The sequence below is a fragment of the Chlorocebus sabaeus genome, chromosome 27, assembly GCF_047675955.1.
Source record: "Chlorocebus sabaeus isolate Y175 chromosome 27, mChlSab1.0.hap1, whole genome shotgun sequence".
In the NCBI taxonomy this organism is placed as follows: domain Eukaryota; kingdom Metazoa; phylum Chordata; class Mammalia; order Primates; family Cercopithecidae; genus Chlorocebus; species Chlorocebus sabaeus.
Genome location: NC_132930.1, coordinates 45717664 through 45787855, shown reverse-complemented (window position 1 = coordinate 45787855; position 70192 = coordinate 45717664). Strand labels below are relative to the sequence as shown.

Genomic DNA, 70192 nt, shown 5'->3' with positions numbered 1-70192 from the left:
GAGACATCTGGCTGCAGGTCATCTACTGGTTGGAAATTTAAGCCTGTGGAGGCCATAGCTGGAAGATACTCGCTGTCTGTCTCCCAGCCCTGTCCACAAGGAGGGTTCCTCGGCAGCCCCAGGCGGAAAGCCAGGCTCCAGAATGGGAAGACGGGAAGGAGGGAGAGAACAGGCCCCAAATGTCGCCTTTCATCCCTCATTCGCTCAACCACTTGTCTACTCATGCAGCCGCGGTAGGCTCCGTGAAGCCCTCCCGGCAATGACGTCCGTGTCCTAATCTCTGGAACCTGGTGCCTCCTGTGGCAAAAGGAACTTTGCGAAGCGAATTCGGACATGAGGTGAGGACATGGTCCTGGGTTATCCAGACGGCCCAGCAATCACCAGGCTCTGTGCCCTCACCCCTCCCCAGCCATTGGGATGTGAAGCTGCATCAGGACAAGTGCTCTCGGGGCTAGGAGAAGGGTGCAGGAAGGCTTCCTGGAGGTGGTGACCCCTAAGCAGAAGTGAGAAGGATTGTAGGACTAAGGTGAGAAGAGCCATGGGGGGAATATTCCACAGGGAAGTCCACCACAGATGTGTGGGGTGGGGGCAGGGCCAGGTGCCTGTGTTTCGTTATGAGCCTTAATACCAATATTGAACCAGGCACTTGCAGTCCTTTGATACAGATACAGTGTTTAAAGCAAAACAGGAAGGAAGGAAGAGAGGAAGGGAGGGAGGGAGGGAGGGAAGAAGGAAGGGGGATGGGAGAGAGGAAAGAGGGTGTGTTGCACATTTGGGGGGGATGGACGGCATGGAGGCTGCAGTGAATTCGCGTGACCATGGCGGGGAGCAGAGGCACGGGGCTTGAGGGTGCCTGGCCAGCATCTGTCCAGGGTGAGGGGAGAGACTGCTGCCAAGTGTGGACCTGTCCAGTCCTAGCAGGTTCCTTTGGAACCCCTGTGGGCTGGGCTTTTGGAGCCTCTGACTTGGAATGCAGGGATGTGGGAATGATTAGCAGTTGGCCCTCAGGTGTCCACCGTGAGTCAGGCGGCCCCGGCCCCTCACCCCAAACTCCTCTCAGCATCAAAGAACAAACGCAGCCCACCAGAGACACACCGCAGAACCCCAGGTGCTTCAGAGAGCGTCGGCCCAGGCCATGACCCGCCCGAGGATAGAGGCCTTCAAAGACGCAGGTGCGCCCCGAGGGCGGCCAGGCGCAGATTGGCACAAGATGGGCCCACCTGTCTGAGGAGCTGCAGGATCCTGGAAGGTCCTGGAAGGGTGGGCAGAGGGAGAGGCTGGACTGGAGACCACAGAGGGTGGGTCAGAGCACAAAACTGTGTTGGGGGGCTGCAACTATGAGGGGCCTGACCTCTGGACCACCTGAGCCTTGCTTCCTTGGCCTCTCTGGTCCCCAGCGTTCCAGACAGTGACCCAATGGCAAATCCCCCCTACCTGTCTCCAAAGCTTGCACCAGGCCACAAGTCCTGGCAAAGTGGGGCTCTCAGAGATGCAAGGAGGGAGAGCCGGTGGGAGATGTGGTGGTTGAGGTGCTTGATGCTCTTTCTGCAAGGAAGGTCTGACCACTGCCTTCGAGAGGACAAATGGATACTGCGTTGCGGGGGGTCTCGGATGCCTGTGGCCAGGGGCAGCTGTGCAAAACCCCAGTCTGCAGTTCTCCCTCTGCACGGTGACGAGCACAGTGTTCCTGGGCACGAGCTTCACAGCCAGGCTGCCCGGCTTTCATTCAGCCGGGGCCTTTTGCTGGCTGTGTGGCTTTGGGCAAGCAACTTGCCCTCTCTGTGCCTCAGTTTCCTTGTCTATACAGTGGGAATCATGACAGCATCCACCCCCAGGGGGTTGCCATAAGAATTAAACAAATCCCTGTAGAATCTTAAGCGCATATGAAGCGTCCACTCCACAGTGGGAGTCAGCACCATTGCTGTGAATGGCTGATTTGCTGACAGCTTCCTCTACACAAACCCTCTTCATTTTGTTCCATCCTCCCAGCTACCCACTGCCCATGGGCGTTACCACCTCTGCAATTCTTGTGCAGAAGCCAAAGCTCAAAGGCTATGTGGCAGGGACCTGAATAGATATTTGTTACGTACCTGACAGGGTCAGGTGTCATCCTGGCAGCACCACACACGCTGCATCCAGACACCTACCCCAACCACCGCTGCACGGAGGAGGTGACTGAAGCAACACACTTAGTGTCATGCAGCGTCACCCAGCGCCATGAGCCGTCTCCACCCTGGAATTAATTGGGAATTGAAATAGACATCCAGGTTTGTCTAAGGAAACTCCTTTCTCTGGCCTTCCCGTTGTTCTGGGAAACGTCCTCTGGTTTTCTTTTGCAGTCTGTTTCCCCGCAACATAGCTGGGGCATCTGGAAATCTAAGAGTGGGGTTGGGGAGTGGGGAGCAGAATAGGAGTTCAGCTGGAAGAAGTAGAGTACAGACCTTCCCAGGGAGACTGCAGTTCCACCCAGGAAGACCCTAGGGCCAGGAAAGCCTTGGGATACAGGGAGGTGGGATCTGAACTCCACAGACGGCAGCTTGACCTCTTCTTGGGGGTGCACAGAGGCTGATACAGCCATGGCCTCACAGCGTCTGTCCAGGTGGAGAGAAGAAGGAGTGTGTCCATTATACAGGAGAGAAAACCGAGACCCAGCAACATGAAGGGCTCACCCAGCTCCCTTGACCCTAATGTCTCACTTCGCCCCCAGGTTTCTGCTGCCCCAGTCCCAGACTGGACCTCTGCTGGCCCTGGCCCTATGTGGGAGGGGCCCAGACTGGGAAACAGGGAGGAGAAGTTTAAGGATGTGGTAGTACCCTGGGGATGCCACAGCAAATTATCACAAGCCAGGGGACTTTCAACAAGAACTTGATTCTCACAGTTCTGGTGGCCAGAAATCTAAAATCCAGGGGTGGCAAGGCTGTGCTCCCTCCTGAGGCTCCTTCCTGCTGGTTCCAAATAAGTAAATATGTTGAGGACAATGAAAGTCAGGTTTCCTGCTGGAAAGGAAGTTACAGACACAGAGAGAGGGAGAAAACAAGAACCACTCCTGCAGTGCTGAGAAAACAAGAACCACCCTGCAGTGCTGAGAAAACAAGAACCACCCTGCAGTGTTGAGAAAGCAAGAACCACTCCCGCAGTGTGGAGAAAACAAGAACTACCCCTGCAGTGTGGAGAAAACAAGAACCACTCCTGCAGTGCTGAGAAAACAAGAACCACCCTGCAGTGCTGAGAAAACAAGAACCACCCTGCAGTGTTGAGAAAACAAGAACCACTCCCACAGTGTGGAGAAAACAAGAACCATCCCCACAGCATTGAGAAAACAAGAACCACCCCTACAGTGTGGAGAAAACAAGAACCACCCCTGCAGTGTGGAGAAAACAAGAACCACCCCTGCAGTGTGGAGAAAACAAGAACCACCCCTGCAGTGTGGAGAAAACAAGAACCACCTCTGCAGTGTGGAGAAAACAAGAACCACCCTGCAGTGTGGAGAAAACAAGAACCACCCCTACAGTGTGGAGAAAACAAGAACCACCCCTACAGTGTGGAGAAAACAAGAACCACCCCTGCAGTGTTGAGAAAACAAGAACCATCCCTGCAGTGTTGGATTTGAATAGGGTCCTAGGTATGAAGTCACGATTGTAATACAGATAGACACTGAAACACACAGAGATGCATGTGCACACAAATGCACGTCTATGTGTACTTGTCCTTACGTAAGTAAACACATGTACGTTTCCTACCTCTGCTCAGGGAGAGGCCTTGGAGCAGCAACACCCCAACAGCCATGAGCATGTTTAGCCCCCAGATCTTGGTTTCTAATCACTGCCCTCCCTTAAAAAGAACCAGGACCCTTGGAGAAATGTCTGATCCTGACACTGGGCCAGGGATAGGGCAAAGGTAAATTGCACTTGCCCTGCTGTGTTAGAAAGTAAAGACGCAGGCCCAGCGAGGCGGCTCATGCCTGTGATCCCGGCACTTTGGGAGGTCAAGGCAGGCAGATCCCTTGGGCCTAGGAGTTTGAGACCAGCCTGGGTAACATAGCAAAACCATGACTCCACAAAAAAAATAGAAAAATTAGCCAGGCATGATGGTGTTCACCTGTGATCCCAACTACTCAGGAGGCTGAGATGGGAGGATCACTTGAACCTGGGAGGTGGAAACTGCAGTGAGCAGAGATTGCACCACTGCACTGCAGCCTGGGAGACAGAGGGAGACCCTGTCTCAACAATAACAATAAAGGTAATAAAGACAGACCGGGTTCGGTGGCTCACGCCTGTAATCCCAGCACTTTGGGAGGCCAAGGCAGGCGAATCACCTAAGGTCAGGAGTTCGAGACCAAAACCTACCAACATGGAGAAACCCTGTCTCTACTAGAAATACAAAATGAGCTGGGCATGGTGGCACATGCCTGTAGTCCCAGCTACTTGGGAGGCTGAGGCAGGAGAACCGGTTGAACCTGGGAGGCGGAGGCTACAGTGAGCCGAGATTGTGCCAATGCACTCCAGCCTGGGCGACAAGTGCAAAACTCCGTCTCAAAAAAAAAAAAAAAAAAAAAAGAGATAATAAAGACGTGCTCAAGGAATGAGAGGAATGTGCCACGTGTGACACAGAGGCCACCATGAAGGGGTTCCTGCTGACCCGATGGAGGACAACTTAAGCAGGAAAAAGATACTGGTGATGGATTAGCACTGATGGGTGAAATAGGAATCCAGGGGACCCTACTTTCCTAAATTAATGAATGGTTAATTGTAAGTAGGATGAGGAATGGGACATTCACATAGTCCCAGTCCACCTCCCTACAACTTACTTGTAAATTACAAAAAGGACAAAGAGTATAGTGGGGATGGCTGGCAGACTCTACCTTAATTAATCTAGTGATCAAAGTTAATATCCCCAGTAATGGGACAAATCCCAATGGTATCCCACATGGTCAGGTGCAATGAGAATAACACAGCATCCTGCCTGTGATGTTCCTGCCAATGATGTGAAAACCTGAATCTACTCAGGAGGATGTGTCAATCATTCACAATGCTGGAACTCAGAGAAATAATCCTGTCACGAGTAGCCTTGCACAGAAATTGCTTTGTGACCTTGCCAGTGTGTCTTTGGAGTACATTTCTAGAAGTGGCATTGCTGAGTGAAAGGGTGAGTGTATGTATACGTTTGCTAGAAATTCAGCAGTGCATTTAAAAGCGTATCTACTGTGATTCACCTACCATTGGGAACTCTGCAATGACAGTCCTCTGAATAGCTCCTCTGTGAATCTGCTGGAGTGGGAACCTCTCTCACACTCTTGTCTAAGAGTTTCTTCAATAGTTGGAACTCCCAATAGGCAAACCAATAATCCAGGTCTTTATTTGTCCTCAATCCCTGTGATTTTCCTGTATTCACCTCCTATGGCTGCCACAACAAATACCACAGACTAGGCGGCTCCAAGAACAGAATCTGATTGTCTCATAGTTCTGGATGCCAGAAGTCAGAAACCTTGCAGCAATAAATTACTGCCTAACCTGATAGATTTACCTCTTGGAACTTGTTCTGCAGTGGGCAACTTATGCAAATCTACCCCAAAATCCGAGAAAGCGGAGAGGGTGACATACCCAGTTTCTCAGAAAGGAACATTTAACAGAGACTTATCAACAGAAGCCACATCCGTGTCTCAGTGGGGGCCGCAAGACAAGATGGTGGCTCCCTGAACCGTGACCTCAGACCAGGGGTTATATGCCACAGGGAGAGGGCAGACGTGCGCCACAAGGGATGTGTAGGACAATTGCTCTAAGGGCAAGATTTATGGTAAGTACAAGGAACAATAGATAAACTGGAAATCTTAGAGCCCTTCCTGGAACTAGAGTGAGTCAGAAGTCAACATGGCACGTTAGCATCTAAGACGGAGTTCCTTCAGCCTCCACAGTACCGAAGGCTGGGGAAGGTTTTCCCTCCGGGGAAGGTTTTCCCACTTACTCTGTGTACTGAGCGGGAGGTGTTGTGGGTTGCATTTTGTCTCTCCAAAATTCCTATGCTGACATCCTAACCCCCAGGACCTCAGAATGGGACCTTATTTGGAAACAGGGTCGCTGTTGATGTAGTTAAAATGGGGTCATGTTGGCACAGGTGGGTCCTAATCCAGCATGACTGGTGTCTTCCTAAAAAGGGGGAAATCTGGTTACAGACACTCACAGGAGATGCCAGGTGAAGATGAAGGTGGAAGCTGGGGTGATGCTTCCTCAAGCCAAGGAACGTAAGGGACCACGAGCCACCCCAGGAGCTGGAGCGAGGCTGGGAACAGATTCTCCCTCACAGCCTCGGAAGGAGCCAGCAGGGGCTGCATACCTTTCACTATGGCATCTAAGCACTGGGTCAGGGGGATCATGGTGTAGGGAGCCACCGTCTTGCCTCACCACCACCTGACACAGACGTGGCTTCTGTCCCTAGTTCCCTGTTAAATATTCCTTTCTGAGAAATGGGATATGTCAGCCTCTCATCTTCCCCAGACTTTTGGGGGTAGGTTTGCATAGACCTGCCCACTGCAGAACAAGTTCCAAGAGATAAATCTATTGGGTCATAGCAGTAATTTATAGCTGCAGAAAAAACCACCTTTGACTTAGTGGGCTCTGCACTTCGTAGGCAGTGCTAGGGGGAGCTCACCTGGCACACATATCACCACGGCAATGCTTTTCACTGCAGCAGGGAAAATTCCTTCCTCTTTCTGTTTGTGGTTTCCCTACACTCACTGGGCCAACCTCCTGGCCCTTCAGAAACAGGCATAGCCCACAGGCCATCGGTCACTGGGGACCCAGCTCCACCTGTCCCTGCTCTGAGTTGCCGAGTTGGAGTAATTACCTCTGCTTCCCCGCGTTTCCCCAGCCCTGGGGTGGCAGCTGCTTCCCAAGGTTGCTACTCCATGGCATCTCAGAGTCCCTCTGCCTTTCCATCCCTCAATACCAAGCTACCCCTTCTCTACACGGGACTCTCTGCTAGAACCACAGGTGGTTTCTGTCTGCTGAGTGAACCCTGGCCAAGAAAAGTGATGGGGAAAGGGATCTGAGTCCCGTGAGTTGAGAACACGCCAGGCTGGGCTTGATGCAGGGAAGGCCGTCTCTGCAGGAGGTCAGGGAGGTTCGCTTGCTTAGGGTTGACACAGATCTCTAGTGGCGCGGGTGGGCCCAGTGTACGGCATCGCCCAGGTTTCAGCGGCCACAGGATCCTTTTTTCTGAGAAGGCTTGCAGGAATGATGTTCCAGAGAACATCTTGGAACTCAGATCATCAAGAAGAGATGGGTTAGATCAGCACCAAATATTCAGCTTTGAATCCATTCAGTGTTTTTCTGCTCGAGTGGTGAGGCCCCGAGGATCTGTGAGCCAGGGAAGCTTTCAAAGCCCTTTCTCTTCGAAGTGAGGAAGCCTGTACCTGGGACCACGAGGACCCCACAGGGCTGAATGACTGAACCCACGCTGCGGTCAGCAGCATCACAAATGTTTGTTGTGACTCTCCGCCACTTTCAAGCTCCATTTGACAGCTATGCAAGCCTTGGGCCAGCACGGAGGGCTGCCTCCAGACGAGATGGAAACAGGGGAAGGGATGGAGTCCAAGCTCGGTTCCCAGCCCAGGATGCCTTCTGGGGTGAAGCAGGGAAGGACAAGATCTGGTTATGGCCGGATGGCCTCCGCTCCCCACTTCTCTGGAGGAGAGTGGACAGGTTGAGATTTCCAAGAGAAAATGCTTTCAGCAAGAGGCAATTGCTTCCCTATCAACCCTGGGTTTTCAGGAAACCTGCACCCGCCAACACCTTTCACTGTGGCTGATTTCACTGAAGATGAGACCCCCAGCTCTGGATCTGGTGTTTGTTAGCGCAGCTGGCCCTGGCCAACTGCCGAGCGAGCTGGGCCCCCTTCCAGGGGCAGCAGAAAATGCTCGAGGCTGCTTACAAAAGCAAACTCAGGCCGGGCCCGGTGGCTCATGCCTGTAATCCCAGCACTTTGGGAGGCCGAGGCAAGCAGATCACCTTAGGTCAGGAGTTCGAGAGCAGCCTGGCCAACATGGTGAAACCTGTCTCTTCTAAAAATACAAAAATTAGCCAGGCTAGTAGTGTGTGTGCGCCTGTAATCTCAGCTACTCAGGAGACTGAGGCAGGAGAGTCGCTTGAACTCAGGAGACAGAGGTTGCAGTGAGCCAAGATCATGTCATTGTACTCCAGTCTGGGTGACGGAGCAAGACTCTGTCCCAAAAAAAGGTAAAATCAAGGTGAGCTGTGCCCCACCTGAGTCCCCGCCAGGGCTATGTAACCCTGGGTCTGCAGGTCACTCTGCCTCAGGCTCAGTCTTCATGACTGTAAAATGGGCTGAATAATTCCTCACCTGTTAAGAGAGCAAAGAGCTAAGCCACCGACCACCTGAGAAGGACGCCCACAGCCGTCAGGTGTGGCCCCTATGTCCTCATGATCCAACAGCCCTGGGGGCGGGAAGCACATATTTTAAAGATATTTCAAAGAAATGATGATAAAGTACCCAGATGTCTCCCTCTGGTTCCTCCAAGAAAACACATGACAGTAAAATCGCTCTGAGCAAACTGCATCTTGGTGCAGGGAGCCAGCATTCCTCTCTATCTGAAGACACTTTCTCCTAAATATTAAGATCATTCACACGTTTCCAGACAGGAAGAATTTACTGTTATTAGCTTTAGACAAATATTATGCTAATTTCAAATCTAGAGCCAAAAACCATGCTCCAGCCACGATGTGGACGTCATATTCTTCTTAGTCTCCCCCCATGTCTGATCAGCAGATGCAAAGGCAAGTGCTTTCACTCCTAAGGGGCGCTACGGAGTGCCAGGACGTAATCAAAACCACAGGCTACACATGATGTGGATCGGGAGGAATTCCGCTCTTCTGGGCAAACTCTGGGTTTGGCTCCTCCTACCTCGATTTCCTCCTTCCTCTGCCTGTGACCTTTCCTGCCTCAGGGGATCATCTGCTAACTTCCCGGTATTCTCTTCTCTCGAGACCCTCGGTCGCCCAAGCTGGAGGGCAGTGGCGGGATCTCCGCTCACTGCAAGCTCTGCCTCCCGGGTTTACGCCATTCTCCTGCCTCAGCCTCGGGAGTAGCTGGGACTACAGGTGCCTGCCACCTCACCTGGCTAGTTTTATTGTATTTTTTAGTAGAGACGGGGTTTCACCGGGTTAGCCAGGATGGTCTCGATCTCCTGACCTCGTGATCTGCCCGTCTCGGCCTCCCAAAGTGCTCGGATTATAGGCTTGAGCCACTGCGCCCGGCCTCACCTCTGTCTTTCACAATACAGCAGAGATGCCTCCTCTCCCTTGTCATTCCTTTCCCAGCCCTTCTGGCTTGAAATGCTTTTTACTTCCCTGGCCCATCTAGAAAGACAGCAGCTGCACGTGCCTGACTCTGTGCTCTGCGGGCTGGGGCCCAGCATGAATTAGGTCAGCCTTCAGGCTAGTGCGGGTGAGTGGGGCAGGTGAGTGAGGGTGGGAGCCAGGGACTGGTGATTGGAGGGCGACTCGTGCCAAAGACCATGATGGGACAGAGCAAGGGTGGCTGATTTTGCCCAAGGAGGCCAGAGAATCTCCAAATGAGATGTACACGCTGCCCACAATGTTTAAGAGATCATTTCACAAAGAGTCGGTGCCCTAGGGTGCAGGGAAGTCCCAGCGTGGCAGGGAGGAGGCACCGAGGCTTGGGGGTGTCAGCCAGCCCAGACTAGCTGCAGGCCACAAAGCAGGTAGGGAGCGGCAGGCAAGAAGAGGTGGAGAGGAGGGGAGGCCTGAGGTGGAGGGGTTGCTGCCAGGTTCAGGAACCCATTTGCTGGGTCATCTTGGGCAAATCACTCCACCTCTCTGGGACTGTGTCTGCACTACTAACTGAAGGCAGCAGGGTGGCCTCACAGGCCAGTTGAAGAACATGAGTAAGGTCACAGCCACGCGTGCCACATGGGAAGGGCCCTGGCTGTCTGCTCCCTGCCCCGTTCCAGAAACCAGCCTGATAACTGGCCAGTAGAAGGAAGAGAGGGAGGAAGGAGGAAGAGGGAGTAAAGGAAGGAAGGCAGACAGGAGAGAAGGAAGAGGGGAGGGCGAGAAGGAGGGAAGGACAGAGGGAGGAAATATGTGTTGTTCTTTTGCCGAGACTACAGAGCTGCTTAGACTACGTGAGATACAAAACCCAGGCCACACTTCTCAGTAAACTCTTCCAAAAAGTGTTCATTTGAAAAAAGAAAAAGACTTGTTAGGGAAAAAGTCCCTCCAGGTTTCCATGGTAACCCTCAGTTCCAGCCAGGATAAGTGAACTCATGGAGGATCCAGCAACTTTAGAGACATCTTCCAAGACTGAGACCCCTGGGAGCACAGTGATCTTCCCAGCCTGAGAACCCCTGGGAGCACGGTGATCTTCCAAGGCTGAGACCCCGGGGAGCACACTGATCTTCCAAGGCTGAGACCCCAGGGAGCACGATGATCTTCCAAAACTGAGACCCCGGGGAGCACCGTGATCTTCCAAAGCTGAGACCCCGGGGAGCGCCGTAATCTTCCAAGGCTGAGACCCCTGGGAGCACTGTGATCTTCCAAGGCTGAGACCCCTGGGAGCACTGTGATCTTCCAAGGCTGAGACCCCGGGGAGCACGATGATCTTCCAAGGCTGAGACCCCGGGGAGCACGGTGATCTTCCAAGGCTGAGACCCCATAAAACAAGGTGATCTTCCAAGGCTGAGACCCCATAAAACAAGGTGATCTTCCAAGGCTGAGACCCCTGGGAGCACAGTGATCTTCCAAGGCTGAGACCCCTGGGAGCACGGTGAGCAGGCTCTCCAGCTGTCTCCACAATGGCCCTGTCATTCCTTGAGTAACTCAAGGCGATGTGCTTTTCCAGTGAATTGAACCTGGCGCTGTGTTGATTTGTTTTTCCCGAACTCATTTCCATTTAAATCAACTGACCTTCAGACCCGTGCATAATGCAGGCATTCTTGAAGAGAAATCAATCAACACTTGAAGGAAATGGATTTGTGTTCACGTCTTCTCAGGTGACCCTTGTGCCCTGCATGCCCGAGATCTAAATCTGTGTTTCAATCACTGATTGTACACGCGTGCGTGTGTGAGCATGTGTGCGTCTATGCATGCACTGGTGTGTGCACAGGCTAGATGGCAGAGGGCAGCCATGTTCCAAATTCAAATCCACCTCTTCCTGCTGCTGTGTGGCCTTAAGTGAGTTCCCTAACCTCTCTGGGCCTCTGTTTCCTCTTCAGTGAACTGAGGTTGGCCTGTTATTTCACCTGGTTGTTGAGGAAATCACCAGGAAGCAGAGATGTCTGTCTCTCAACAGCGCCTCTTCTCGGTACTCCCCACCTGCTCAATCTCCAGAGTGGGGAAAGAACCGTTGATCTTGGGCACTGCCACACCCTGCAGGTTCCCAGGACTCCGTCCCTGGAACACGCCACTGTCAAAGTCCTAGTGTGCTTCCCGGAGCCCCTGAGAGCCCAGGGCTCTCTTCAGTGCCCACGTGCTTGTCATACATCAGCTGCGTATAAGGGAGCGGCACCCAAGTCAGGGGATGGGGTGTAGAGGCCCAGGAGCGCTTGCCTGGCCACCGTTCCCAGGAGGGGCTGGGGAATTACCTCCCGGTCGGCTTCATCTTGTGGCTCTACCTGCCTGTCTGCCCCTACCCAGACCCCACCCACTCCTTACAGCTAGGTAAACTGAGGCCCATAGGGGCCAGCACCTTGCCCAAGTTTCTCCCACAGGGCTTGGGTTTCTTCCAGAGCCTAATCCTCAGAACCCAGAAGCGTTCTCTGGGACCAGAGCAGTGAGAGGTCTTGGGGCCGAGCCAGGGCCTCCTTGGGCAGCTGTCACAGGCCATTTGCTCAGCTTTTGGGGCAGGTTTGTCACTGGGAGAGCTCTGAGACCCAGGGCTGGGCCAAGGGTGATATGGGCCATTAGCCCCATCAGTGCCCCTAGAGTCCCTGAGCTTCTTGATCTCTGCCTGGGCTTGGTAAGGGCACCTGGCTGTGGGACTGTGGAGGGCAGAAGCTCCCATCCACTGCCAAGCCTGTGGCCCAGAATCTGCTCTCCCCGGCCTGAACGCACCGGCACCCACCCTGCGCTGCTGTGGACCTGGGGCCTGTGGGCTGCGTGACTCTGGACCCCTTACCCAGCAGCCCTGGGCCTCCTTGTCTTTGTCCTCCAGATGGGGGTGATAGGAAAACCCACCCGAGGTGCGAGGTGATGATCTCGCCCCTCCCTACCCCTCCCTTGCCCCTCTCCGCCCCTCCCCTACCCCACACTGGGAGGGGGAGTTATTGTCCCCACCATCCAGGAGGCACAACTAGCACCTGAGAAATGCACCCAGAATGTGGCCCCGAGATCCGGCCCTTGGCAGACCCAGCTCCAGAAACCTGGGCCCTGACTCCTCTAAGTCACAGTCACCATCATCCTCCCAGTCCTTTTCCTGCCCCGCCCTCCTCCCACCCCTACCTGTTACCCCCTGAGAGTAGCTAGGTCAGATCTCCAGGGTAGACCTGGGACATCCCTGCAGAGGGCTGGGCCAAGAGTGACGCTGCACCATTAGCCCCATCAGTGCCCCTAGACTCCCCAGCACAGGGGAGAGGACAGCCCACAGGCAGCTGCCTTGGGGGCAGCAGGACAAGGGCGGCCCTGACTTGCAGGGATCTCCGAGCCCCTCTGAGACCAGCCCCACCTTGCCCAGGGCCCAGGACTGACCACTCAGGGCGTGCAAGGGAAGAAAGGCCCCAGGTTGGTGCGGGTGGGAGCTCTTCGTGGGGGTCTTAGTCCAGAAGTCAAGGTTAGCTCCCTGGGCTCGGGGAACCTGCACATTCGCACAGGCCCCGGTTCAGAAGGGACCCTCCTCTGTGTCTGCTGCCTTGAAAGTCACAATATTTCTTGAGTTTTTGAACAAGGGCCGTCTTTCATTTTGCTCTGGGCCACACGGATTATGTAGGGGCACCTGCCTAGAGCAGGACCTCCCCTGGGGATGGGGCGTTCTGTCCCCAGATGTCAAAGTCCAGGGAGGTTAAGACGCTGCTCAAGGTCGCCCAGGGCCTCTGGCACAACCAGGGCTGGGACACTTCCCACGCTGGGCAGAACAGGAGGCCAGAGGAAGGTCTCTGCCGCTCGGGGGACTCCCAACCGCCGCCAGACCCCTGAGGCGCCTCCTGCCCCCACCTGACCCCATGGCAGCGCCTGGCGGGGCACAGGGTCACCGCTGGCGGGAAGGTTAAGCAAGCAGAAGGGGGGTTGGGGGGCAGTCGGGGGAGTTCCAGCGCCTCTCGGCTTTGGGGGAGAGTCGGTGCCCCCCGCAGGGGCCTGGTTAGGGAGGGGAGATAATCCGCCCCCGCAGAAGCGCCTCCGGGAGGCTCCGGGGCTGCCACGGCCCCTTGGCCCTGGAAGAGGACAGCAGTGGAGAAACACGGCTGCGGAGCGGCGGGAGCGCAGGGCCGGGGCCGCCCGCGGTAAGACGAGGACAACCCAGGCTGGGCCCAGGCGGTCACAGAGGCCGGGCTGGGGACGGGCACTCCCTAGGGTGAAGGCACTCGAGGTCCCAATGCGCGCCGACCGCTCCCTGCCCTCTCCGTGCAGGCGCTGCTGGCAGTGGCTTCGTTCCGGTAATTTAAAACCGTGGGGAGAAGCGGGGCTGTTGAGCGCTGAGACGCAGCCCTGACCCAAGGTCAAAAGCCGCGCCTAGAGCAGTTACCTCGGACTTTGCTCTTGCTGGTAACGCACTGGGCCACACTACAGGGGGGATCTGGCCACCTGGTCCTTGGCCGAGGGGGAGCGCCAGCTCAGTGGGGTAGCGTGGTTCCCAGTGGCGCAGCCCGTCTGCCCCAAGCCCAGATTCCGGGGCAGTTGGGCAGAGGCCGGGATCCCCAGCAACCCGGCCTTCGGGCCACCTCTGCCGCGTTCGGGTTCTGCCCAGGAGTCCAGGCTGTGTTTGGCCGGAAGGGGCCCTGGGCCCATTTTGAGAACGGCGTTACTACCGGAGGGGTGGGTGGCGGAACTGAGGAGGGAGCCGGGCTGCGACCTCACTCCCACAGCCTCCCGTTACCTCGAGAGCCTCAGCTGCGTCGTCTGGGTAATCGAGGCTCAGGGCTGCCCCGAGCAGAGGTGCAAGGGGGACCTAGGTAGGCCACGGTGCAGGAGGGGATGTCGCTCCTGCCGCGGCCCTGCGCCCCGGGAAAGGCCCGAGGCACAGGAGGGCACCATTCTTGGGACCGGAACCGACGGGTAGGGCCGCAAAGCCAAGCGTCAGAGACCGCGTCCCAAAACCCAGTGCAAGCCGGCGACCGCCAGGGCTTGGCTGCGGCGGGTCATTCTGGGGAACCCGGTGCTCCGATGCCGGCCCTAAGACGAGAAGAAAGCGGGACGGGCGACAGAGGCGGCCCAGGGTGCCCGGGAAGGGGGCAGTGGTGGGAAAGGAGAGCGCGCCAGGCCCCGCGTGGTTTCCCCCGTGCTTTTTTCCCCTAAACTCTTAAGACCAATCGTGCGCACCTGGCACTCGGCCATGTCCAAATCTGCTCCCTCTGTAGCGGCGTGGACTCTCCCCAACTTTGAAACGGGGAGGCGGGTGGGGCGGGGGCTTCGGGCCGGCAGACAGTAATTCCTGCGTGGGAGGGTGGCCTCGGGACAGGCGATGGGTCCTCGGGAACTGTGCCGCGGCAGTCACTCGCCAGTTGTTGGCGCCCACGTCTCCGCGAGGCCTGCAGTCGCACATGCCCCGCTAGACGGACCGGAGGCAGGCGTTTCCCGGAGCCAAAGCGCGCACCGACGCCGGTAGTGGGCAGGCGGCTGGGTAGGGGGAGTCGGCTCGCCGTCCGCAGCGTTGTGGGGCGGAGGCGCGGCCATCGGTGTCCTTTCCTGGAGAGGTTACACCAGAGCCTTGAGTAACCGAGAAAGAAACCCAGACAAACAGGGAAGGAAGAGCCTTATCCGGCTTAAAATGCGCAGATGCTGCGGGTGGGGTGGGCCGAGGGGTGGCGACGGGCGGAGGACCCAGGAAGACCCCGCGGGGGAAGCCACCCGCCCTCGGTACTGGCGCCTTTGGACCCCCCGCTGCTCTCGGGAACCCGGGGCCCGGGGCGCCTCCACTTGGGCTGCAGCCGGGGAGGGGAGTGGGGGGAGGGGGGTGGTGTAGGGTGAGGGAGGGGGTGGCGTGGGGGGAGGGGGTGGTGTAGGGTAAGGGAAGGGTGGCGTGGGGGGAGGGGAGGAGTGGCGTCGGGGGAGGGGAGGGGATGGCGTGGCTGGGGAGGCAGATGGGGGCCGTGCTGGGCTGGGTGCTTGCGCTCTTTCGCCGCCAGGACTTCTCGGAGAACCCGGCCTGCGTCCGAGGAGGGCGTATTTACGCAGTTAGGCCAGCAAGGACGCGGAAACCCAGCCGAGGAGCTGCAGTGAATGTGGTTCCTCCAGACTGTTCGGCTCGCGACAGCGTCTTCGTAGGCGCCTGTGTTTGCGGGGTAACCGCGGGTCCCATGCACCCCAAAGCCTCAGTCTTCCTCCATAAAATGGGGCTAACGGGGACGCCTGGGGATGAGCCGTGTGGCCTGCGGTGCGCCTGGGCTCTCTGAATTTCTTGAGGAGTCGCCTGCAGCTCCAGGAGGGCCCGAGACAACTCGCAGCTTCGCGGTGGCAGATGCCTGGGTTAGCACACGCGGTCAGACCGGGCGCGGCGGGAACAGCGCTCAGGGGACGCAACTTGGCGCTCCAGTTGCGCGCAGCCCAGCGCGGCTGCCAACGCGGAGCTGGGGAGGAGGAGATAGGGCAGGACGCAGCCGGGAAGACTGCCTGGAGGAGGCCAGGTCAGAGCTCTGCTCTGAAGGGCGTGAGTCGGGGGTGTTGAGTGTCCTTTACCGTCATTCACCACTCCAGAGTCCAGAAGGTTCCCACCGTCTTTTCCCAACCCACACAGGGCAAGGATCCCGCCCCCAAACCCCGACTTTCCCTGGGGTTTCAGGACCGGCTCACAGTGGCCTTGCGGCATTCAAACGCTTTGCGGGATTCAAACGTGCAGCCGCGGGCTCGGGTTCGTTTCTCAGTCCGCGGATGGGATGGAGGGTCTGCGAGCCGCGGGTTTTCAGTTTTAGGCGAAGCAGTGAAGCAAACAGTGGCTCTCCCAGAGAGCTTTTGGGGTGGGGTGGCCTAAAGCTCACAGTGAACGCTCCCGTATGGTCGGTCTGAGGTCAGGGAAGGGGACTGGGCATCTGAGCTGGGTTTGAGCGACACGAAAGCCACTTCCCTGGTGCTGGGAACAGTGGAGATGTCTGCACTTTAAGGCAGCGCCTGGAGTTTGGAGGACGGAGTCTAGGAGCGGAGTGTGGGACTAGAGCTCCTAGGAGGAGAAGAGGAGAGAGCGGTCCCTGCGGCCCCAGCAACAGGACAACACTGGGACTTGGTGCACATGGGATCCGTGTTGGGAGGGGAGCCGAGGCCTGGAATGGGCAGTGCAGGCGCTTCAGGGCCAGTAAGGCCTCCTCAGGTCTGCTCTCCCTGCTCCCCGTTGGCGGAGGGGTTCAGAGATGTCTGCGGGGCTGTCTGTGCCCGGGCCAGCCAGGCCTTGCCGGCAACCACCACGACCTGGGATGGGTGGGGAGGATAGTGTTGGTCCCAGCAGCAGCGCCGAGGTAGATAGAGGTCTTTAGTAATTTTTTTTTTTTTTTTTTTTAAGATGGGGCCTCACTCTGTCACCCAGACTGGACTGCAGCGGTTCCATCACAGATCCGTGCAGCCTCGACCCCTGGGCTCAAGCAATCCTCCAGCCTCAGCCTCCTGAGTAGCTGGGACTACAGGTGCACACCACCAGAGGCGGCTAGGGATCATCATCATTATACACATTATCCAGAAGAGGAACCTGAGGTTCAGGTCACTCAGCAAAATCCGCTAAACACAGTGAAGCGGGTGCACTTCACTCGGAGGCCAGTCAGCCATTTGAGATGCACCTCCTAGTCCAAGGGATAGCTGGACAGTGGGGAAATGGAACGCCTCCTGGAGCCAGGACTGGCTCAAAGAGCGGTGGGTCATATTCGAGGCTGAACAAGCTTGAAGGCTGGCATGGGGAGCACCGGGTTCCCCGGAGTGAACAAGTCTCTGCATAGCCAGGCAGAGACTGGGGAGGAGGAGGAAGTGCGGCAATGCCCCCACCTCTGCCGCAGGTCCAGCCCCAAAGAACAACCTGGTTGGGGGGATGGTGCCAGGGCTGGGAAGAGGAAGACCAAGTCCCCCCACACCTCCTCCACTCTCCAGGGAGCACTGTCTGGCCTACTTCCATTCGTGAAAATGCCAGATCAGGTCCTGGGGAGTGGAGCTTGCAGGGGCACCTGGGAGAGCCTCTGCCCGGCTGGAGCAGTTGTCAGATTTGCTTGGTTTGCTGCTGCAAGCGATTAGATACAGAATTGGCTCACTAAGTATGGGTCTGAGCAGCCCCACCCGGTGACATGAAGACAGTTTAAGTCCCCTGGAGTACTGATAATCCGCTGTCTCTGGACTCCCTGGCTCTGCCTGGGCTGCTTCTGTAAAATGGGCAGCCACGCTTGGGAAAAGCAAGGCAGGGTGTCGTGTCTGAGAGCGCTCAGACAGCACCAGGCAGGGCTGAGTGTCACCCATTTTGAAAGATAATTGGCTTGGGGTCACCCATTTTGACCCAAAATGACCCAAAACGAGTGTCACCCATTTTGGAAGATAATTGGCTTGGGGATGCCTCTGTCCTCTTGGCCTCAATCCTTCCTTCCCCCGGGGATGACCCTGGATATTTAAATTTCAGGGGAGTGAACAGGAATTTCTGGCCCTGGGAGCTGTTAGGATGGTTTGAGCCCCCTAAGGTAAATCCAGCCTCTGCCTCCTCTGGTTGGTGGCCCTGGGTGAGTGCCACCACCTCCCAGGAGGACCTCTGCTTTCTCCTGGCAAAGCCTGGGTGTGAGCCTGGCTCCAGGGTTACCTGTCACGATAGATCGTAATCTTGCACGTTGCTTCGCTCGTTCATATCACGTCCGCAAACTGTTCTGACGTGTTCACAGCTACAGCCTCACTCATCAAACTTTGCCCAGCACAGATTGGGAATGAAGGAACAAATGAATGAGTGCGGGAGGGACCCTACCATTGACTAGACCCAACGGAGGATTTCAAGGGAAGCCAAGTTCAGCAAGGGCGCACATCACCGCTGGATGCTGGAGGTTCTGGGCCCTGCAGGGCAGGCACTGCACCCTCCATTTCCCTCCCTGCGCCAACCTTGTGTGGCAGTGGCTCAGGACCGAGTCTTGTCGGGGTCTATGGGGCCCTGGAGCAGCAGCGAAATGTCCTTCTGAGAAGTTGGGGGAGGGTCTTTGAGATCCCAGAGAGGCAAGGGGCGGAGATAATTCGTAGCAATTTAACAAAAGGCAGCTACTTCCATGATAGCATGTGGTCGGGGCACACTTACTGAGTGGCCCCCAGCGTGGCAGTCCAGGGCCCCTGCTGGCCTCGCCTTTCTGGTTTATTTTTTCCTTTTCTCCACCGCGTTTACTCCTGTGCAGCACAGCACGTCCTCCGGGGATCTAAACGAAATCCCCTGCAGGAAAGGCGGACTCCAGGCACGGCCCTCAGGCACCTGCCCAGTCCCCTTCTTGCAGGTGCCGATCTGCCTGCGCAAGGGAAGAGGCCGGGTTTGCAGCTGGGAGGTCCCGCCCAGCTCGGCCTCAGCACTGGGAAATCGGGCCAACTCCTTCCTTTCTGGGGCTCAGTTTTCCTCTACAGTGGAGTCGGTGGAAGGCTCTAAGGGACCATAGGGGCCGGGTGCTGGGTAACCAGGAGTTGACTGGCTCCCATCCATCCTTCAGTGCCAGCTCTCCGCCTGCTTTCAGGAGGTTTTTGGTTTCAATCATTTTGCATCAGCTTGGTCAAGAAAAGGCCCTGGAAGCAGTTGGGGTCGCCAAGCATCCAGCCCGGTGGTGCAGGGAGACCATTTGACCCGGCACCCAGCACCCAGCACAACACGCACCCAGTACCCAGCACCCGGCACCCAGCACCCAGCACCCGGCACCCGGCACCCGGCAGCACCTGGCACCCGGCACCCGGTACCTGGCACCCAGTACCCGGCACCCAGCACCTGGCACCCAGCACCTGGCACCCAGTACCTGGCACCCAGCACCCGGCACCTGGCACCCAGCACCCAGCACCCAGCACAACACACACCCAGTACCCAGCACCTGGCATCCAGCACCCGGCACCCAGCACCCAGCACCCAGTACCTGGCACCCAGCACCCAGCACCCAGCACAACACACACCCAGTACCCAGCACCTGGCACCCAGCACCCAGCACAACACACACCCAGTACCCAGCACCTGGCACCCAGCACCCGGCACCCAGTACCCGGCACCCAGCACCCGGCACCCAGCACCCGGCACCCAGCACCCGGCACCCAGTACCTGGCACCCAGCACCCGGCACCCAGCACCCGGCACCCAGCACCTGGCACCCAGTACCTGGCACAGCACACACCTGGAGCATTCAGTTCCTCCTGGGCTGGGTGCAGCAAGGCTGGGTGCGCTCTCTGCATTGGGAGGGCCAGGCCACCCCAGACTTCTCCCTTTGGTATTGGAGAAGGGGCAGCCTCCTCTCACTGGGAAACGTGTCAGTTGCTGCAGCACAGCCTCAAGGGGTGGGGGTGAGCTGTGGGGTGTGGAGGTGGAAGGACCTGAGTAGCATGGACAGTCTGGGACCACTGGCCTGTGCACCAACGCTGCAAGGGAGGGAAAGGCTCTGTCATCATCTTGGTTCCTGTCACCCTCACTACAGCATGACTATGTCTATTTTTCCGTTGAGAAAACTGAGGATCAGAGAGACAATGGACCTCAGAGGTTGGCTTGGCATTTACCAATCTGGGGGTGTGGGTGGCACCAAGGCCTGAGACCTGCACGCAGCCTGGGGAGCCAGGAGTAAGCTGTAGGTGGCTGTTGGCAGACTTATGGCATCAGTATCTCCCAGCAACCATACATCTGCCTCCTGGTAAAGGCGGGAGGCTGGGGTTGTTTTTGGAGACTTTGAGTTAGAATTGTGATGATGGGCAGGGCTGAGGCCCCTCCCCAGGCATTAAATGAATAAGAGGCAGGCAAAATCTCTCCCTGCCCCTCCTGAAGAAGCTCCCCGCCTGGTGGAAGTCCTGCCTCTGTAGACCAGAGAAGCCTGCTCCCCTGAAGTGATGCTGCCGTCAAGGGCCCATCACAGCCTCATCTTGTAATTACACTTTAAAGCTGTATTCAGTCAGAGCATCTATGTGAACTCTACAGGTGCTGACCAGGGAGTGGGTTCTTCCCTGCTTGGGCTGCCCCTCAGAGGGCACTGAGATCATCCTTTGCCCTTCGTGGACCCCAGTTTCCCCCTCCTGTAGAGGGACCCTGTTGGACTGAAGTCTCAGCAATCCCTCAATCTCCATTTGCTGATTGTTAGCCTCCTCCAGTCCTTGCCTCCTCAATTGCCATTTCATTAAGTGGTGCTCCCTTTGCATATGTGGGAAAGAGTGAAGTTCAGGAAGCTGGTGCTCCAGAGACCCTGCAAATGATTCCTAATTAGGTTAGTTCTCTAAACTTCACAACAGCTTATTGCTTTTAGATGAAGATTAAATGGAAGTGAGCTATTTTCCACTTCAGATGTCCCCATGGGACAGCCAGGCTAGTCGCTGCCCCCTGTTGGCTTTCTGCACTAATTGCAGGCAAAGAAACAACAGAGGACAAGCAGCGTTGCAGCTACTGAAATTTTGCGGCTGCTTGACTTGAACACAGAAGTGGCAATAATAAGGTCTTTGATGGATTCTAAAGGGGGTCAGGGACCCTCCTCCTTCCCTGCTGTGTCGAACCACAAAGCATGAGCCAGAAGGAGACTTGGGGCCCAAGTCTGCTCCTGTGCCCTGCACTCCTGTCATTTGTGTGTGATTGGACCCTAAAGAGTGCCTGGCCTGTCTTCCCACGTGGGCAAGGACAGGGCTGTGCTCCTTCTGGGATCTCTCTTGGGGCCAGAACAGGGCCTCACCTGTTGACTGCATTACATCAGTAGTTGTCAGACAAATGACTGAGCAAATAAATGAAGTGACTTCATTCCTCCAGGCCTGAATTTGTAGTCTATGAAATGAGGATAGAAGAGGCACTGCCTCCGTGGGGATGATACATTCCTGGCTGGGAGGACTATGTGAACACCACAGGACCCTGTGCTGTATTGCCCACCCCACCCCCTGCACCCCCAACCTCACCTGCTGGCCGGGCCTGCCAGGAGCCCTGGGTCATTGCTGTCAGATTCAGGTTGCATATTTGGGGGCAGGAAAGGGGGCGGCTGTGCATGTAGGATTCCCCTCGAGATGGTCTGATTAGCATTTTTAGGAACGAGGAAGAAGTATTTTTAAAGCTCACTTCAGTTCCTCTCCTTTGTAGGCCCATTGGAAACGTTAAGATATCATGTGTATCATAGAAACGGTGTGGGTGTGGAGGTGCAGGGGATTTGTTTTGTTGTTTTGAGACGGAGTCTCACTCTGTCGCCCACGCTGGAGTGCAGTGGTGCGATCTCAGCTCACTGCAACCTCCACCTCCCAGGTTCGAGCGATTCTCCTGCCTCAGCCTCCCGAGTAGCCGGGACTATAGGCGCCCACCACCACACCTGGCTAATTTTTGTATTTTTAGTAGAGATGGGGTTTCACCATGTTGATCAGGCTAGTCTTGATTGATCTGACCATGTGATCTGCCCACCTCGACCTCCCAAAGTGCTGGGATTACAGGCACAGGGGAGTTTTAAGAGGGAAAATGCACATTTCCGCATCTCTGTCCAAGGAGGGTGTTGTTATTTCAAGTTAGTTCCACAAACTTCCTGGAGGTGGCGGCCTTGGGACAGGACATTCATCCGGGAGCAGCTCTACTTTGCCTTTTTAAGCCTTCAGAATAAATTAACCTTAGATGAATACTTCCACTGTGCTAAAGAAGCGAGAGAATTCCAGCAAAATCTGGTTCATTGACAGACGGTTGGCCCGGACAATTCAGGTCCAAGGAGCTGTGTTGTTTTAGCACGTCCTCCCCTGGTCCTGAGAATGTAATGTAGGGTGATTTGGACACTAAGGTTTGTGAGCGAATTTATTTGAGGTTATTTTAAAGCTGGTGTCTGTCCCCATCTTCATCTTGGTGCTGTGAGTCCGCTGGGGGCACCATGGACTGAAAACCAGCCCCCACCTTGCAAATGTCCCATGCGGTGGTTGCCCTTCCCACCCCAGCCCCGTCCAAATGATCCCTTTTGAGGTGCTCAGAATAGACTGGTGGGGACAAAATGAAACTTCGTCGGTTGCTAAGAATCACAAGCACAGGGATTCATGCGGGCCGTGTAGAACTGAGGGCAGTCAGAGACCGAAGTGCAACAGACTCGTTCCCCTAAAGGTGGCGCAGGTCTCCGGGCTTGTCGTAGGGGCTGCGTCTGTCTAGAGGAATCTAACGGGGGTCCCGGCCGGACAGGTGCCCACTCCTTCTCCTTCTCAGGCCTGGAGTGTCCAGAGAGCTGCTACCACCCTGTCCTCTCTGGCAGCACAGGCTTTGGGTCTTCTGTGGAGTTGGGTGATGAGTGTGTCAGATTTGATGGGAGCCCAGTCATCCATCCAGCTGTCGCCCCCACTAAGGGGTCCCCCTCCCTGCCTGCCTTTTGCCAATGCGAGCAGTTGTCCCCAAGGAGGGCTGTAGCCAGCCCCAAGTGGGCTTACCACCAAGAGGGGGCACAGGGAGAAGAGGCCAAGGAAGTCGAGATGTGGGAGATATGATTATTCCCCACCCCAGATACCTCCACAGGGGCTCGGGCTAGGCTCCCAGCCTACAGGGAGACTGAAGTTCAGGGTTAGAGGACACTCAGACCACCTCCTTCCCATCCCCTGAGCCCACCCCTGTTGGCTTCTGAGAAACCCAGCCATGCTGCCACACTGCGGCTTCTCCGATGCACTGAAGATGGCGGGAGGAGGTTGTCTTGTCAAAGGAAGGGACCCCAATGCACAGCTTGAGACCCCATTAGATGCATCACGTCTCTTCCCAAGGCTCTCTGCTGGCCCTTGTCCTGGAAGATCCCCACTCACCACCTTGTCCTTATAATTGGTCAGCCTGGGTCCAGCCTGCTTCAGCCTGAAGGGTGGACACTAGCCTGGAACTTGCCTCTTCCTTACACCCAGTCAGCTCTCACATGTTCTCGAACAGCCGGCCTCTGCACTCCTGGGGTCCCTTTCTAGCATCTCAGAAGCACTGTCTTTCTGCACATCGTTACAGGCTTACGTCAAGCGGGTAGCAGGAGCAAAAAAGATGAGTAACCTTGTATAGTAGTGAGTTCCCTGTCAGGACAGGTATGTGAGCAGCAGCAAAATGATCCCTGTTAGGAGTTTTCTACATTGGGCCATTGCTTGGGAACCTCCCTTTGAACTAGTTTTCCAGGCTGATTCCTAGATGAGTCAACATTTCTGTTCTCTGGCTCAAAATTGCACTTTCTGCAGTCCCTGGGGTAGCATCACCCAGGCCAAAGGAGCAAACAGCTGCTACACTACATAACTTTGGAGGGGCCCTGGCCCAAGCTACTGCACTGGGGGCTAATGAGCATTTAGGGCTGAATACTGTCTGGTGTCATCCCTTTTTGCTTCTACAGCAAAATAGACTGGGTAATTGATAAAGAACAGAAATGTATTTCTCATAGTTCTGGAGGCTGGGAAGTCCAAGATCAAGGTGCCAGCAAATCTGGTGTCTAAGGAGGGCTTACTCTCTGCTTCTAATATGGCATCTTCTTGCAACATCCTCACATGGCAGAAGGACAAAAAAAAGTGAATTCGCCCCCTCAAGCCCTTTTATAAGGGCACTTCTTACCTCCCCAAGGCCCTAGCTTGTCATATCCTTGCACTAGGAATTAAGTTTCAACATGAATTTGGGAGGGACACAAACATTCAAACCATAGTAATATTTCCTGAAGATATCAGGTGCTAATACCTAGAACCTGTACATGTTACCTTTTGCAGGAAAGGGTGTTTGCTAATGCGATTAGGTAAGGATTTTGAGATTAACAGGGAGCATCCAGGTAGGCCCTAAAAGGAATCACGTATATACTTTGAGTGGGAGGCAGGGAGACCTGGCCACAGACACACAGAGGAGAAGGCCACATGAAGGCAGAGACAGAGTTTGGAGCCATGTGACCACAAGCCAAGGAACGCCCAGAGCCACCAGGGGCTGGAAGGGGCAAGAAGGAGTCCCCCTGAGGGCCTCCCGTGGGGCACGGCCCTGCTGACTCCTCATTTCAACCTGGTATTACTGACTTTGGACTGGTGGCCTCCAGACTGGGAGAGAATACCTTTCTGTTGTTTTATGCCACCAAGTTTGTGGAACTCTACGAGTCCAAGTGGACTAAGGCCAGGTGCATGTGGATTGGTCTTTGGTGTTTCACAGACAAAAAGCGTCGTAGCTAGCCCGGAGCCCAGGCTGCAGCTGCAGAGCCACCCAGCAGGACTTGCTATCTGAGGTCTGAGGGGCCTCTACTCTCTGCCTGAGGTCTGGGGAGCCTCCACTCTTTGCCTGAGGTCTCAGGGGCCTCTGCTCTCTGCCTGAGGTCTGGGGGCCTCCATTCTCCGCCTGAGGTCTGGGGGCTTCCACTCTCTGCCTGAGGTCTGAGGGATGCTCTCCACTCTCCGCCTGAGGTCTGAGGGGCCTCCATTCTCCACCTGAGGTCTGAGGGGCCTCCATTCTCCGCCTGAGGTCTGGGGAGCCTCCACTCTCTGCCAGAGGTCTAGGGGGCCTCCATTCTCCACCTGAGGTCTGGGGAGCCTCCACTCTCTGCCTGAGGTCTAGGGGGCCTCCATTCTCCGCCTGAGGTCTGGGGAGCCTCCACTCTCTGCCTGAGGTCTAGGGGGCCCTCCATCAGGAATGTTGGTGGGGAGGGTGCTTCTCCTCCCACCCTGTCTACACACAGCCATAAGAAAGTTTGAGTGGGGCAGGGAGAGAAAGTTTGATTCTTGTCTTGTCTCCTTCAAAATCCTTCTCACACTTCAGTTATCAAATTTGTCCTGCAGACGTCAGAACAGATGCGCTGTGCAGGGCCCTGGAATGAGAAATGGCTCAGTGGGAGGGTGCCTAGCATGCAGACGATTCCATTTCCGGTCTTCCCCAGGCCAAGCCTCTGTGTTCCAGCAGCTCTGGAGGAGCAGAGATTCCCGTAGATGATGATAGATGGGTGGGCGATGATGTGGCCTGAGTTCACCCCTCCAGCCGGCAAATATTTCACCCCTCTGGGACCTGCTGAAAAGCTCACTGGTTTGGGACGACCAGCTCTTGGCAGTGAGGAGGTAACGGTCTCCGCAGGCCACTGGCACGAGACGGGGCCAACTGCCTCTGCCCACTCAAACGCCCGCACCTACTGTGCGCAGAACCCTGAGCTGGGGTGCATACAAATGTCATCTCTGTCCTCTGTCTGATGACAATCTCGGCAGCCAGCAGAGGGCGCGGCAGATGGTGTGGTGCTTAGAGGAGCCTGGGGGGTAGGGAGGAGTGGATAGGCAGGAGGAGAAGTCCAGTTTGACTCTCAGCAGTGCCCTCCCCACCCTCCCTGCCACACCCACTGCAGATGCAGGGCTCCCTTCCCATCCTGAGTTGCCCACCCACCCACACCGGGCTCCAGAAGGGCGGGTGCCAGTGACATATTCACTGCAACTCACCAGGCCCCGACTTTGAGTAAAGACCGATTTACACCCCAAAGAGTGGCCACTGCTTACACTCCTCAGTCTGGCAAAGCCTCAAGAAGGAGCTGTGCTACCTATAGGCAGAGGAGGGGGTAGACGTGTCCTCTACGGCACTGGTGGAAGGCCCAGGAGGGTCAGTCTTTTGGAAAAGCATTCTGGAAAATTGGAGTAACATCAGTGACTGCACACACCCAGCCCATTAGGCCCATCAGTAGTACACCCAGGAATCTCTCCCATAGAAACAGCAGCACCAGCGCCTAAGGAGGCAGCAGCAGGTTTCTTCCCAGGCCCATGCGGCTGCAGGGCTCTGCCGTCACCAGCACTGGAGACAGGGTGAATCCCATGAATGGGGAGATGCAGAAATACACTCCCCACCACCACGGAAATGAGTGCAGCCACTAAACAGGGAGTGGAGGCTGAACCAGAAGACAGAGGGGGGTGTCCAGGGCCCACTGGGTGGGAAAGAAACAGGCAGAAGAATGTGTGTCGTGGATAGAACGCACGGAGAACAGTGAGCCTGAAACCCAACTGCCTGTACGTTGCAGCCACGCATGCCTGCGTTGCTCTGCGTCTCTGCAGGATTCGCTGAGCATGGAGAGGAAGAGCGATGCGTAAAGACATCGGGCTGGCGATGCGGGTTTTGGAGGGGGATGGGATGGGAGTGCGTGTGTTCCTGATGGACCACATAGAGCCTGTGACCCCATGGGCGGGAGTGGGACCTGGTGTCCATCTGGGTGGCATGGCAAGATGTATGGCTGTGGGGGCATGTCAAGGGGGTAGGGCTGTGTGGGCATCTATGTGGACCCATGGTGTGTGTGTGTTTGGGGGGATTTGTGAGGGGTTTATGGGTGAGGTGTGTATACGGGGACGTGTGTCGGTGTAGATGGGGGAGTGTGTGAGGGGTTTATGGGTGAGGTGTGTATACGGGGATGTGTGTCGGTGTAGATGGGGGAGTGTGTGAGGGGTTTATGGGTGAGGTGTGTATACGGGGATGTGTGTCGGTGTAGATGGGGGAGTGTGTGAGGGGTTTATGGGGAGAGATGTGCATAAGGGGTTGTGTCGGTGTGGACAGGCATGTGTTTTCATATGTGTGTGTGTTAAGGCAAGGGTGTGGGTCTGTGTGTATAGGTTTGTAGATTGTGTATGTGTGCATGGGCGTGTGTGGATGTGGATGGGTGTGTGTGGGTGTGTGTGGATGGGGATGTGGGTGTGTGTGCAGGTGGGGCTGTGTGGGTGCAGGTGTGGATGGTGTGTTTATGTGACTGTGTGGGGGTGTGGAGGGATGGGTCTGTGGGTGTCAGTGATTGTGGGGTGTGTGTGTGTTTAGGCCTTTGTCTGCCTAAAGAGACGCCGGGAGAGACCATCCCAGAATGCTGACGGGGGTCTCAGAGCGGTGCTTTTCAGATGGCCTGTTATCTCCGCATCGTGGAGGATCTGTCCAGTTGTCTGTGTTGAGCATGTATTTATATACTATAAAAAGCCATTTTTGTTGTGGGAAAAGAAGGCTGAGGTGAAGGCAGAGACCCTGACAGCCCACGGGGGCAGCCTGGGCACCATGAGTCATGGGCCAGGTTCACACACGTTGGGTTCGGGGGGCTGTGCCAGTGACCTGTGCCCCACCTCAGCTTGTGGGGATGCGGGGGGTGCCCAAGGCAAGGTGCTGCATGAACTGTCTTTTTTGGTGGTGTGGGTACGTGTTCATTCCTTCGTCAGAGGAAGAAATCGAGGCTCAGAGAGGCCACGTGGAGGCTCAGGGTGGCAGTGCAGACTTGGTGGGTCTGGTGGGCCTGGTGCAGAGCCCGCCGTTCCTGCCTCCTCCAGTAGGTAAGGGGGTTACCCCAGGGCCTCCATGGCCATGCCCTGACTCTCCCTCAGTTTCACATTGGTGGGTCCACGGGATGTGAAACTGCTGCCCTGTTCCGACCCCACGCACCTGCACATGTGAACCTGGAGGGCCCTCCCAGTCTTTCAGGACCCCCACGCCTCTCTTCCACGTCATCTACTCTCCTTCCACAGCTGGGCAGCCTCCTCGTACCCCAGGCCTCTGTGAGCTTCTACTAAGGGCCAGACACCCCTGATCACCTCCAAGTTATCTCTTTGGTGACTTTTTAGTATTTCCATTCCATTTTTTTTTTTCCAAGAAGAGCAGCATTTAAAAAAATTAATACTTGCACTTGGTACAAAACTCAAACCGTGAAGTTCTGAACAGTGCAGAGAGGCAGAGGTCATCCCACCTCTGTTTCCAGCGCCTGGTTCTGCTGCAGGGAGGTTCTGTCATCCCTGCCCACAGATAACCATGCCCGGGGGCTGCAGGAGCCAAGGAATGCGGGTGCTTTAGAGCCACAGGACTGTATTCTCTCATGGTTCTGGAAGCCAAGATCAAGCTGTGAGCAGAGCCAGGCTCTCTCTGAGGCTCTAGGGAAAGATGAGGCCCAGGCCTCTCTGCAGCCTCTGGTGGGTCCCTGGCTGTGGCAGCACTGTCCCCACCTCCGCCTCCGTCTTCCCACGGCATCTCCCTGGGTGCGTGTCTGTGTCCACGTTTTCGCTTGTTATAAGGACACCAGTCATGTTGGATCAGAGCCCACCCATCTCCAGCATGACCTCATCTGAACTAATTACATCTGCAGCCACCCTATTTCCAAATAAGGTCACCTTCTGAGGTCCTGGGGCTTAGGACTTCAACATGTGAATTTTAGGACACACTTCAACCCAGGATAGATATACACATCATCAACCGTAAATGCACATGTCGACACATGGTTCTGATGTTGATGGAGGTGCCAGTGGACGTTAGGCCCCACCCTTTACTCACCTCCTGTCCTCTACTTGTCTGATTACCTCAATGGGTCCTCGGGGCGGCCCCATAGCAAGTGCACACCATTGTTTCTCCCAGCTGCATAGCACGCCAGTGTGATGATGAACGCCTGTGTGCGGCACAGCTGCCGATCCGCATGAAGGCTCTTTCCCTTGTTTGAAATTACAAATCCTGCTGCAGGGAATAAGCTGGGGTGGGGGGAAGGGGGCGGGGAGGGGGGACATCTTCAGGCCCAAGTCCTCCTGGGGTTTTGTGAGCATTCACGAGGAGTCCAGCATGGGGTCTACAGCCAGGCTCAGGTGGAAAGTGGTTGCCAAACCTGTTGAAGCTTCTGACTTCCAACCACCTCCAATGTGGGGGTGGGGCCTTGTTCCCTGCCCACCTCTTGCAGCCCTCCCAAGCCCCCTCCTACGGAAAGGATTGCTAAGCCTGGAACTTTCCTCCAGACTTAACCAGAGATGCCGTACCGAACATTTCCCCAGCACCCCGAGCATGTGCTGCCCCACTGCAAGGAAGTGCCGTTAGGTCACGGCGTGCATTCCAAGACCAACAGGGCCAAGCGTCTAGACTGGTGGGGCTCCTGTGCTGGCCGGCTGTGGTTTCCAGAAACTTCCTTCCAGGTCCTTGGGCAAAGGCTCCCTCCACCGTGGCTGCCCCAACCCTGTGTTCCAACCTTGTTCCTCCAACCCCAAGTCACTTCTAATCAAAGTCACAGGCAGCCTGAGCCAGCTGCAGGTCCCCTGTGATTTGGGGAACTCAGAACACAAATCTGTGCTCCATTGTGGAAACCAAAACCTACCCACCTCGAGGTGCTCTCGATATTAAAACCAGATATTCCCACACCGGGAGCCTTAAAGTGACCACAGCTTCACGTATCTTCACAGAGACCAGGAGAGGCTGGCGTCCAGCGGGCTGTGGCTGAGTGCAAGACCCGTCTACCTCCAGTGCCTGATTTTGGCATAATACCTCTGAAAGTCATCACCAGAGCATCCATCCTCCAGGCGGTTTCCTGGGGACAGAGGTCCCTCTGGCAGAGTGAGTTGGGTGTGCACTGTCACTGTCTCCCCCAGCCACCACAGCCACTCCCGGGGGGCCTCGTTATTACGTCGATTTCCAGAGGAAGAAGCAGTGCTCAGGACGGTGAATAGCGTTGTCTTCCTGCTGCTCCCATGGCAGAGCTGGGACCCAAACTCACGAATTTCTCCCTTTGTCTGGGGGTCTGAGAAGAGAGGTTCTCCAAAGCCAGTCTACCTGCAGGTGTGCTAGGGCCTGCCACGCACTATGAAATTGGGGTGGGGGGGAGCAATGGGGTCCTGGGTGAGGGGGCTGGACAGTGTTCTCTGTCCAGTTCTTTTCATTATTGCCCGTGTTTGAAAGTTTTCAAAATCGAAAGAAAGTTAAGAGGGAAATCCTGCACTGAATGGAGGGCGAGGGAGCCCAGCTCGGTGGCCCTAGCACAGGGCAGGTGTTGGGCCAACCCCTGGGGTTGGGGGAGGAGCAGCCCGTGGGCACAGCGTCCCCTCCCAGGGTGGCTTTGTTGGAGCTGCTGTCCCCGCTGAGGGGCCAGACGTTGGCGCGTCTGCCTCCCAGGCCGGCTATGGGCAGGTGGAGAGGACCCTTCCCAGGGACTCCACCGGCGGAGGCGGCTTCTCAGCTCGCCCTAGTGGTTCCAGGCTCCAGGGGAGTCACCAGCCTGCAGGGAGCCAGGCGTGGGGGACACGCACATGAGGCTGCATCCCGGGTGGGCCCTCCCTGGGAGAATGGTGCCCATGGCCACCACAGCTCCCTGGGACAATGAGTGAGCCCAGGCAGGGAGAGGCTGAACCCCATCGCTGCAAGACCTGTGCGACCAGGAACACGGAGGTCGACATCTTTCCCCTCCCCCTCCTTCCATCCCTCCCCTCCTCCTTTCCATTCCTCCCCTCCCCTTCTCCATGCTTCCCCTCCCCTTCTCCCCATCCCTCCCGCACACTTCCCCTTCCCTCTCTCCCTCCATCTTCCACCCCTTCTTCCTACCTCCTCTTCTTTTCTCCTTCTTCTTCCTCTTCTCTCCTTCCCCCTCCATTTCTCCCACTCCTTCTTCCCTTCCATCCCCTCTTCCTTCCTCCTCCCATCTCTTCCTTCTCAGATCCAGTCCTTCCCTCTCTTTTCACCTCCTTCTCCCCCTTTCTTCTTCCCTTCCCCTCCCCTCCCCTCTCCCCTCCTCTCCCAGCTCCGCACCCCCCCCCCCCCCCCCGCAGCCTTTGGGTGTGGTGCTTGATGAAAATTCTCCTTCTCTTTCCAGGTTCTAAAGACAGTCTTTCACAAGGAAGGAATGGCTAGAGCCCCAGAAGGCAGCCACAGTAGGTTTTGAACATTTTGATCTTTTTCAAAGCATTTGGTCTCTTTCAGCATATGCGGAAGGCTTGTGTGTGCGGTGATCTGCACTCCCCACATCCCAGCCCAGGGGTGGGCATTCCTGCTGTTCCCGCTCGACAGTGGGGTACGCCAAGATCCCTCAAGGGCAGTGACTTGCCCACTCCTTAGTGGGCCAGTGGCTGAGCTGGAGTGAGGCGCCCTAGTTCCCATCTACATCTCCACAGCTGCAAGGACATTTCCTGCTGGCTACGACGTGGGGATCAGACTAAGACAACAAGAACTTCTCGAGACTGTTCTGCTCCCCAGGCCTGAGTGTGAGGGGCTAAAGGGAGAAAATAAGACACAACCAGGTTCAACAGCCAAGGGTTGCCTGGGGCCCCCTCCCTCCACACCCACCGACACCAGATCCGACCCCACAGACAGCGGAGATGGGCCTCGGCTTGCTCCTGCCTTCAGGGGGCGTTACTGCTCATCCCTGGACCATGTCAAGAACCTCCGCTTGCACCTCCTCATCTCCTGTCCACCCTGCACATGTATGGCGTTCAGATGACTCTTCCTAGGGCCCAGCTTTAACCCTGCCTCCCCAGCTCAACAACCTTCAGTGGTTCCCCATTGCTTTGCAAATTAAGAACAGAACCGTATTCTTCAGCTTGGCATGCAGGGATCTTCATAATGAGACCCCAGTTCACCATTTTTCCCTCCTTCCCAGCAGCTGTCTCATATAAACCCAACCATCTAGCTTCCTAACATGCTCAGCTCTGCACCCTCTCAGCAAGCAGAGACCCATCACCCCAAACAGCCAGGTGTCCCTTCATACCCATCACAGCGTCACGCGTATAAAAGTCAGATGAGACCGAGTGCTGGCGAAGATGTGAGGAAACAGAAGGAGTTACAGCTCTTGTGGAGAATGATTCTGAAGTGCTTCGCGAAGATCGGTCTGTATAGATCCATCACCCCAGGATTCCCATTCTCGGGCATTCATCCTCAGAAAAACTCAGGCTCTTACAGGAAGATGGACCGGTAGGTTCATTCCAATGTTATTTGCAAAAGCGGAGAGTCAGAAGCAGCCTACGGATAGATCTCCCAACGGGGAAATAACTGCCCTGTGGCACCTGGGCTGAATGACCGCAACGGTATTTCTCATTGTTCAGTCTGACAATGTGACTTCCACATTCTTCCTTCTGAGAGCTGGGTCCATGTCCCTTCCCTTGAATCTTGATGGGAGCTGTGACTGCTCCAATCAATAAGTATGGCCGAGGGTTCTCTTCTCTTCTCTCTCTCTTTCTCTCTCCCTTGGTCTCCGACCTCCTCTACTTGTCCTGGGAACCCGTGCTGTGAGGAGGCCCAGGTCACATAGGGAAGCCCCAAGCAAGGGTCCCTGAGTGCACAGCCAGCATCAGCTTTTGGATAAATGATCAAATGGGCTTTGAGAAGAGTCCACCATCCCGACATCTGGCTTTGAGTCTTCCAGAGGAGACCCAGATTTCAGGAATTGGAGAGAAGCCATCCCTGACCCGGAGCGAGCATGGAATCCATGGCTGTTCCACACCCCGAAGGTTTGGGGAAACACGTGATAGAAATGGAACCGTGGCACATGCGAGTGCTGGGCTGTGCAGAGAGCGTAAAGAGGAAATAAGCACTGCTGCATGGGCTGGCGTGCCATTGACCTCAAACATACACTTTCAAAATGACAAGTAGTGGAGGTGTGAAATGTGACACTGTTTCTGTAAATTAAGACACCAGAGCAGGTACGTGGGGCAGCACAGGTGAGCTCAGGACAGGTAAGACTGGGATGAGGGATGAAAGAAGCAAGAAAATAGGAGAAAACTTGAACTTAAAATGGACAATCTCTAAAATTTCCAAAAGAAAAAAGTTGATTAAAAGGAAACCAAACCTGTGCCAGCGGCTGTGGTTTGCCTCCCAGATCTACGCTCTGTGGATTATTCCCACTCACTCATCTGGCTGCCAGTCCCCAGGGAGGCACTGGGGACGCCAGTGAGGAAGGCTTAGGCCCTGTCAGGCAGCTCCCTGTCCAGTTGAGAAGGGCACTGGGTTCCCTGGAGGGCGTTTGCTGGAAGTTACCAGGTGGGTCAGGATACAAGAGAGAGGAGGTACGCAGGTGCAGAAGGGGAGGGAGGTCTAGTGACAAAAGTGGACTGGGAGACGGTGGGCTTGGTGGCGCACTGCCTGCGTGGAAGGATGGCTGTGCGTTCGGATGTGTGTGTGTGTGTCGGGGGTGCCCTCACAGAGATGGGGAGACAGGAAGGCGACAACTCATTCACTTTGAGGCGTTTTACTTTTTCTGCATGGGGGAGTCCTTCAGTCCCAGAATTCGGATGTGCCCGACAGTGACCAGAAATCTTTAACCGTGGTCCCGAGAGGGCCAGAAACCCCGAATGAAGGCGGCGACTTTGCGGGGTCAGCCCCGGAGCGCGAGGAGCGCGCATCCCGACCTCCCCCTGCCCTGCCCCAGACCGTTCTTGGGCTGTGAACTGCGAGCCGCTCTGACCTGCCGCGCATCGAAATGCGTCAAGCCGCGAAGGCAGCGATTCCCGTTTGCGTCTCTGCCGGCAATTCTGTCTCCAAACTGGGCCTCACCACTCACCTGGACGCAGGATTTCCCTCCTGGCCGGCCCCGCCACCAGCACCGAGCACAGAGGCAGCGGCCTGGGCGAGCACCAGTCCGGCCAGTTCGCGCATCCCGGTCCGACCCTGCGTCTTAGCGTCAACGATCTGCCCAATTGCTAACACCCATGCCTCGTGGACCAGGCTTCGTCGCTGCAGTTGTCGGGAAGGTAGCTGGGACCCAGTGTGGGAGACACAGAGTGTGGACGCGCCAGCCTCTGCCCGGCGCCCGGCGCCCGCTCTCTCCGCAAACCCCAGATAGCGGGCGCCCAGATGAAAAGGGCGCATGGTCCTCGCTTCAGATCCACCGCCCCGCTTCGCTCCCAGTCCAGGCCCCACGCCGCAGCGGGTGGAAGCGCCGCTCTCACGCGCGCCCCCCAGAGGCAGTGGGAAGACACCCGCGAGCGCTACGCGCTCAGAGCCACCACCCGCCTGGACGTGCCCAGCCTTTACTCCCAACAGCCTGGCCCCAGTAGGGACGTTTATCGCCCGCAGTTATAGGATCAGAGACGCGAGGTGCCTCCTTCAGGGCCATACAACCCTAGAGTGGAGGGAATTAGAATTCAGACTCAGAGGAAGCCCGCCAGGCCTGAGGGAGAGAAGTGGAAATGCCACCAACCTGGGCAGGCAACGCTGGAAGGGGCAGGAGTGTCCAAGCGCCGCTCACAGACCCAGGGAAGCCTGCGTGAATTGGATGGCTATCAGAAAAATGGCTATCAGATAGCCATTGTCTTTTTATCTGGACCCTCTCTGGCCCCAGTTTCCTTATCTGTCAAAAGCGCCCTAGTGTAGACGGTGTTTGCTCCAAGGCTAGCGCTCCAAACGAATCGAATCGGGCGCTCTGTCCCAATTTCCTTGGCCCAGTCCCCTCTGGCTGGGGTACCTCTGCTCCTTGGAGTCTCTCTGACCCTGGACATCCCAAGGAGCAGGGCTTGGGAGACCTCAGCTCCCCCCTAAGATCCCAACTCGCTCCACTTTGGCTTAGTGGCCTCGTCAACAAAATGGAGGGAGAAACCCCCATCTGTGCGGCTGCCTCCAGGCTAAACAACCCGGGGAGTCCCTGTCATTGATTATTTTTGCCCCTCTTGGGCTAGGATGCCGGGGAAAAGGAGATGGGCTGAGCATCTTGTCTTAGAGCCCCCGGAAAAGCCCTCCCACTCGAGATCGCGGCAGCCACAGAGCAATAGAGGTCCTTCCTGGCAGCTCCCAGAAAGCGCACCCAGGACGCGCTCCCAAGAGGCGCACCATTTTGTCTCTGCGAACCCAGGCCGGGAGGGCCCTGCTGGTTAGGCCTCCGCTGCTCCTGGAGCCCCACCGCCCCGCCAAGCAGCCGGACTCCGGGGCATCGGTGCGGGGCGGGCCGGGAAGGAAGGAATTCCAGGCTTGCGGGAGCCACCTACCCTTTGGGAGAGTCTCTTCTCTCTTCCCCCGACAGTTTTTTCCACTGAAAAATGGGGGCGATGCTCCCTCCACCGTGCTTATTTGGCAGAATTAAGCAAAGCGGAAGCCCCAGGCCTGCGGTCACCTCCAGGAACGTGGGCGGTACTCGGGTGGACAGGGGCCCGGGGCTGGCCCTGGGAGGATGGATGTATCTCTCCGAAATAACCCGCATCGGGTGAAGCCGGCTTAACCCGTGCTTCCTCTCTGTGACCTAATGTAGGTAAGTCCGAAGTTTACCCCAGATCGGAGACAGCTCCAGGGTGCGTTCTGTTCCCGAACTTCCCGCTGCAGAAATGGGAGGAACTCCCCACCCCTTCAGAGCGAAGAAACGGAGGCAAAACGAGGGATGGGGCCTGCCCCCAAGATCTCCGCCCAGGGCAGAGGCTGGACCAGAAGCTCCCACCCTCTTCTAAGGCCCTGGCTTCCCCAGGATCGGGCGGTGGGGGTGCCGGCTCGGTGAGGACCTGCGTAACATCGAGCGAGCTGCCAGCGGAGCCCCGTGGTTGCACTTCCTTACATACTGGTACTGAGCCCGGGAACTGGAGAGTTCTACCGAACTACAGTTGGCATTGAAAGCATCTTTCATTAGGTGCAAATATTAAGATATGCCACATTTCGCCGTCGTGTTTTGGCAGTGTTCCCATTTTTAAATTACACGCAAGGTTTTTAATAAAAATATGTGGCTCAGCCTCTTGCAGTTTCTTGGGAGCTCCGGGGTCTCCACGCCGCCCTCCACACATACACAGCCATTCAAACGCACACTCGAGCACACACCACGCGCGCGCACACACAGTTACTCACGCTCGGTCCAACACCCTCCTCGCAGCGGGGTAATTACAGCTCTGGCCGGACGGTGATTGGCCAGCCAGTTCCTCATCTGGGCCCCACAGCCAATGGGTGGCCGCTCAGCCCAGGCCCCGCCCCCCCGGAGCGGGTGGCGCGGGACGGGGGAACTGATCACGCGGGGCCAGACCCAGCGCGACCCCCCGCCTGCGCCCGGGGCTGCCCGCCCTCGGCTGCGCCGCCGCCCGCACGCTCAGGTCTGGGCAGCGTCTGCCGGCAGCAGCGGCGCTCGGGGCCCGCGCAGCGTCCTTGGGGCTCAGCGGGCCGCCCTCCCGGCCTAGCCCGCGACCCCCCCACCGGCCCCTGCTGGCCCCTCCCCCTCCCCGCCCCCAGTGAGGCCGCCCCGGCGGCGACCAGGACGGCGACCTGAAAGGCGAGCCAGGCGGCTGCCCGATCGGCTGTCGGCGCGCACTAGCTCCAGGCCCAGCCCAGCCCGGCGCGGAGGCAGCCGCCTGCCCGGCGGGGCCCGACGCCAGCGCTCCGGGTAGCAGCTCCAGGGCTGGCCCGCGCGTGCGCCCGGGAGCCGCGCGCCACCATCCCCAGCGGGGCCCGAGCACCCGGCCGAGCCCGAGAAGCCCGCGGCCGCGATGCCTGACGAGCTGACGGAGCCCGGGCGCGCCACGCCGGCCCGCGCCTCCTCCTTCCTCATCGAGAACCTGCTGGCAGCCGAGGCCAAGGGCGCAGGGCGCGCGGCCCAGGGCGACGGCGGCCGGGAGGACGAGGAGGAGGACGACGACGACCCCGAGGACGAGGACGCCGAGCAGGCGCGGCGGCGACGGCTACAGCGGCGGCGACAGTTGCTCGCGGTCACCGGGCCGGGCGGGGAGGCGCGGGCCCGGGCGCTGCTCGGGCCGGGCGCGCTGGGCCTCGGTCCTCGTCCGCCCCCCGGTCCCGGTCCGCCCTTCGCTCTGGGCTGCGGAGGCGCAGCGCGCTGGTACCCACGGGCGCACGGTGGCTACGGAGGCGGCCTCAGTCCTGACAGTGAGTGAGGGCGCGAGGAGGGGTGGGCCAGGCGGCGGGGCCCGACTTCCTCCCTTGCTCAGGGACTTCGGGCTTGCCGCCGCCCGTTCTGGGCCATCCTCACCCTTCTGTGGAACGGCGTCTGGGCCGTGTGGGGCCCCCACGGAGCCCTGGTTGGGCTGGTTTGGAGACCCACCCTCTGGGGCAGGAGCTCCGCTAACGAGGAGGTTTTGCAGGCCATAGCTTCACCCATTGCTGGGCTCCTCCGGTCCCAGGGAGGCTGGGCACAGGGGACAACAGGCGGCTGAAGAAAAGAGAAAGGAGAGTAAAAGAGGACAGGGAAAGATACAGGAGAAGGTGAAAAAGGCTGAAAAAGAAAATGGGAGGATGGAGGAAGAAAGGAATGTGCTTCGAGAGAGAGAGTGGGGTGGGGGGAAGGGAAGATGCAGGAAAAAGAACCCCAAGGGTGATCTGAGAGATAAAAGAGAAGGAAGAGATGGAGGGAAAGGGAGACAAAGTAGCGTCAGACGTGGAAAAATAAACGGGGGCATTGAGCAGAGGGCTCAATGTTGTGGGGGTGGGGCTGGGGAGGGGAGCCTTTTAACACAGCAGCTGTGCCCCCGCAGACTCCCGTTTCCCCTGTGCCCGCTGCAGACAGCCTGGGGCAGGGGCCTGGGCCTCCCTCTTAGTCCTTGAGGGGCACGGGCTGTGCCAGGCAAGGAGGGAGCCTGTTCTGAAGCCCCCAGTCCAACCCCTCTCTCTTCTTTTTCTGCCCCTCCCCCTCCCTGCCTTTGTTCCCTGCTGAGGGCTCGAGACTGGGGCTGGGGACTTCTCAACCCCAGAACCCCTCTGCTCCCTTGCTTGGGTATCTGACCCGTTAGTTTTGCTTCCCCTCCCCAGGGTTCCAGGGTCACTGCTTCCCTTTAGGGCCTGCCCTTTAGGAAGACCCCTGGGAGGGAGGCCAGGAAAGCCAGTCCAACCTCCCAAGCCCTGGCTTAGCCAGCCCCCCACCCCCAACACAGCCTTGGGACCTTGAGGCCAGCTGAGGACGTGGTCCCTCTGCAGGCTCTGGCTCTGGGATCCATGCTGTCCTCTGTGTGAATATCAGCATGTGCTGGGGAGTAAGTGGCCTATGACCCCCACTCACTCGTTAGACAACCCTTTCCATGTCGTGGAGTGTCCCCTTGCAAAAGGACCCACATCGCGACACTCACACTCAGGAAGTTCAGGCCCCCACCCCCTTCACGTGGACTAGAGCAGGGCCTCCGTGGTTTCCCAGAAATCAAGCGACTCTGTCTAGTGCCCTTCTGGGGGAGATTCTGGAAAGGGCTTCTCAGGATGAAATTTGTTATCTGCTCATCCCTGGAAGGCATCCCCTCCTGCAGCCCAGGAGGCACCCCTGCACCTCTGCAGAGGCGGCTCCCGCTTATTTCGTGCCAAGCGGGTTAGGGTCCCGCTTCCTCACCAGAGCTGACAAGTCAGCCTAGTGCCTTGTGACAGCATATGGCCTCTGTGAGTTTGGGGTATTGCAGGTAGGCAGGGACTCCCCAGATCTAGTAGCATGCACCACAGCCTGCTACCTGACTCCTCTGTGGGCGCTGTGAGGGCACACGCCATGGGGATTGGCCACGGGCATGAGTGGGATGCGCACACTCCTTGGGCACGAGGCACAGAGCTGGAACCACGCACAGAAGCCCACCAGTGTGTGCTCCCTGTGCATGAGCGTGCAAATGCTGCAAATACACTGCAAGCACACACCCGGCCGAGTGCACAGCCTTCCAAGGGCCCAGGGCTAGGCCAAAGTCTGCCTCCACCTCTAACCTGTCAACCAGGGCCTGCCCTTTGCACGAGAGGCTCCAGACCAAGGCAGAAAAGCAGCGGGTCCGAGTCAGCCTTCAGAGCCCTGCAGTGGGAGGCGGCTGCCTTCTTCAGTCTGGGCAAGCGCTTCTGGGTCCCAGCTGGCATCTGTAACCTGACATCATCCCTTGCCAGCCCTGTGGGTCTCTTCTTGTTTCTGGGAGATGAGTAGGGGAGCTTGGTACTTGGAACATGAACTCAGACACCCCCTGTGAGCTTCTCTACCCCCAAACCCATGAGGCTGAACCTCCAGTCTAGAAGGTGTTTGGGGCAGGGCTCAGCTGCTGCATGTTGCTTGGAGTGGCATGTGCCCGTGTTCCCTTTGAGCATGATTGTGGCTGGTGTGGACTTGCCTTGTGGGCACTGGGTCAGGGCTACAGGAAGATGCGGTGTGGGGGTGACGGCCTCACCTGATGGGAGTTCTCTTTTGGGGATCCTTTGCATTGTTTTGTCTTCCTACTATGGAATGTTTCTGTGCAAGCGGGCAGAGGGCGCGGGAAGAGGCCTGCGAGCTCTTCTTTCCTCTGTCTAGGGGCCTTGGCGTGGGTCTGGGTGCCAGGTGGCAGGGGGTGTCCGTGCTTGTTTTTCGGTGTGTACATTTCTCGGAAGGACATCTTTCCTCTTGTCCAGGGGCTTCTGCGGGAGATTTGTGTGTTTTTCCAGGCCACCCGTGGTGCAGCTGGGAGTGGGAAGTGCTCACCGGGGTCAGCCTGCTTTTCGTGTGTAGTATTTTTGTTTCTTTTCTTTGCTCTGCATCCTTCGTTGTCCTCTGGCATGGGTGTGCGTTTGTGTTTGTGTGTGTGTTGTGGGGTGTTGGTTTGGAGCTGCTCCCTGGTCTCTGGGCTGCCTCCTATGGTTCCGCCTCTGCGTGCATCCCCAGAGCTGCTGGGTGCCCAGCCCTGTGCTGGAAAGTCTCCCTGCTTGTGGCTGTGGGCGATCTCAAGGTGGGGACGGCTGGCCTCAGTGACTGAGTCTAGTAATCAGTACCCTAGAACCAACGGTGGTGCCCCTCTCTCCCCTGCAGCCAGCGACCGGGACTCACCGGAGACGGGCGAGGAGATGGGCCGTGCTGAGGGCGCCTGGTCGCGAGGCCCCGGGCCGGGAGCGGTGCAGCGGGAGGCAGCGGAGCTGGCGGCGCGGGGCCCGGCGGCCGGCGCGGAAGAGGCGTCGGAGCTGGCCGAGGTCCCTGCGGCGGCGGCGGGGGAGACCCGCGGTGGCGTTGGCGTGGGCGGCGGCCGAAAGAAGAAGACGCGCACAGTCTTCTCCCGCAGCCAGGTCTTCCAGCTGGAGTCCACCTTCGACCTGAAGCGCTACCTGAGCAGCGCAGAGCGTGCCGGCCTGGCCGCCTCCCTGCAGCTCACCGAGACGCAGGTTAAGATCTGGTTCCAGAACCGCCGCAACAAGTGGAAGCGGCAGCTGGCGGCCGAGTTGGAGGCGGCCAGCCTGTCCCCGCCGGGAGCGCAGCGCCTGGTCCGCGTGCCCGTGCTCTACCACGAAAGTCCCCCTGCCGCGGCCACCGCCGGGCCCCCGGCCACCCTGCCCTTCCCACTGGCTCCCGCCGCACCCGCGCCGCCCCCACCGCTGCTCGGCTTCTCTGGGGCCCTCGCCTACCCGCTGGCCGCCTTCCCGGCCGCCGCCTCCGTGCCCTTTCTGCGGGCGCAGATGCCCGGCCTGGTGTGAGCCCCGCCCGCCGGGCCCTCTCCCCGCGACCCTGTGGACCTGTGTGGACGCGCGATCCAGCGGCAGGCACGGGGCGCAGGGGGCGTTAAAGGGAGGGATGGCCGCTCCTGCGGCCTTCTAGACACCTCGGAGCGCAGGCCGCGGCCGGGCGGGCCTCAGCCCCTGTGGGGAGCGCCTCTAGAATGTAATGGGACGCCCCACCCAGTTGCCAGGCTGGATCCCCACTCAAACAGGGGGCAATGCAGAGACTGGGCTGCGCAGCCACGGCCACCCCCGGCCTCAGCAAGGAGCGGTCGGCCACGGCCACCCGGGGCAGCTGCCCTCAAGCCAAGCCCAGCACAGCAAAGGAAAACTCGGAACCGGCTGTCCAAGGCTGCGCGGTGACTGTCCCCACAGACTGCCCCCAACACTAAACATCCTTTTCCTGGGACCCAGACAGCAGGGGGGCGGAGGGCTGCGCTGCGCCTCCCGCGGGTGCTGGTGGAGAAAGGACCTGGACCTGTGGGTCCATCTTCCTTTCCAGGAGCAGGCAGGCTGGGGCGCTCTGCAAACGTGGCGGCCTCTGGGTTGTTTTTTTAAATGAATCTACTTATTTGCGTATGGAATAAAAAGGGACATTTTCTGGACAGTTTCACTGCTTTGTGATCAAGAGGGCAGGGACAGCTGAAGCTGCGGTAGGTGCCGTCCCTCCTGGGAGCACCTTTCAGTGCTGACTGGGGACACCTGGAGCCCAGGGCTGGGCCAGGCGCAGGTGGGTCAGACAGACCCTAGTTGGAGGTGGTGGGCGCTGTGCCTCTCTTCTATGACATGCCACAGGGAAGGGCCAGCAGCCAGGAGTAGGGAGAAGGAAGTGACAGTGGTGTGTCCGAAGTTCTAGAGCCTTGACTGAAACCGAAAGGCAGGAGCAGGTGAAGGCACAGGCCGACCGAAGGCCGCTGGCATTTGTCACAGCGGCTCCGCTGTGTGGCGCCCCGTGTGCACAGCCCTTTCCTATCTCGTATGGAATTTTTCTTTGGGCCAAAACAAAGCCGTGGCACTCAAGGTCAGGCCACTGTGCTCTTGCCTCGGGCCTTCCTCCTGGCCTGCAGTCTCTGGTCAGCTGGAGGACTCAGGCGGTGGGCAAAGCTGTTCACGGCTGATGGTGATGGGCTGTGGAGGAGAGCTTGTTCCCTGTTCTGGGCCACTGGGGCCACCCCACCTGTCAGCCCCAAGCTGGCTGCTTTTGGGCCCTGCCTTGGGTGGGGGAGGGACACTGGTGTGTGTTTGAGCTTAGGAGAAAGACATTGTTCGGGTCTGAAAAGGTCACTTCCATGGCAGAATTGAGCCCCTAAGAAAACCCGTCTCCCTCCCCTGCTTCACCTGGGTGCGGACACTCCCCAGGTGAGATGGGCAGCAGCCAGGCCATACACTGGGCCTGGGGCAATCAAGGTAGTGCCAGATGGCCAAGGAGACAGTGTGGTGGGTCTGGGGTCCGTGCATCTGTGTGTCTCTACCATCCAGCTCCTGATCCAGAATCATGTCCTCCAAGTCCCCGCCCCCACCCTGGCCCATCAGTTGGTTCCTTACTGTAAGGCCAGGGTTCCGGCAAGCCCAAGGGGCCTCCTTCAGCCTCTGGGCCCTCAGGTCCACACCTGTGGGTTCCAGGCCCTGCGTCATGACGGGGTGGGCATTTTGAGAGATTCTTAGAGGGGGTGGCCATCCTTGGCCTCGAAGCAGCCCTCCCCCAAAACCCAGTCCCCATCCTGCAGGCTTGTTGCTGCTTGGGCCTCCTCCAGCCCTTCCCAGAATTGTGTCTGGGCTCCCTCCCTGCTTTGGGGTTGCCCCCCAACTGCTTGCCTGGCTAAAGCAGGAAGTCCATTCTCACTCAGTTTCATCTGGGAGGGACTCAGGTTAGGCCTCAATAAAATGAAATGAAAGCTCCTGGCTGCGGCCACGAGGGGCAAGGGGTGTTACAAGAGGCCCCTCGTGGCTCCTCAGGCAAAGTCCAAACCCCCTGCCCCTTCCGACTCCTCTCCCCACTGGGCCCTCTAGGCTTCGCACCCCTGACTGAGGCTTCTGGGACCCTCACCTTCTGGGCTTCTGTTGCTTTTGTGCTGGCCTCACCCAGTCATCGGACACATCACTGAGTCCAGGAAAGGGGCCAAGGCACAGCCGGCGACACCGCAGAGCCTCAGAACCCCACATAGGCCTGGCAAGCAGAAGCAGCAGCAGCAGCCTCTCCTTTTGAGGTCCAGGAACTGTACGCCCGTGGCACCACCTCGGCCTTCCCAACGGCAATGCTGCTCGGGACTGGCAAGGTCTCAGGCACTTGCACCTCGAGGTTGCCTGCCTCCTCCCCCTATTTGAAGGGGGTCATTGAGGCTCAGGCTAAAGAGGTTGTCGCTGTGATGCAACTGTTTTATCTGACTGCTTCTGACCGACGTGGGTGTGGTCCCAAGGTCGCATGGCAACTGCAGGGCACCACTGAGCGCAGTGGTGGCGCCAAGGTCTGCGGGCAGATCCCCTTAAAGGTGGATCAGTCAGCACTGGAGCCCTTCACAGGTGGCCGTAACCACTCCGGGAGCTACCTGACTCCGGGCCACCAGGAAGCTGGAAGGGTGAGGGCCCTATGGGTGCTGGTTTTTGATCGACCACTCTGGCTACTGGGGAACCACAGAACCGGTCACCAAGCTTAGTCTTGGCAGCCAGCATCAGAGGGTGCAGGGTCTACACAGTTCAAATGCAGGGCAGATTCGGAGAGAGTGGATGTGTCTTTCAATAGAATTAGTTAAAAATCGGGTTGGAGAGTGTCTTAAGGGCCGCGGCTCAGGGCTCACCCTGGTGGGAAGGAGGGAGCCATGAGGGAGCCGGCATGGGAGGAGGGGACCGTTCCCGAGCTCAGGGAAGGGCTGGGGCCTAGAACACTGTAAGAGAGAACAAAGCTGGATTAGGCCAACTGGGCTCAGGGAACCTGGCTCTGCCCTGTTATCCGTGGGGCTCTGGCGTCTTGGGGCTGGCACCGAAGGCAGAACAAACCAGAGAGAAGCAGTGTAGGACTCGGAACCCACGGAGCCCTGGAGGGTGCACAGGACCAGATTGGGGGTAAGCTTGGCCCCTCTGAGTCCTAAGCTCCAGCGCCATCGATCGCGGGTGCACCTCGGGCGTGCGCGTTGGCTCCACCGCTGGCAGAAGATGAATGGCTTCGATCTGTCTCCACCACATGCGCCATGCGCCCTCCCGCCTCGCGGGTTCCACCCACCACCTCACCCTCTCTGCACCAGAGGCTGGATTCCGGCCACCCTGAGCTGCTCAGGGCTTCCAGTTGCATAGCCCTGAACACCACTGGGTGCAGCGGGCTCTGGACAGCCTGGACACACTCCTTTGCTGGACCCAGTCCGACTTCCCCATGACCGTAGTCATGCTCCTTCTCTTCTCCAGGCCTTGGTTTTCCCACCGCACGCCTATGGTGAAGACTGGGGTCTGTAATTTGTAAATGCTGGGCCTTCTGTGATTTGAGTGAGGCCAGCAGGACATCCCTCCCCAGCTCCCAGGACCCACGCTGTAGTGGGACTGGAGGGTGACCCACCTCCTCTGGGCCTCTCAGTGCTCTAGGACTACAAAAGCTGAATCCCCACTGGAGCTGGCCTGAGAGGCAGGAAATCAGCTCCCCGTCCCCCGCCAGTGTTGGGCATCCGGGACCTCCGAAGGCAAAGTCCATACCTGGAGCACCAGGAAAGGCCACTATGGTGGTGTTTGGGCATGGGGGATGTGCTGTCTGGGCTTAAGGGTCCTATCCTTGGGAACTGACTATTGAGCAGAGATTCCTAGCCTAGCTCAAATTCCACAGGGATGGGAGCTGCTGGAATCCTGGAGGCTGAACTGGGCCTGCCCCATTTCCCCCAGGTGGTGGCACTGCCCTTGGCCACTTCAGGCCCTTGACCGAGAGCGCAGGCAGCAACCGGGGCTCTGTCCTCCTGGCTTCCTCCAAAGCCACAATGAGAGACAGACAGATACCCAGGCATTGCCCTTGGAGGTGTCGATTCCCCGTGCGCTCCACCTAGCTTGGCCTTTGCACTCCGAGCCCTCATGGGACTCCGCTGCCCATCGACTCCCATTCAGCTGGGAGCACCATGAGAAGATCCAGGGGGGGGGTGCCCAGTACCCTTACCCATCCGCGTGCAGGGAGGCTTCCCAGATCCTTGGCTCTGAGCCCACTCCGAAGGCAACCCAGCTGGGCGGAGGCAGAAGGCGCTGGACCCTGGCGGGGTGAGCAGCACGAGGGAGGTGGGAGAGGCTGGGTGGGTTTCGTTCCCTTTCTGTCAGTGCGTCTCCCCCAAGAGTCTTTCGTGGCCTTCCCCCCCACCCCCCACCTTACAACTGGTTGGAAAGGGAAACCAGGGTTCTACGAGGGGCAGGAATTCTGGGGCAGGGTGGCACTGAGGCTCCCCGGCGCCCTCCTCCACCCGCCTGCGCCGTGCGGTGCAGCTGCTGTTCCTCCCCGCCTGTGCACTCATATGCTTCATACCTTTTGGCCCCCCCTGCCCCTCTGGTAGCCAGAGTGGGCATGCCTATCCGGGGTCCCGCTAGGAAGTGGGGTCGCAGCCGCCGGAAATTCGTTCGCCAGAAGTGTCTACTGGACCCTCCGATCCCCAGGTCCCCAGGGCGGATCACCCAATGAATGGCTGCCCTGCAGGGAAACGGAGAGGTGGACACCCCTTCACAGGTGAGCCGAGAGGGGACAGCCCTGTTCTCACAGAGCTAAGCTCTGCGTGTCATGCACGGAAGGACACACAGGACCAGGCGCCAAGAGGGCCCCGAGAACAGCGAAGTGGTGGAGGAGCCAGCCTCACCGCCTGGGGAGCAAACGGCCCTCGCCAGGTTCGGGAGCCGTGGGGCTGAGATTTTGTTTATTTCTTATTACAAAAGTAATAGTGCTTTTTATTATCTGGACATTGCAGCAAAGTTCAAATGGAAATCCGTCTGCACGTCCAACATCAAAAGCCAACTGCTTTTGAGTGTGGATTTACTGAGAATTGTGACTTAAGCCGTATTGTTATTTTTAAGAAAGTTATTATCAGTGAAAATGCATTTATGTATTCAGTGAAAATGTGTCTGTGTTTGCTTTATAATAAGGCAACAAAAATAAGTTAATAAAAATAAAGAGGCCAACAGAGGGAACTAGACTGGTCAGGGGTTAAGAACTGTGGGATAGGGGTAGGTACATGGGAATTCGTTTGAAGGCTCCCTCGATTTTGTTTTATATTTGAAAATTTCCATAATAAAATGTTTCAAAAAGTGACTACCAAGAAACATTAGGGGTATGTGCTCCGAGCGGCTGAATCTCTGCCTGGGGCTGTTTTGGTTGCAGGTTTATTTCCGCCCAATCGGGGTCTCACTTTGGTCCAGCTTGCACTCTGCTTTTAAAATTGTTTTTCTGCTTAGCTAGAATGTTCGCATTTAAACCGATTAATGTGCTATCTGTAGAACGATTTCAGTCTTAACCCTTCCTCTTTTCCACGCAGCTTTCCCGGCCTCTGCCTCTTCTCCACTGGTCCTGGTGCCCACTCTGGGTTCCCCCACCCAGGGCACCTGGCGCCGGGGCGTCTCCTCCGATGGGGGGGCCTCAGCCCGCACCAAGGACAGACCAGGGAGGACGGACAAGGGCTGACGGATCCTTGGCGCCGCCTCCCGGCCCGAGTCACCCACGCTGACGCGGTTCCGACTTCGCTGCAGGGTTTGGGAGGTTGCGCGCAGCTGCCTCCTCTTGGTCCCGGGTGCGTGTCTTTGGTTTCCGGGCACTTCCTTGACTCACTTGGCGTGCCTGGTCTGCAGCGCCCGATCCACGCGAAAGGTGCGTCCCGCTTGGCAAGAGGTTGGGGCCCTGGATCCCGGGGCTCTAAGGGTCCTGAGAGCCGCCAGGGAGCGGCGCAGAGGTCCCTGGAACAACGGCGCCCCAGGCCAGAGCTGTGGGCCTCCTCGGGTTTCGCCAACCGCCAGGGAGGGCGCCTGGCGGACAGTCCTGAAGTGCAGCCTCGGCCGTGTCCACGGGGCTCCGCCTGCGCTGCTCCGCGGTCCCCTTCGCCTCTCTTCTCCCGATGCTCCTCTGCTGGTCTCTCCTCTCGGTGCTCGAGGATCCCGCCCGCGCGTGCGTCTCCCCTGGTGGCCGCGGCTCTTCCGTGGTTCCCTATCCCTCCTTTCCCGGGCGTGATTCTCCCTACTTCCGACCGGCCCGAGTAGGGGTCGGGGAGGCCGGGCGTGTTTATTTCTTTGCGGAGAGGCTTCTTGGCATAGGACGCGGGAAGCGCGGACTCCGGGGCGCAGCGGCACTCTGATCCCAACTTGCCCGACCCTCCTGTGCCCCGCGTCGCCCGGTCGGGCAGTGGGAAGTCGCTGCCGCCGCTTCTGGTCCGGGCCCTCCCTGCCCCGCTGGGGCCCTGTTGCCAGGCTCATCCCTGCCCGGCCTGCGCTTCCCAGCAGGTAGAGGAAAGCAGCGGCGCCCGGGCCCGCGGGGCTGCCGGAGCTAGATGGAGCGGAACCCGGGCAGTGGCGCCAGCTCCGCTGTGCCCGGGACCCCGCGGACACGGCGCGGCCCCTCCTCTTCCCAGTCTCTGGCCGCCTGGGACCTTCCCGGCTAGCGGCCCTCCGGGGCGCCCCGCCCCCTCCCCGCGGTTCCGGCCCCGCCCCCGCCCTGCCCGCTGGCGCCCGAGCCCCTGCCCGCCCCCGCCCGGCTCACCTGGCGTCTCTCTGGCGTCTGGAAGTCTGGCTCAGCCTTCGGCCCCGCCCCTCGGTTCTCACCTCGCCCCTTCTCGCTCCCCTCCCCTACCCGGCCCCTTCCCGCCTCGGGCTCTGCAAAGCGGATCTGTCCGGTCTTCCCACCGCCACCCCGAGAAGGGCGTTGAGCTCAAGCTGCGGGCAGGGCCTGGGGCTGTGGAGAAGGGAGGCGTCTGACCCGCCCGGGCCTCGTTAGGCTTCTAGAAGGAAGCGGTGTTAACCCGAAGGCTAGAGCGGAGCGAAGTTCGAGGCGCGCAGGTGGAGACAAGGCGGGCCGCCTTGCGTCTTAGCCCGTGGCGGGGGACGCGTGTCTCTCTGCCGCCTGGCCCCTTCGGGTCGAGACCTTCCCTCCCCACTTTTCGTCGGGAAGGGTTAGATTCCTGGACCGTGCAGTGCCTACACTGGCCCGGTGTGGCTTTGGGAAAGTCACTTCACAACTCTCTGAGCTCGTCTTGCCCATCTGCGGAGTGGTCATCGTAGCAGGGGTGAAGGCGGCGCGATGTAATGACGGGAGCGAGGGTTCGTGGCTTGCTGCTGTGTACATAGCCTTCCGTGTTCCCACTCAGCACCCACCAGGACCCGCAGCACCTCCGAGGCGCTCAACGCACGGGTCGGTCCCCTCAGCCCGTACCCGGACCCCTGCATTATATCGGTCCCAGCTGTCTTGGCCCCGGGCATAGGAAAGGTCAGGGGACGCCCCTACTTCCGTTCGGCGCGCAGTCATGCTCTCACTGGGGCACCAGGGCACCCACGCCGCGCGCACCCGGGGCTGTCCAGGCACCAGGGCCCTGCTGGCCCGCGGACGCGTGCGCAACGGCGGTCCACGAACGCCGCTGCGCCCCTGACGCAGTCCGGGCTGTCTGCACCGCAGTCGGCCCCGTTGGGGCTCTGCCGGTTGCTACGTCCCTAATGGGGACCCAAGCCCTCCACTCCCACCACGGGCAGTTGTGCCTCCTTGCTCCCAACCACACGGTTGGTCGCGGGAACTGGGTATCCAGAGATGGACACAGACCCAGGCCCAGAGCCGTGGGCCACTGCCCGCGCCTGCTCTGGAATGACTAATGGCCCTTCCGCCTCCCCTGGAAGCTTTCTTCGGGCCGGGAGCTGATCAGCCCGTCTTGTTCCATGGTATTTCCACGATGACAAAGGGGCGAGGGTATGTCCCCATTCGGTCCCAGTGCGACTCCACGTCACACAGACCACGCACGTGTGTAGAAAAGGCAGAGGCTCTGTCCCGATTTCTCCATGGGGGCAATGACGGCGAGGAGGTGAGGATGCTGAGCCCAGCTCAGCCCCTGGTCTGGGTGAGTGGGGGAGGGTGTCAGCTCCGGAGGTCCCGCACAGTCCCCACTTCCTCAAGCCTCCTCTCCCTCTTCCAGCGGGCTCTCTACATGGGGGTCTCAGAGACGGTACCCTTGTGCCCCCAGGCTGCACCTCAGAGGGCCCCATACTGTGGAGTGCCTTTTATTTTTTGGAATTTTCTAAGTCCCGCAGGCCTTTTCTGGGACTGGGGTGGAAGCGCCAAGCCAGGTTAGACTTGTAAGGCCCAGGTTTCAGGAGGGCTGTCAGTCGGGACTGGAGAGATCGCGCTAAGGGGATGGTGCTGACATGCTGAATTTGGGGTGACTAAAACTGTTTATATAGACAGCAGTCCCCCATATTTGCCTAGGGTTCCTCACATCCTGGAGGGTGGCACTGTCAAGAGGTGTGGGATGGGGGGGGGTGCCAGCCTTGGAGTGAACCCGCCTCCCCAGCAGACCCTTAGCCTGCTAAAAGAGACCTTGGCCAACCCCATCTCACCTGTGCCCATTTTACAGATAAGCCCAATGTGGCCCCAGGAGAGGCAGAGGTGGGCTACTCAGAAGCCAAAGCCACCGGCCTCCTTCCTCCCCACTGCTCCTGCACCCAGCAAGGGGTGGGTCCAGCCAGGAGGGCGCACCCCAGCACAATGGGTGCCCCAGGAACCAGAGGGATTATTCCCTCCCCGCCCTGCCCCGCGTGACGAAGAGAAGAGGGAATGGGAGGGCCCAGTGGAAACCGAGTCTTTGAAGAAGCTCACCCACCCCAGTGTCCCCCCAGGACCTCCCAGTGGCGATCCTCCGAGAGTTTCATTCTCGGCGGGGCCCTGCGAAGGAATGCACTCAGGACCGACTTCAGGACCTTCGCTTTTCGTTGCCTGGAACTCAGCGTCCCTAGCGGGCCCGGGGCATTGGTGTATGTGTGCGTGTCATGGTGCCAACCTCTCCCGGCCGCCAAAAGCGAGGGCCCAGACGCCCGGCGCCCTGCGCTCAGGGGCACTCCCCGCCTGGCGTCCCGGCGAGGGGACTGGTCAAGGTAGGGGCCGGGGCCTCTCCATCTTGCATGGACTTAGGTCTCCTGCCGGACTCAAAGGAGCTCAAATAGGCGCCTGGGTCTTGGGGTCCTGGGAGTTCCTGGGAGTCTTGCCGCCCCTGGCCCAGAAGCGCATCCCCAGCCGCGCCGTCCTCTTTTCTTCTGCGAAAATTTCCTGAGGCTGCTTCCTTTTGCCCCCTAACCCCTCGGTGTGTCCGTCTCGCTCTTTCTCTGCCTGTCGGCATCTCTCTTTGCTGCTCCGGACCTCTCCGCTTCAGCTTCTCAACCCCTCTTGTGGTCGACGCTGCGCCCTTCCCAGAGCGCTTTCGCGGCTCCAGCTCCGCGCGCGTAACCGCAGCGTCAGCACATCCGGGCCTCGCTCATTTGATTTGGGTTTGTTTCTTAAATCGCGAAAATCCACTTCCCCCAAATGGGCGGGGGCCTCGCCCGGCTGGGGGGCGGTCGGCCTGCTGCCCCCTCCCCCACGCCGGTCCCCGAGGCCCGGCATTGATCCCCGTCTTACAGTACATCGCATTAGCCCTAATGGCTTAGCTGATGCTTCAACTTCTTTTTCGTTAAAAGCCACCCCTCGGCTTAACCCCTCCTCCGCCGCCTCTCCCCGAGCGCCCGAAGCCCTGTTCTCTCAGGACCCACAGGCCCGTAGAGACACGGCTTCTGGAAGTGGGGCCCGGGGCTCGGCACTGCGCCTGTGGATGACCCTGGAGGAGCGCACTGCCCTGGGCAGGGGCAGGGGCAAGGGCAAGGAGAGGGGGAGGGAGGGGCTGCGGCAGTTTGGGATCCTCAAAGACCTCGAGTCCCCTGCCGCGCAAAATGCACGATTTAGACACAGTCCAACCAGAAAAGTCCAAAGTTGTTTCTCGGACCTCCAGACTCAGACCCAGGGCAGAACCGCAGGACGATCCGGAAGCTGGGAGACCCCTGCGTGCTAGCAAAGAGGCTTCTGGGCTGCGGGTTCCACAGGTCGAGGAGGGTGAGCGGGTGGTGCGGGGCCGAGGCCAGGGACGGGCTCAAGGTCAGCCGTCACTTCCGAGCGAAGCTGGGCCTGAAGCCGCGCCCCGCCGGGTGCGGAAACTCGGGGTGAGACCCGGGAGGCCCGGTGCAGCAGGGAAGCCGCGGGGGAAGGTGGAAGGAGGAAGGGGAGGCAGCCCCGGACCCCGCCTCCTGCCTCCTACTTGGGTAGGGGGTCCCACTGGCAAAAAGAATGCCACTCCGGCGAAGGCCTCCGCCGCCGGACCCTCCAGGACTGAGGCTCCGACTGGGCGAGGCTGGCGGCCTGGAGGCGGCTGCAGGGAAGGAAGTGGGGACGGCGTCCAACCCCATCTGCCCCCGACGCCTCCTCGACGGCTGCACTGCGTTTAAAGTCGCAAGGAGACTGTTCGTTATTTTAAAAATTCAGAAAATACAAGCACTGAAAACAAAAGGCATCCCAAGTTCGACTATCTGGAGAAGCCAGAGTTTCAGTTTGTTTTTGAGACAGGGTCTGCTGTGTAGCCCAGGCTGGAGTGCAGTGGCGCGATCAGGGCTCACTGCAGCCTCCATTTCCTGGGCTCGAGTGATCCTCCCATCTCAGTTTCCCAGTAGCTGGGACTTCGGGCGCGGTCATCACGCCCGGCTAGTTTTTATTTTTTGTAGAGAAGGGGTGTTCTATGTTGCCCAGGCTCGTCGTGAACTCCTAAACTCCAGTGGTCCTTCTGCCTCGGCCTCCCAAAGTGTTGGGATTACAGGCTTGAGCCACTGCGCCCGACCAGAGTTTTTGATAAAGTTTTTCCCCTATGATGTATGTATTTTTTTAAACAGGCAATGCATCGCCAAGGCACGAAATTCGAACGTGTAACCGGTAGAAGATGGAAACGCTCCCTCCCCTCCGGCTTAAAAACGGGAGGTGAATGGCCGGGCGCAGTGGCTCAAGCCTGTAATCCCAGCACTTTGGGAGGCCGAGGCGGGCGGATCACGAGGTCAGGAGATCGAGACCATCCTGGCTCACATGGTGAAACACCGTCTCTACTAAAAACACAAAAAATTAGCCGGGCGTGGTGGCGGGCGCCTGTAGTCCCAGCTACTTGGGAGGCTGAGGCAGGAGAATGGCATGAACCCGGGAGGCGGAGCTTGCAGTGAGCTGAGATCTGGCCACTGCACTCCAGCCTGGGCGACAGAGCGAGACTCTGTCTCAAAAAAAAAAGAAAAAAAGGGAGGTGAATGTACTTGGGGAGAAAAGCGCAAATTTAAGAGTGCAATCGGAGGAATTTTGATAAATGTACACACCTGTGTAGCCACCACCCGAATCCCCCATTTTTTAAGAAAGAAAAATGCCTACATAGACGCCTAAACGATTTAAATTCAGACCTAGTGCCCCCTTCTTCCTCCCCTTCCCCTGCCCCGCCTCTTCTCCTCCTTCTAGTCTTTATTTGTACCAGAGCTCCTCAGCACACAATTTAAAGTGGCCTCCACTTCTACAAAGAACCTAAACCACTACCAGAAGAGAATCTTCGTTCCACCCCACCAGAGGACACAGCTGTCAACCCTGCCAGCTCTTTCTGTTCCTACCTGCCTCTGTATTTCTAAATAGGACGCTTCTGCCATGATTGTTTGACACATTTTTTCGGTTCTTTCTTTTTTAAAAGGAATCTATCAACTGCCTATGGCCTGTCTGGAAGGTAGGAAGTTCACTTGGTCACATGCCACTCAAACCACTCAGGGCCCTTCCCTCCCTCTCTCCCTTGGACTGAGCTGAGACGGGTCCTAGCGCTCACAGTGGCTTCCCATGAACAGCCTGCACAGCTGGGCATGCACTGTGAGCACACGTTTTTTCTATACTAGTGACCTTTTCCCCTTGGTTTTCTATGGTCCTATCATTCATCTGTCCCCAAGCTCCCTTCCAGCATGCTGCTGTCAGCTGGAGGGAGTAGATCCCCAGGGACCCCACCACATTGAGTGGGGAGGTGAAGGGCAGGCCGGCCCCCTACAGGAACCTCCTATTTCCAGCTTCCTCTGGATCCCGCTTTCAGAGACCAAGTCCAGAGGCTTCTGCGGATCAGCAGGCAGTTTGGCTCTCACCCCCAGCCTCTCACACTCCCCAGGCCCTTCCCGCCCCCACGTGAACCTCCTCAGCTGCGGTGGGTGACATTCCCAAAGATACTTGAGCCTTTCATTGTGACTTCTGGGTCACATTTCATTCCCAGTTCACACCTGCGAGGGCAGATGCATTCCCGACCACAGGCTGTGAGTCTCCAAGGGTCCTGGCCACATCACCCAGCTGCAGAGTGTCCTGGAGGGTGAATCCTTGACCAGCCTCCAGGAGGCTCTCACTGAATGAAGCCCTGCTAAGTGCCAGGTGAGAGAACCTTTCGGACCTCCGCCAGGACTCCTGCACTTGGTGGCTCATCCAGCAGCTGGCCATCCGCCCAGGGCACTCACCCCGACCCCCAGGCTCTGCTAGGAGACCCCCGCCCCCTGCCCCCAACAGTCTCGGGTCCGCCCATCATTGCCTCCCTTGCATTCCCTGACCTCATGGCTATTTGTCGTCTGACTTTCTTGTGAGACGGTGAGCTCCTTGGGGACAAGATTCAGGCTGTGCCATCCCAGCAAGCTACTCAGGGCTGCAGAGGTAGGCATCCTCACTGATAAACGGGTGAATGAGACAGCAGCTTCATCCTCACCGCCGCCGCTCGGTGGAGGTCAGCCTTGCATGGCCAGTTAGCTGTGGCTTGAATCCAGGTCTGTAAAATGAATCTAACAGCGTGTTTCTTCCTGGTCTGTGATGAGGCTGGAGCAGGAACCTGAGAGGCTCACCTGCATGGAGTCCATGGGGGAGAGGGACTCCAGGCCCTGGGGGAAGTGCACGGTGGGGTGTGGGCGTCACTCCTGTTCTTGGTTAAGAGATGGTTGCCTGCTGGTGTCTGCTGTGTGGGGACTCACTGTACTTAGCAGGACACCTGTGTTTCGTGCATAAGAAGGATGTGAGGGAAGAAAGAAGTTGAGTGCTTCTCATGTGCTAGGATTCCCATTGTTCACTGAAATTGTTTTGCACTCTTCTGTATTTGCAGATTTAATTTAGGATGTAGAATGTATCCCTCTCTGTGATTATAGCTACGAAATAGTTTGAAGTGTGCTGGATGATGTTGGACTTACTACTGTTACTTTAGACTTCATGTTTTGAATGTTTTTCTTTGTATTGTACTTAGGAAATAGGGTTCTCCAAAGAAAGAGAATCCATAGAATAGTTAGATAGAGAGACAGACAGGGAGTGCGTATGCAACTTAAAGAAATTGGCCCACATGATCGCGTGGCCTGGCAAGCCCAAAATTTGTAGTGCAGGTTGGCAGGCTGGAAGTTCAGGCAAGAGCTGATGTGGCTGTGTTGAGGACAGATTCCACAGGGAGCAGGCTGGCAGCCCAGGCAGTGTTTGTGTTACAGCCTGGAAGGGAATTCCTGCTGCTTCTGGGAACCTCAGTGTTTGTGCTCCAGGCCTTCAATTGATTAGGTGAGGCCCACCATCCAATGACTGGTCATCCGCTTTCCCCAGAGTACATTGATATTAATACCACCTCAGAAATACCTCCATAGCGACATCTAGACTGGAGTTTGACAAACAGCCGGGCACTACAGCCCAGCTAAGTCGGCACACAACATAACCACCGCAGGTGTCCGGGCCTCTGTGTGAAGTTTAACACCCCTCCTTGACATAAGCACACAGGATTGTCCCAGCAGTGATATTTTCACTGGCATTATGGCAAATGTGTACCTTGATTTGAGCAGGTTCTGTGAGTGTCAGGCTCTTCATCCCATTCAAGTTTCCCCTAGCACCAGCCTGTGTGGGGCCCGGGCCCTGTTGGCAGATAGAGCCTAGCCCTGGGCACAGCTGTTACCCTCCAGGGCTGGCCGACAGCCCCTGAGCCTTTCCCTGGAGGTGTAGCAGGATCTGCCAAACCCCCACTGCCAGGCTGCAAGCTCCTGGAGGGCAGGGACATGTGCCCTTCACATCAGGCCTCCAGGACCCATTTGAGGCGGGGTAAGACAGGGAGAAGTAGTGGGCGGGGATGGACAGCTGTTTCTCCCACACCATGAAGGGATCGGCAGGAGGGGACGGCAGGGTGGGGCCATGGGTTGGCTCAGGGCACACACTTCCTCTCAGGCTGGTTCAAGATGTAAAGGCAAAAATCAAAAAGCTTTATAAAAAGATTAAAAATACTCATACATTTTTATCTGATCTCAGGGTGAGGAAAGGGGAGATCCATTCTTCCCCCCTCTTTTTTTTTGAGATGGAGTTTCACTCTTGTGGCCCAGGCTGGAGTGCAGTGGTGTGATCTTGGCTCACTGCAACCTCTGCCTCCAGGGTTCAAACAATTCTGTCTCAGCCTCCCAAGTAGCTGAGATTACAGGTGCCTGCCACCACACCCAGCTAATTTCTGTATTTTTAGTAGAGACGGGGTTTCATTATATTGGTCAGGCTGGTCTTGAACTCCTGACTTCAGGTGATGCACCCACCTCGGCCTCCCAAAGTGCTGGGATTACAGGCGTGAGCCACCACGCCCAGCCACGTTCTCCCCTTTTGCCTTTTACTAATTGAACCTTTCTGCATTTCAGTTGGGCACTTAGCTAAAGACTACATTTCCCAGGCTCCCTTGCAGCTCAGCCTGGTCACATGATGAGGTTCTGACCAGTGGGCATGAGATGTGCAGCGGGCAACATCTGGATAGATCTTTGTCTTCCCAGGAAGTTGGGTGACCCTCAGACTCTCTCCTTCCTGGCTGCCTGGATTGGGACTGTGATAGTCAGGTGAGGACAATTTACTTAGAGCAAAGCAGAGCCTTGCATAGAAGGAGCCAGGTCCCTGGTGACCTGGGACAGAGCTGTCCTACCCACTGGACGGTTTACCAGCTTCACTCATTTGTTTGTGAGAAACAAAAAAAACTTTCTGTCTTGGGTGAGCTACCATGACTTGGCTTCCATTTAAGAAATAGGATCAATACCCTAATACAGGAGGCCTTTGTAAACTGGGTCAGTCAGAATCTGTGTTTGGCTGCTGACAGAGCACTGGCCACAGCAGGAGGTGGGCAGCCCCGGGCTAGTGTGGCCAGGAACCCAGGGACTCCTTCTATCTTGCTTTTTTTTTTTTTTTTTTTTTTGCCATCCTTAGTGGATAGGTTTCATCCTCCAGGTCACAGAATGGCTGCCGAAGCACCAGCCCTCACATTCCCCTTTTATTCAGGAATAAGGGGAAAGGCAAGAGGCAAAGGTGGGCCTCCTCTCAGCTTTTAGAGATAGCCCAGAAGCCTCTTTCACTGATTTCTGCTTTCATCTCTTTGGCTACCCCTGTCTTCAAAGAGTTCTGTTGCTAAAGCAGAAGGGACAGTATTTCTTGAGAGGCAACTTGGAAGCCCTGCACAGAGGGGAAACTACACAAAAGAGAATGCTGTTAGCTTTGGCCACAAAGCACCAAAACCAGGACTTGTAAAGCCTTTCAGCTGCACCAGTGCCCTGGTTCTTACCCAGCCCCAGGGGCTGACTCGCCATCTCCCCTGAGCTCAGATACAGGGGTGGGGTGCGTCCAGTCCCCTACACCCAGGCCCCGGGCATGCAGCCTCCTGTGAGGCAGTGTGGTGCAGAGCAGGGAACCTGGGCATTGGAATCAGGCCAACCTGGAGGAACTCCCAGCGCAGAGGACTGGGGTTCCCTGGCTGTGTGGCTTTGGGCAAGGCTCCCGACTTCTCTGATCCACCACTTCCTCATCGGTCACAGGTGCTCAGAAAACGATAGCCAAGGTCGTTACAGCTGCTCCGCGACAAAGTGCAGTGGGGCAGACGCGGGCGTGAAGGCCTGGGTTTCAGGCGGCTCCAGCGGGTTCCACGCCTCCCTGCAGCCTCGTTCACTGGATGTCTGCCTTGCTGGCTGAGCCCATCTGTTATTTTTCTTACAAATTGCCACTCAGTTGGCTTCACCCAAGGCCTGTTACCCAAAATAATGTGAGTGATTGCCCAGTGAATGCAGGGTCAATACTCATCACGCTCTCCTTGACCACAGCCCCTCGGAGCCAGGGCCAGGGCTTGGAGGAGTCAGGAGGGGTGGAGACCCTGGATTGCGCTCCCACCGCCGTGTCTGGGGACGAGAGGGGCTGCCTGCCTGGGAACCAGCTTGAGCCCTTTATGGTTTCCTGTTGGTGCCTCCTTGACACAGGGCACAGGTTCAAGGCTCCTCTGTCTGTTGGTGCCTGCTTGACACAGGGCACAGGTTCAAGGCCCTCCCGTCTCTACCTGGAGCTGTCTCCAGCCTGCTGCCCGCCCCTGGGGCATGAGCGGAGGGACATGTGTCCCCACAGTGCCCGGGCCTGGGCTGCTGGTGGGAATGATGGTCTTTCCAGGATGGCAGGGAGGCCCACCCCACTGGGAAGCAGGAGGGAGAGTCCTTGGACTTGGGGGTTGGAGTTCAGGCTCTTGTTTTATGATGGCGAAATGGAGGCCCCGAGAGGCCCAGAGACTGACCCACAGGCCCATGGCAGATCGGTGCCTGAGATGACTGTGGGTCCCAGGCCTCCTCTTTCCCTTCCAGGGCATCCTGGCCTGAGGCCCGCAGATCCTTTGGTGATCCATGAGTGGGCCTTAGTGGGTCTTGTATCCAGCTGATGTGTCTGTGCTTGTTCTACAGAGGGCCCTTGGATGGCATCAGAGCTTACAGGGTGCCCTGACCGGTGATGAACCATGAGAGACCTTCTAGCAGTACCGTGCTGGCCGCCTTCGCTTCTCAGATGCCCCTCGGGGCATATTGTGCCCCACCGGGAGCCATGGAGGGAAGCTGTGGGAATGTCCACCTCTGCGTCCTGTCCTGTCAAGGTCCTGGGTCTCTCCCAAGCTGGATCTAGGTGGTCCCTGGGCTCAGGCTGTGGGAAAGAAAGCCTGGGTGGGAGTGGGGCCATTCGCAGGTCTTTTGTTCTGCCACGAAGACCCGAACCCTCTTCAGATCCCAGCCTGTCCTTCCGGAGTCGTAAGGGCCCAAAACCAAAGGGGGCCCTCAGGCTTGGGTCAGACACACAGGGTCTGGTCTCCATCCTCAGCAGCGATGGCTCCTTGGGCAGCTGGCTCAGGTACTCCAAGCCTCTGTTTTCGTGTTTGCAAATGGGAATGCCGTTCAGAATTCCAGAAGCCTGGAGAGTATCTGCCAGGGCCCCGCGCTAGGCACGGGGGCCCAGAAGTGAATTCCAGGGTCCCTGCCTTGGGGGAGCCCAGTCCGGCCAAGGGAACAGCTGTGTCTGGAGAGGCAGTGTACTCTCTGGGGCACCCAGCACATGAGGGCACCGTCCTGGACACCAGAATTCCAGACAACGCTGGCAGCAACAGTCCCAGCCTCTGAGGAGCCTGGGTCCAGCAGGAGCGATGCCAGATCCAGACCAGGAGCGGAGATCGAGTCGCAGGGTTGGGTGAGTGGAGTGGTGATGCCCTCCCGCGGGGAAGGGCAGGCGCTAACACTGGTGTTACAGGGAGGCGGAGGGGCAGGTAGCCAGAAGAATATTCTGAACTGAAGGGATGGTGTGAACAAAGGTGGGAGGTGGGATAGGGTGTGGTGGAGGCGATCCTGGATGAGTCATGTGTTGTGGGGCAAGGTGCAGATGCTGTGGGAGCCTGAGAGGCCTGGAGTCCAGGCAGCTGGCCAGGGAAGGCAGCAGAGGTCAGGCCTGGAGGAGGGCACAGCCTCCACCCCAGCCAGGAACCTGGGCTTAATCTTGCAACCCGAGGTCAGGGTAAGGGACAGTGCTTGGAGGGGCCACGATGGGCTTCAGCAGGGCCAGTGGAGACTGGGGTGGTCGGAATGGAGACAGCACCTCCAGGAACCCCACCAGAAGGAGTCGGGGCAGAGCCGACCACCCCAAGGTGGTGCCCGGGACTCCCACACTGTGCAGAGGCTCCCCACAGGCAGGTGGGTGCAGGGAGAGGTTGGCTCTGAGGGGTAGAAATGTGAGGGTCAGGAGAGTGCTGGGCTAAGCTTGGGGCTCCTGGGAACCCCACCCTCTTCCCAGCAGTCTGCAACCTGGGTGGCCCGCCCTTCCACTCCTTACCCAGCCCCAGCCAGCACCCCATCTGCCTTCACTCATTCAGTCAACAGACTCACTGTGTGCCCATCGGGTGCCAGGCTTGCTGCGTGAGACACTCTTTGGCACGTGGGTGGGCTTAGGGGGTTGTGGGACTGTGGGAGAAGGAGGCCCAGAGAAACCAACACCCACAGGGCTTGGGACACACCCATGGCCACTTCCTTTGTCACCTGCCCACCTGTGTCCCTCCTATCGGGTCCCCCTGACGGGAAGCAAGGGCAGAGAACCCTCTTCTGAGGACTCCGGGCTGAGGATGGAGTTAAGTGACAAACAGTAGACCACACCCGATGCCTGTAGGGGCTGTTCCAGCTCAGAGACCTCCTGTGAGGGTCCCCATTTCCTCTTGCCCCACCCAGCAAGGGCAGAGGCTTGGAAGAGAGGGAGAAAAATCCTGGGGGTTGCACCCACATGGGCCTGATGATAGTTGAAGACTGCACGCGGGGGCCGGGCGTCCCCAGGAGAGCTGCCCTGCGTGTCTCTGTGAGTGTCCTGGGGCTGCCAGGACCAACGGCCACAGGCGGCAGGTTTCAGACAATTGAAATGTTTTCTCTGCAGTTCTGGGGACCACAAGTCTGAGCCCCAGGCGTCAGCAGGGCTGTGCCCCTCCAGAGGCTCTAGAGGAGAACCCATCCTGTCCCCTCCAGCTTCTGATGGTCGCCAACAGTCTGGGGCTAGAGGCCACATGGTGCCAGCCGAGTGCCCACCTTCTCCTTGGCTTCACACTGCCCTCCCTCTAGTGAGTCTGTGTCCAAAGTTCCGTTTGTCCTCATACACCACTCAGCTTGGGGTAGGGCCCTGCCTGCATTTCAGCTTGCCTACCTCAGGAAGACCCTATTTCCAAATAAGCTCCCGTTCTGAGGTACTGCCGGTCAGGAACTCCCCATACACATTTTGGGAGGACACAGTTCAGCCCATGACAGTTGCCATGGTTGGACCCGTCTCACAACCTCATGAAAAGGCTTCATCCCGCGCTTCATATGCCCATTTCACAGATGGGAAGATCGAGGCTCTGAGAGAAGACATCCACGATGGAGCAGCGGGCAGGGGGAGGAGGCCCACCCGTCTCAGCCAGGTCTCCACCCCCACAATGCTGCACTCTGTCCAGAGAGGAGGAATTGCTCCTGCCGTAACGTGAGCTGGACAGGAGACCCTCTGCTGGATACAGCCCACCTTTTCACAGAGGGAACATTTTTCTCTTCGTAGTTGGAAGGTGAGGCTTTGGGCGCTGTGCACAGAGGGCCAAGTGTCAGGGACTCCAGGCCCTTCCCTCGGACAGCAGCCTGTGGTCTTCGCCAACCAGGAAAAGCCCTTACAATGTCTCCTTGCTACTTGCCCTGGGGTAATCTTTTGACCTGGGTTGGGTGTCAAGCGTGTTGGCATCTTGCTTGGTTCTAGTGGCCTGCAGATCTGTGTTCCTGCAAGGCGTATCTGAAAAAAGGGGGACTGGGGAGCCTGGTTTAGGTTGGTCTAGAGCAGCTGGCACCTCCAAGCCTGCCTGGAGCAAGTGCCAAGCTATGGGCCTAGCTCCATCCACATGCTGTGTGACCCAGGCAACTTACTTGCCTTCTCTGGCCTCAGGTTTCCTATTTGTAAAACAAGGGGATTGAATTAGGACATTCTAAGTACTCCGCCCAGATAAGTAAAAAACAATCATAAAATTTCCACAAACTCTGTATTTCCATTTTATCAAAATATCATAGGCTTTAAAGCGACGTTGTCCAATAGAAACTATGACTGCGAACCACATATGTGATATAAATTTTCTAGTAGCTACATTAAAGAAGAAACAGGTGTAAATAATTTCATCCAACATGTTCAAAATTATGTCAGTATGCAATCAATATAAAAATATTAAGATGCTTACATGTTTCAGACTCTCTTTGGAGAGCACAAAAGCATGCATTTTTTACTTACAGCACATTTCAATTCAGATGCCGAAATTTTACTGGAAATACTTTATCTGAATTTAGCTATCGTAACATTTACAGTTGAAAAAGCAGATTCTTAGACCGAAGTTGTTCCAAACATACCTCAATATTGTCCAGTAACTGAATCGAGTGTCGAGTTTTAGATTCAAAATTCGGTTCGCTGAGCTCAGATGTCACCCTGGACCTGGCGCTCCAGGGATTCGGAGCTTGTTCCAGTTACCGTAAAACCTGGAGTATAGGGAACTCGTTGATTCCAGGTCAACTTCATCCATCCGCTGTCAGCTCAGGTCCTCTCCAGAGCCACTCCAGCCTCCCCCGTGGTTCTTCCTATCCTTCCCATTCCCCTGTTTCTGAATCCTGTTTCTTTATTCTTGTGTCCAGAAAGCAATTACAGAGTACCAACTATCTGCAGGATGTAATGAAGGAGGCGGTATAGTCAGGGCAGGTCTCATATCCTGGAAAGACCACAGTTCCAGGTTCGTATCTGAACACCGCCAGCTCCACGGGAGCCTGTTTCCACATCTGTGATCTGGGAGCCCTCAGCCCTGAGCAGAAGCATCTCTGTGGGGACAGAGAGGGGCGGTGTGCACGTGTCCAGTGTCTGGCCGATGCTCCTTCAGGCCTGCCTGCCCTCAGGACAGGAGTTCTGCTGGGCCCAGCACCTTCTGAGGAGCAGGGCTCAGTGGCTTCCGTCTATTGGCCGCATCCCGTGATAGAAATACCTCTTTGCAGATGTGGCTTCACTGTGAACAGCATTTCTCAAACCACATTCCCAGAAGCATCTTGCTCCTCCTGGTGTGAACCAGGAATTCTTAAGTCAAAGATAATCTTGGGAGACATCAGATCAAACGAAGCTTAGTGGCTTTTTAAATTAAATTAATTAAAAAAAATTTTTTTAAGACAGAGTCTTGCTATGTTGCTCAGGCTGGACTGGAGCCCCTGGGCTCCATCCTCCCACCTCAGCCTCCCGAGTGGCTGGGATTACAGGCATCCCTCACCACGCCTGGCTCAATGGCTTTGTACTTTTGTTTGCAGACTTTCTCAGAGCCCTTGATGCGACAATGCGAATGGTCAGGGAATTCCCACTTAGCCAGTGTGTCAGCAACCCTGGACCTGGCACTTTGAGACAGGAGCTGAATCATACTCATTCCTGTGTCCCATGTCACTTTTGCACACAGGGAACCCCTAGCTGGCACCCTGCCCTCAGGGGGTGCCTGGCAGTGGCCACTGATGAAAACATGGGCTAAAAAGCAGCACTAAAACAACAACATGCTGGAGATCAGGGGAAGGGCCAATTATTTTCAATCAACAGATCCAGGAAGACTGCCTGTAGGAGGAGACATTGGAACTGAGCATGAAGGATGGGCCTAGAGACCAGGGTAAGGGGTTCTGGGTACACGAAGGGGGCATTCACAAGCCCAGGAGGAGCTCTGTGTATGGTTCGATGCCCGCTGGGGTGAGGGGTGAGAGGTTTGGGGTTTGGGGTGTGGGCAGGGGAGTGTGAGAGGTGGGAGAGGCAAGAGACCTCCTCAGGACTCATGGGGCTGCAGGTGGCACTTCACCCTTTGGTCAGTGCCCCTCACCCCAGGGCCACTGCATTGGAATCCCAGGGGAGCCTGTTACACCTGGGCTCCCAGCTTGGTCCTACTGCACCAGTTTCTGGGAGTGGGAACCCCTGTGTTGACAAGTTCCCAGGGGAGTGCTAGGTCCCTGTAGTTGGAGACCACTCTGTGAGCCAAGTTTGAGTTTTGAGCCATGTGGCTGGTAGTGGAGCATCACGGATCAGCTGACACCTTGTGCAGACATGACTAGTGCTCCCAATACCTGATTTTCCTCCCCTGCAGGCACCAGAAGATTACACCGCAGCCTGTGCAGTGCAGGGAGGGGCAGGGGACCGGCACTGATACATTCAAAGTGAACAGAAGTGACAGAGGGAGCCTCAGGATGGTGGAGAAGGCCACAGGGACTGGATGATGCAGCCACAACATGGTGGAGCCTTCGTCAGCCTGGATCCCCGAGTGACCACGTGGAGCAGTGTTCCCACAGGGGGCACTCAATGTGAGCAAGAAATAAACCTTAGTGTGTGCACTTACCTGGATTGTGTGTGTTACTGTTGTGTAACTTAGCCTATTATGCTGAATGCACACTCATTCCCTTTCAAATGGGAAGTTTAACCCAGGGGGCGCACTGTTAAATGTTTGTGGACACAAATTTTGAGTGCTTAAAATAGATCACATTCCCTTGCCTTTTCCCCTCTCTCTCCTTCCCCTCCCTGCCTTCTGGGTGGCAGCTAGCCTGTCTACCAATCTTTCTGGAAATGAAGAAAAGGCTTGCCTCCAAGCCCATGCAGTTTTGGGCTGTTCAGCTTGATGAGTAGTGAGCAGAGTGAGCTGAACTTCAGCCTTGACCCGCTGCCTTGACCAGGCACTTTTGAGCAGTGCACAACCCACACAACAGCCCAGGGTGACCCAGCTATTCATCCATCCCCAGGCCCTGAGTTGGGCTTTGCCGGTTCAGAGAGCACAGGATGCTCTGTATGACTCAAGGAGCTCGCTTTAGGGGAAGCAGACAGGACGTAGAATTGCCCTCATTCTCGTCAGCATTGAGGGAGGGATGTCAGGGTGCCTCTGACCAGGGGAGGTGGCGGGGGCAGTGCACACTGTGAGAGGCGGGCTGTTCAATGTCTGACGTGTGGAACCTCCAGCAAGCAGATGGAAGGGGTGAGGCGAGGAGAATAATAACGGTAAATCATAGCTAGAACCTTCTGGACTCTTCTTTGCTAAGAGGCGCTAAGCAGCATTTGCTGCTGCCTAGGGGTCGTTACTTCTGGATTCGTCCAGGGGGACACTGTGAGGTTGGGGTCTTGGCCTCAGAAGGCCCTTTCTCTCCACCCACCTCCACACCTGCTGTACCCATCTGTCCCTGGCATCATAAGGATGAACATCCAGCCCAGGGCGTGGTGCAGCCGGGGGCACCCTGCACTGCCAGTCCAGGCACAAGGCGACAGGACCCCTCAGCATCTCAGACTCATCTCCACCCTCCTCATTTCCCAGTTGGGAAAAAATTCTTCCATTGATCCACCAACATTTATTGGGGGCTGCTTTTTTAATAATAGTTTTATTGAGATATAATTCACATACTGTAAAATTCACCCTTATAATTATACAATTCAGTGTTTTTTAAGCATATTCATAGAATTGAGGTGTAACCGCCACCCCACTTTTAAATTTTAGTATCTAATTTTAGAGGATTTTCTTTTTTCCCTTTCTTTCTTTTATTTTTTTATTATTATTTTTTTGAGACGGAGTATCGCTCGCCCTATCACCCAGGCTGGAATGCAGTGTTGCAATCTAGGCTCACCACAACCTCCACCTCCCTGGTTCAAGCGATTCTCCTGCCTCAGCCTCCCAAGTAGCTGGAATTACAAGTGTCTGCTGGCAGCCCAGCTAATTTTTTTATTTGTTTGTTTGTTTTTTAGTAGAGATAGGGTTTCACCATGTTGGCCAGGCTGGTCTCAAACTCCTGATCTCAAGTGATCAACTCACCTTGGCCTCCCAGAATGCTGGGATTACAGGCATGAGCCACCACACCCGGCCTCTTTTGTCTTCTGTTTTGAGGCAGGGTCTTGCTCTGTCACCAGGCTGGAGTGCAGTGATGTGATTTCAGCTCACTGCTGCCTTGACCACCTGGGCTCAAGCAATTCTCCCGAGTAACTGGGACTACAGGCACACATCACTATGCTCAGCTCATTTTGTTAAATTTTTAGAGATGGGGTCTCACTATGTTGTCCCAGCTGGTCTTGAACTCCTGGACTCAAGAGATCCTCCCACCTCAGGCTCCCATAGTGGTGGGATTATAGGCATGAGCCACTGCACTGGGCTTAGACCACTTTCATTACCCCCCAAAGAAACCCCATACCCCTTAGCAGTCACCCACCTTTTCTCTCTACTCCCAGCCCTGGCAACCACTAATCTACTTATATCTCTATGGATTTGCCTATTTTGGACATTTACGTAAATGGAATCACTTTAGTGGCCTTTTGTGTCTGGCTTCTATCATTTTGCGTAATGTTGTCAAGGTATGTAACAGCATTTCATTCTTTTTTATGGCCAAATAATATTTTGCTGTATGGATAGTCCTCTTTGTCCATTCATCAGTCGGTGGACATTTGGGTTATTTCCACTTTTTTGGCTATTATAAATGATGCTGCCATGTACACACATGCACACTTTTTTAAGCTGACGATGTTCTCAGTGCCCTTGGGCAGATACCTAGGAGCAGAATTGCTGGCTCATGTCATAATGTTCTGTTTTTGAGGAGATGCCTGACTGTTTTCCAAAGTGGCTGCACCATTCTACTTTCAGCAATGTGTGAGGGTTCCCATTCGTCCACATCTTCACCAGCATTTGTTATTATCTGCCTTTTTTTATTCCAGCTGTGATCGTGGGTGTGAAGTGATATCTAATTGTAGTTTGATTTGCATTTCCCTAATGACTAATGAGAATGAATATCTTTCCATCTATTTATCTGCCATTTTTATATCCTTTTTAGAGACATGTCTATTTGAATCCTTGGGCTATTTTTAAATTGAGTTATTTGTCTTTTTATTGTTGGGTTGTCAGAGTTCTTTATATGTTCTGGATACAGGTTCTAAATGATATATGTGTGTTGCAAATATTTTCTTCCATTCTTTGTGTCATCTTTTTACTTTTTGGATGGAGTTCTTGGAAGTAAAAAGCTTTACACTAATTTACATTAATTTTCAGGTAATTAATAACAGTGGTGACTGTCCCATGCCAGAGTAGTGTACGTATTGGCCCATATAAGCTGCACATCAACCCATGAAGTCAGGACTCCCATTGTCTCCAGGCCATAGCCGAGGAAACAGGAATGCAGAGATCAAGTAAGAGGCTCCAGACAGTGAACCTAATACAGACAGAAGCAGGGCCTGGACCTGGCATCTGGTTCCAAGCTCTGGCTCTTCACCACCACACTGTTGGGGCTCTGCATTGAAGCTTTCACCATTCAGAGGAGACAGGAAGATGGGCTTGTAGTTGTACCAAGAAGCATTATTGCCTCTTGCAAGCATCAGGGATCTTCAAGGGAGGGATAGTTATCTTTCAGGAGTGGAGCATCAGAGGATGGGCTCCCAGGCTCTCGGCAAACAATGATGTTGCTGGGCCTCACTACATCCTGGATGCTCATGTATGGCTGTCATTCCCTCATTAAAGAGGCCATATGCCCCACCGACATCATCTCTACCACATCATCATCACCACCACCATCATTACCACCACTATCAACACCACCACCATCATCACCACCACTATCACCACCACCACCATCATTACCACCACTGTCACCACCACCATCATCACCATCATAATCACCACCACCATCACCATCATAATCACCATCACCAGTCATCATTACCACCACTATCACCATCACCACCATCATTGCCACCACTATCACCACCACCGCCATCATCACCATCACCATCACCATTATCACCATCATAGTCACCATCACCATCATCACCAAAATAATCACCATCAACACCACCATCATCACCATCATCACCATCATAGTCACCATCATCATCATTACCACCACCATCACCACCACCACCATCACCACCATCATCACCACCATAATCACCATCACCATCATCACCACCACCATCATTACCACCACTATCAACACCACCACCAACACCACCACCATCATCACCATCATAATCACCATCACCATCATCACCACCATCATCACCATCGCCACCATAATCACCACCACCATCACCATCATCATCACCATCATTATCACCGTCATCACCACCACCATTATCACCACCACTGTCAACACCACCACATAATAATCACCATCACCATCATCACCACCATCATCATTACCACCACTATCACCACCACCACCATCATTACCACCACTATCACCACCACCACCATCATCACCATCATAATCACCATCACCATCATCACCACCATCATCACCATCGCCACCATAATCACCACCACCATCACCATCATCATCACCATCATTATCACCGTCATCACCACCACCATTATCACCACCACTGTCAACACCACCACATAATAATCACCATCACCATCATCACCACCATCATCATTACCACCACTATCACCACCACCACCATCATCACCATCATAATCCCCATCACCATCATCACCACCATAATCACCATCATCACCATTATCACCATCACCATAATCACCATCACCATCATCACCACCACTGTCATTACCACCACTATCAACACCACCACCATCACCATCATAATCACCATCACCATCATCACCATCATCATCACCACCATAATCACCATCATCATCATTACCATCACCATCATCACCATCATTATCACCGTCATCACCACCATCATCACCACCACTATCAACACCACCACCAACATCACCATCATAATCACCATCACCATCATCACCACCACCACTATCACCACCACCACCATCATCACCATCATAATCACCACCATCATCACCATCACCACCATTATCACCATCACCATCATCACCATCATAGTCACCATCACCATCACTACCATAATCACCATCTTCACCACCATAATCACCATCACCAGCACATCACCATCATCACCACCATTATCACCATCACCATCATCACCACCACCACCATCATCATCATTAACATATCACCATCACCACTGTCATCACCATCACCACTGTTACCATCGACACCACCATGACCATCATCAGCACCACCACATCACCATCACCATCATAGTCACCATCACCATCATTACCACCACTATCACCACCACCACCATCACCACCATTATCACCATCACCATCATCACCACCATAATCACCATCACCATCATCACCACCACCACCATCATTATTAACATATCACCATCACCACTGTTACCACCATCGACACCACCACGACCATCATCAGCACCACCACATCACCATCACCATCATCACCATCATAGTCACCATCACCATCATCACCACCACTATCACCACCACCACCATCACCACCATTATCACCATCACCATCATCACCACCATAATCACCATCACCATCATCACCACCACCGTCATTACCACAACCACATCACTATCATTGCCATAATCCCCATCACCATAATCCTCATCACCACCACTAACACCATCGTCATCACCACCATTGCCATCATCACCATCGCCATCATCATCCTCACCACCATCGCCATTATCATCAACACTACCATCACCATCACCACTGTCATCACCATCACCACTGTCATCACCATCTTCATCATCATCATCATCATTATTTCCGTCATCATCGCCACCACCATCATCACCATCACCACCATCACAATCATCACTGTGGTAGCACTGAGAAGGTGTACTGAGCCCTTCCCTTGGGGCCAGGCCCAGAGCTCTGTACTTTATAACTGTCATCTAATTTAGTCATCCTGGCTGCCCTACAAACTGGGCCTGAGGCTCAAAAAGGAGCAGTCACTTACCCACCATCCCCATGGCACCCATTGAACCTGACCTTTGCTCCTAAACAAGTCCTGCCCATCCATCTTACAGATATGTGAATGGAGGACCTGGTATTAGGGACTAAGGGAAAGTGAGGGGAGGCGGGTACTGGAGTAAAATCCTGGCCAACGTGGAGGGCTGGCCAAGCGGTCCCAAGACTGTGGCCTCCAGGAAAAGATGCTTCAGCAAGTCCTGAGAGAGGGAGGCTAGAGGCTGGGCTCCCAGGCGTGAAGCCATTCTGGACAAGGGCAAGGGTTGGGGGACCACGGCCAACCCTATCAATTAGTGCAATTAGGCGTCAGGACGGAGGCCTGGGCGTTAATTGCCTGGTGACCAGCTGAGGTGCTCAATAATGGATTAGCTGAGTGCTGTGGCCACAGCAGAGGGGGCCTTCACCTCCTGGGGTCAAGGCCAAGTGCTCCAGGGATGTTTCCTCTCCTGAGCACAGCCCAGACCTCCACAGCTGTGCACCGCCCCTCCCTTGCCTCTGCCCTTTCCCCAGGACTGAGAAAAGCCAAGCCAGGTGGGCAAATACTGTGGTCACAAGCATCCTGAGGTCCCTCATCCAGGCCCTGGGTGCGGGGGGGGCCTCTCCCCCTGCCTAGACCCCCCTTCTCACACGTGGGCGGTCTGGGAATTTCAGCCCCTCCTCTCTAGGAAGCACTGGGTTAAGCAGGACCTGGGGAGAGAACACCCTCTCCTGGCATCTCGGTCCCCCTCTGTAGACGGGGGGCCACTTGCCTACCTTGCCTCCCTGGGAGGATAAGAGGGGTCCATGTTCCTGAAAGCTCCTTGCAAGACCTGCTGCCTGGGGTGGCTCAGGCCACTGGTGGAATTGGATGGTGCAGTCCCAGCCACCAAGAATGGTTCCTGTCTCTTCACCCTCCTTCACATACCTGACTGGGCCGGGTGGAAGACAGGGGAGTGGGGCTGGTCTCTAGGGACCTGGAAGCTGGGCCAGGCACGGGACTTTCTCCTGAGGGCAAGGGGGAGCCACTGAAGGGCTCTGAGCAGGGTGCCTTGGGCCCCTTTTGCATTGTAGAACAGTCCCTGGTGGGGGCTGTGAAAAGGGGCTGCAAAAAGGACGGGCAAGAGCTAAGGTGAGGGCCTGTCCCGAGCCAAGCCGGGTGTGGGGAGGAGGTACAGATGTGCTGGACCTTGGGTGACAGTAGATAAGCCCCTGGGACTGGCTCTCTTCACTCGCCCTTAAGTTTCAGCTGTTGGCCCCTCCTCCAGGAATCGTCCTGCTCTGGCCCTGGGGCCTCATAATGTCACCTTCTCTGTCCCCACCCTTGTCACCCTCGGACCCCATCTCCTGCTCTGGGCCGAAGGCCTCATGTTTCACACCCCCCACCCCACCCCGGGTAGGCTCGACTCTTCTCTCTGTCTCCCTGAGCACAGAGGAGGCTCCCATGCAACCCTGGCAGGGCTGGCCTTCCCAAGGTGTCCGACTGTGCCCATCCGGGTCCCACTGCCTCACGCAGCAGCTCTGGGCAGCTGAGGCACAGGATTGTTATTATTGTTTTTAATTTAATGAACTTTACTTTTAGAGCAGTTTTAGGCTCACAGAAATATTCAGCAAAAAGCACAAAGAGTTCCCATATTCCCATATCCCCCTATTCCAACATCCCCATATCCCCATATCCCAATATCCACATAGTCCCACCTTCCCACACCCCCATATCCCCATATTCCAATATCACCATATCCCCCTATTCAAACATCCCCATATCCCCATATCCCAATATCCACATAGTCCCATCTTCCCACATCCCCATATCCCCATATTCCAATATCCCAGTATCCCAATATCCCCATATCCTCATATTCCCATATCCCAATATCCGCATATTCCCATCTTCCCATCTTCCCATATCCCCATATTCCCATGTCCCTATATCACCATATTCCCACATTTACATATCCCCACATCCCCATATTTGCATATCCCCATATCCTCATATTTGCATATCCCCATATTCCCATGTTCTCACATCCCCACATCCCCATCTTCCCATCTTCTCCCCCGCAAGTTTCCCCGATTCCTATCACCTTGCCTTAGTGTGGTGCAGAGTGGTGACCAACAGTGATCCATGATTACCTAAAGCTCAATTCACATCAAGGGTTCCCTCTTGGTGTTGCACACATGCGGGTTTGGACAAACACGCGATGACATGGATCCACCACGGCAGCACCATCCGGAGCAGCGCTGCTGCCCTCAAATTCCTCCGAGCCTTGCCGCTTCATCCCTCC

At 56.7% G+C, this 70192-nt stretch overlaps 1 protein-coding gene across 2 annotated transcripts; it reads left to right on the top strand.

Moving 5' to 3' along the window:
• Positions 1–36148: 36148 nt before the first annotated feature.
• HMX1 (H6 family homeobox 1) lies at positions 36149–62360 on the top strand. Of its 2 annotated transcripts, none has more exons than XM_008018028.3 (2): positions 36149–36761; positions 39622–40903. In XM_008018028.3, the coding sequence occupies exons 1-2, from the start codon at positions 36368–36370 to the stop codon at positions 40275–40277; spliced, it is 1050 nt and encodes a 349-aa protein (XP_008016219.3). In that variant the 5' UTR covers positions 36149–36367; the 3' UTR covers positions 40278–40903. The 2 variants fall into 2 exon arrangements, with proteins under 2 accessions (XP_008016219.3, XP_037839065.1); XM_037983137.2 differs by lacking the exon at positions 39622–40903 and adding an exon at positions 62231–62360 and having other exon boundaries at positions 36254–36765.
• Positions 62361–70192: the final 7832 nt, after the last annotated feature.

What these genes read in the sequence shown, in the direction of transcription:
- HMX1 (XM_008018028.3), top strand. Translation starts at nt 36,368, where the DNA reads ATGCCTGACGAGCTGACGGAGCCCGGGCGCGCCACGCCGGCCCGCGCC. An exon ending in AGGCGGCCTCAGTCCTGACA is followed by an intron (nt 36,762 to 39,621) that starts GTGAGTGAGGGC and finishes TCTCCCCTGCAG; the next exon opens with CCAGCGACCGGGACTCACCG.